General features: G+C 43.0%; 2 protein-coding genes and 1 pseudogene across 3 annotated transcripts; all 3 read right to left on the bottom strand.

Annotated features, from left to right (window-relative positions):
- Positions 1 to 14,384: 14,384 nt before the first annotated feature.
- LOC147456366 (uncharacterized) lies at positions 14,385 to 16,913 on the bottom strand. The gene has a single exon (XM_086514883.1). It carries the CDS (start codon positions 16,911 to 16,913, stop codon positions 16,122 to 16,124), a length of 792 nt encoding a protein of 263 aa, XP_086371009.1. The 3' UTR covers positions 14,385 to 16,121.
- Positions 16,914 to 17,029: 116 nt separating this feature from the next.
- On the bottom strand, positions 17,030 to 17,368 carry LOC147456367 (uncharacterized; annotated as a pseudogene).
- An 819-nt stretch (positions 17,369 to 18,187) lies between these two features.
- On the bottom strand, positions 18,188 to 22,274 carry LOC147456368 (uncharacterized). Of its 2 annotated transcripts, XM_086514882.1 has the most exons (2): positions 21,722 to 22,274; positions 18,188 to 21,147 (listed from the first exon to the last, which is right to left on the bottom strand). In XM_086514882.1, the coding sequence occupies exons 1-2, from the start codon at positions 21,723 to 21,725 to the stop codon at positions 19,667 to 19,669; spliced, it is 1,485 nt and encodes a 494-aa protein (XP_086371008.1). In that variant the 5' UTR covers positions 21,726 to 22,274; the 3' UTR covers positions 18,188 to 19,666. The 2 variants fall into 2 exon arrangements, with proteins under 2 accessions (XP_086371008.1, XP_086371007.1); XM_086514881.1 differs by having other exon boundaries at positions 18,188 to 22,274.
- Positions 22,275 to 72,089: the final 49,815 nt, after the last annotated feature.

The following is a 72,089-nucleotide window of genomic DNA, read 5'->3' on the forward strand; positions in this document are numbered from 1 at the left end:
TTCAGTCCAATCGATGTTGCCGCCACCACCCCATGAGGCCAACTCTCCTTCTCAAGCCTTGGAGGCCCTCAAATCCACAGCACCCTAGCCAACCTCTCTGTCCGAAAAACCCTCCTCAAATTTTTGCCAATGTCATGGATCTTATACGCTAAGCCAGTAAGATATGCAAAGAAAGTTGGCTCTTCTCTACAAGAAAACTGAGATAAGATGCAGCATCATGAGGAATGTATTTGCAAAAGAGGATGCTTGCCACCCAACATATATAATACATTGAGTGTATAACTAAATAAAATAATTTTTGAATCTTCAGGTTGCAAAATGCATTCGACGGTAGACAAACTCTGCACAATCCTCTTGACGTTGAAATTGGTTCCACACTAAGACAATATATTAACAGCAATATGCCTTGCACTATGGAATGTTAAGTCGTTGTTGGTTATAATTGCACTCGATCTGTTCGGCATACTATAGATGTTATATGGAGTTTCTACCTCAATTGCCTATTGCACAAAAGACCTTTGAGAAGATGTGAAGAGATTTTCACTACCCGTTCTAAAATAGCTTTCCTCCAAGGAAAAATGAGGGTTTGTGTTCGCTACATTACCAAACTAAGGTCTATCATCTATAGCCATCTGAACTTGATCTGATAGCTGCTGCGTACATGGACCTTTGCTCATAGGATCGGCCACCAAATCATGGTTATTAGCAAGAGAAGCTATTTACAGGCCGCAATATTGTCCATATTGTCTATAGAGTTTTTGCTATCCCACCCAGTTGTTGAATGGGTAGCAGTGAATTGCTCCTAGAGGCTAATAGGTGCTGACATATTGGTATGCCCGTCTCAAGAAATGCCATTACTCCGCATTCCGTGTTTGTCAGCTTCTCTAGCATCAAATCTATTTGTGTGGAAAAAAAATATCTTTCACTTTTGCTCTTTACTATTCTTTTGATCCTGATCGGAAGCGATAGGCACTTGCATGATTTACTACTTTACTTTCACTGCAATGTTGTTGCATCTCTTTGGAGCTACACATTAACAAACTCCCGTGGACACCATACTTTGCGTTGAATTGGTCATGAGAGATATTTTTGTTTGTCTGTAGATCATTCTGAAATGCTTGCCTCATCAAATTTTCAGATAGGTATCAACAGAGTTGGAGGAGGAGTGCTGTGGGACGCATGTCTAACTTCACCATCCTATCTTATTGCAGTATTAGCGAGAACCATGATTAATTTGTCAAACCATGGGACGAAGCTGACTCGACTACTGCATAGAGGGTACAAGAGGTTGCCAATCTCTCAAAAAACAATTAATAACTCGCATCTAACTCAGGCTACACTTAAGTGACTGAAATCACCAAAAGCCAATCGCTCATCGGCAAGCAAATCATATCCATTATAGCATCAAATGAAATCCAAACAAAACGAAACTTCTAGGACAAGTTTACAAGACCTAAGCACAGATGCCTATGGCCCCAAACCCCACTTTAGGTCAAGTTCCAAAATCGCGATTATTAACAACAATGGATTTTTTACCTAGTCGTTTTTGACCCAGAATGCATCTAAATGCTTAGCAATGATGCCCCAATACCCCGCCTATGCTTAGTTTTTGTTTTAAAAGTGTAAATTCCTAGTTATGATGAAATTAGACCGTGGGTCGGCGACGCCAAAAGCTACGAAAATACTGTGAACTGCTTACGTCAGTGCATAGAGCTCTTACCTGCGGTTGCAATGCAACAAACACAATCGCAATGTGACAACCGGAGAGGGACTAAGAAGCGCAAGAAGGAGAGAAGTGAGTGCAGTTAGCTCACGTTGTGTATTTCTTATCCAATAACTTATTAAAAACTTACAAAAATTGGCTTTTATACCTTAGCCAAGGTTTTTGGGTGGTCAAAAGTCATAATCTGGAGTTCTACCAAAGCTGGGAATTGACTGGTTGATACAATTTGGAAGCTTGTAGCCCCGACTCATTAATTACAAAGTTTACCAAGAAAATAGGAGTTACAATATTTCCGATTTATCAAAATAATAATTGTTTTACAAGGAGAACTCCGAAAAATGGTGTCCGCGTTAGCTTGCTGCTAACATTCCCCCCCTCCTCGCCTGTGTCGTCCCTTGACACAGATTTATGGGCTGAAGTAATCTTCGGGTTGACGGCGGGCGAGGCGGTCTTTCAGTGCTTCCAGTGCCTTTTGGTATCTGATTTTGTCTTCTTTTTCTAGCACTTGCAAAAATTGCATGGTGACTCTATTTTTCAGTTCCAGCGCGAGTATCCTACAAATCTTGACGTGAGGTTGCTTATCACCGGTGCAAATATCTTCGTTCGCCAGGTGAAGAAGCCAGTGTAGAATGCCTCCTCAAAAGAGAGCATATTGTGCGAGGGCCGAAACATGCATCGGGCATAAAATCCATAAAGAATTTCTTCTGAGGGTTGCCCACTTAGATCATAGCAAAGGCCTTTGCTCCCTTTCAAGAATGAGAGCCAGGGGGCTCCTGTCTGCTCAGGATCATTGAAAAATTGTATGCAAGTGAGTAGCATCCTGTAGATCTTATATAGCATTGCATAAGAGAGATCTGGCAGACTCTTGAAGAATGTCATGGCTCCCGTTAGGGTTTTCACCATGTATTCTTCCATCACTTGGCCTCTCTTTGGAGCTGGCAGCCTGGGAAAATTGAGCCATGTTGGCCTCTTCTTCTGCAGTGCTTCATGTGCTTGCCATGTCCTTACTCGAGGTACATGAAAAAATGTTGGATCTTTCTGTAAGGCTGCAGGTTCTCTTGTGAACAAAATCAGGTATCTTGGATTCTTGTTCAGTCACTTTAGCCTCCACTTTGGGTGGTCTTTATCTGCGCCATCTTCTTGCATATCCTTGTATAATCTTTCGTTTACCTGTAAGTGTTCTACCTTGATGAGAGGGTATGGCAGGGATTGTTGGTGCCATTGAGCATTGATTTGATTGGGAGTGAGTTGAGTGACGTTGACAGAGTGTAAAACTCTCAACTCCCAATCCATAGCGGCCTTCCATTGCTCATCTTCCTCTAAGGTGATCTTCTCTTTCAGTGCGTCCTCTTCAGCCTTTGATAGCTGGACCATTGGCACTGTATCTTCGTTTGTAATTTGGACTTGAAAGTCTTTGTCACCACTCGACTCTGCTGTAGGCTGTGTCTCAAAGTCAGCAAATGAGACCGAGGGGATGTCTATTTGGGGCGGCTCTGGAGTGCCTGCCTCTTCCTGTGTATCAGGCTTTCCATCTCTGAGGAGTTGATTCACTCTTTTCAGTTCTGCAATTTCCTTAAGAAGTTCCTCCTCTCTTTGGACCCGCATCAGTGCCAGGTCTCTGCGTTGTGACTGCTCAAGCTTCAACTCTAGTTCTAAATCTCTATTTTTCTTTTCAAGTTCCTTGTACACTTCATCTGTACCCTTGATCGAGGCCACGGTTGGATTTTCTCTTATTTGCCGCAAGAAAGTGGCCTGATCATTGATTCTTTGTTCGGAATATTGGAGAGAAGCATTAGCGACATCTAATTGTACTTGAATTTTTTGAGCTGACAGAGAGGTGGTAAGAAGTTCGTTTGTCAGTTCTGTCAGCTACTCATCTTTCACTTTGCATGCATCAGCTAATTTAGTAAGGAGGTCACCCAACTCCTCCATTTCCTTCTATTGTTTGTCCCTGACTATCTGATGCCATTCTGCTTCAGTCTTTAGCTCTTGTACTTGACTTTGGATATCAGTGACAATAGCCATCCTGTCGTCGAGATCTCCTTGAAGAGCATCGATGACCATTTGTAGTTCTTTGGATTTTGTACTGCGGTTGAAGGCTGTTGAGCGGAGTTTCTCTGTCATGACTTGCATCTGCCTTGCATACTCGTTTACTTGTAAAATCACTTCGTCATTGGACTACCACTCCTCCTGTCTTGCGAGTTGTGATGTGTCGGCAGTCTCCTGTGTTGCTTCTTGCTGTGATGTAGGTGTTGGTGGGTCTGTAGAGGTGGATGGTTGTTCTTCTCCTTGCCCATCCTAAGGCTTTGATACCTCGGTAGTTTGTGGTTGAGTGGAAATAACCTTTGTGGTCTCACCCCTTAGTGTTTCTTCGGTTGCAGGCCTTTTTGCCTTCTCAATCTCGGTTTCTTTCTCATGTGTAGTGGTTTGTTCTTTTTCTGTATCTACCTCTTTATCAGTTTCATCCGCCGGCTTGTGAGTCCTCGATTGTCTGCTCTGGTTCTGGTTTAGCTTCCTTTTCCTCATGTTGTTCGGCGTGGCCATCTTGTTATGTAGCTTCTGTTTGGTGGGTGAATTCAGAATCATTTTCTTTTTCGGTTTCGGTTTCGGCTTCTTCATTGGTCTCTTGGCCTGGCGGTGATGATGGTGGAGTAGGCATGGACTGGTCCTGTTGTTCCGACGGCGGTGAGGTGGGTCGGCGAGATGCCTGGCCTTGCTCTTGGGTAGCCGCCTCCTCAGGTTTCTTTGCTGCTTCTTCTGACTCTTTCAGCTTTAAGGCTTCTGCCTCTTGGTACATCCTTTCTAAATAATCTTTGGGATCCTTGGCCTCTTTTCTTGAATGATGCTTTATTCGAAGTCCTTTCAAGCCGGTGGGTACCCACTTTTCTGGGTCTTTTCCCTGTGCTTGCCTAGTGCGTTGATATGCCTGTTTTTCTCTTTCAAATCTTGCTTGTTTCTGGGCTGGCTCCTCTTGGTGGGCAGCCACAGCTTTCCTCTTCATCTCTTCCCTCCTAGCTCTTTTTTCTTCGTTGTCAGAGCTTTCACTGCTGTGCAACTCTGATGAGTTGTCATCTGATTTATCACCTGATTTAAATGATCTTTTACCTGATCTTATAGCTCTTGGAGAGGGTTGAGTTGCCAAGATCCATGTATTCTGATCCGGGGCAGGCGGTAGGTTGTCAGCCATGCCGATGGCATGATAGGCTATTCTTGTTAATACTTCTGGCGCGTCCAAGTATGTTATTTTCCCCTCCTTTTTGGTGGCCTTCAATGTTGTCAAAACATACTGCACGTGGTCCACAGGCTACCTTGTTGTTGACTTTAGAACTTGTGTAAAAGTGGTGGCCACGGCGTGATTTGGTGTTGTGTACCCTCGGGGGGTTCACTATGTGTAAAACTACCATATCACGTGCATTCAAGACATGTTTGTAAAACCCCTTACCTGTGAATTTTGTTAAGAATATAATGTACCTTTTTCTTTTAAAATCTGTAAGTTTTTTTTCAAGTTCGAAAAAATAATGCCCTTCCGTATATATATTTATGTAAGTTTCAAGAACTTTAAATACCCTTCTGTTGAACTCACGTGATAGGTTACATTTTTATTAGGTGACCTCCCTGGGTATGTACCTTGGTGGCCTTTTTGCCAGTAAATGAAAGTGTTGATGATACACATGGGCTGGCTCTTCCAGCTGTTTGTGAATGAGATTGACGAATGTAGTCGCAACTATTTCCTTGGTAAATGTGCCTGCTGTCTTCCTGTCTCTTGCCCGCATGGTCATCCCTTCAGTGGACAGTTTGAGTGCCTCTGCCACAATATCCTTTAGTAATTACAACCCCAACCTTGTTTCCCTGGTTGTTTGATACATGGGCAGTTCCGTCTTCTTTGATTGTGGACAGAAGCTCGTAATCTTTCTAAGAGTCCACTCCACAAGGCTCTTGTTCGTAAAAATATCGGAGCCCCAACCTGTGGTTAGCCTCTTTGGTTTTTGGCTTTGCTGCTACATCATAAATCTCTTTAGGCAAGAGCTGTAACTCTACTTGATGCCCTTCTTCACTCTTAAACCTGCCAGTGAAGACCGTCGTGTGGTGTTCTTCCAATTGTTCTTTAGAAAGGTAGGATGCTTTTGTCTCCTTTACTGACTCGGGAATAGAGTACAAAGTTAGCAGGTTTGTCGGATTTTTCTCCGGAATGTCTTTTTAGACTGAAATGCTGATAATCTGGTCCAAATTGCTTCAAATCATTTTTTGAACAAGCAAAGATGTATAAAATTAAGCAAGGAACAAAACTGTATGGTCAAAACAAAAATTTACAACCAAAGTAAATAATCACGATTAGTTATAGTTGGAAAAAATTTCAACTTTTTTGCAAACTTGGCTTTATAGGCTTGAAGTATATGCCAATTACATGCTTTGAAAGAAATATGGGCTCATTTGGATGCACAAATTGAAAATGGTACCAGATTTTGGCTTTAGGTCTCTGAAACAGTAGATATAAAAAAAATTTGAGATTTTGAACTCCAAATTGACTCAAAATTGGCTAGTGGGCTTATCACAACATGTGCTTTGGATGTATGATGGCCAAATATCCAAATTTCCCAATTTTGACCAAAAAGTAAATAATCATGATTATTAACTTTTCTTCCAAAATTGACATTTTTTGGCATGCATCGGTTCTAGGCATGGTATAGAGCTTCGGTATGAATTATGAGGTGACTTGGATCAAGAAAAGTTGTTCATAACCCAAATTTTGGTTTACACAGACTTCTTTGTGTTTTTTGGCAATTTTGCAAGTAATGGGTGGTCATTTTGGCTCATACTTGATTTTTGGCATGTAATAAGTGTGTACACATGATAGGTGAGGTGAATTGACAATTTCCAAGCAAAAAAGATGCAAAAGTAATTAATCGCGATTATTTACAACAATGACAAAAACTTTGCAAATCTCACAAATTTTGACCTAAACATGTTTCATACACCTAATACAAGTCTAAATTAAATTTGGTCAAGTTTGGTCATGCCGGCATCACTTTGTGCTCTGTCGACTTTGAGATCACCGTTTTTTTGTGATTACTGTGTCTGCTCGGTTGGCCTGTCACCTTTGAGGCTTTAGACTTGTCCGTAACATAGTCGTGAAGCCACCTGTCCAATTCTGGCTCATTTGGAATCAGTTTGGCCTCGTATGTCGAATTTGACGCTTTGTAACCTTCGAACCTTTTTCTGCTTTTCGAGGGTTTTACTTCATGGATTTCACCAAACCAATCATATACATTGTATAGGAACTCATTAGCAAGCCATCTGTGGAGTCAAGTCGGAATTCTGGCCTTTTCCAAAAACCCTAATTTCTCTACTGGGACCCCCTTGACTCCAGCCGAATGATCATCTGATGGTATGGAAAGGTTCTATTGTGTTAGGGCATGCTATGGTTCAAATCCCATCTGATTTGGTCAAGCTGGCAAGCCGCTATGGTCAGTTTTAGGTCGTAGGTCTTTGTGTATTGCTCGGTTTCTAGGGTTTTTTCTAGGGCTTTAGACTAGCTACCGGGCGTACAAAATGGGTCATTGATTAGTAAAGAACTTACCCATCATGTCTCGTGTGAGACGGCGCTGAAAAAGGTCAACTATGGGCTCCAGAAATGTCGCGCGAAAGAAGCTGAAATGCTCTCTCTGCAAAGGCTCCAAGTGGAAATGAGGTGGTTTTAGCTTAGGCTGGATATCTATACCTGGACTTCCCGAACCAATTTTCCTCAGATTCCCCCGTTAGTCCTATTAGACCGTGAAATCTATGTTAGGCTCAAAAATTTTGAAAATCGGATTCTTGTAAGTCATTCTGCAAGAATTTTGCAAAAGTAGGCTTAGCCGCCTAATTTAGGCTTCCGCTTCCATCTTCTGATCTCGTCGAAGATTTTTGTGCTTGTCCGTCTTGTCTTTTTGATCACCATCATGTCTTCCGTTTTTCCATCTGAGCTTCCCTGCTATTTATTATTAACTTTTGACCTTTTTATTTGAAAAAATCAAAGAAAATAAAAAAATGCTCTAAAAACGTGAAGTAAAAATCCAATAATTAAGAAAATCCCTTGAAAACACAGCTTTATTGTTTTTTTGTTGGATTTATTCATTTTTAAGCCTCCGTATCAACAAAATGATGAAAAATATCCAAAAAATGACTATTTTTAATGATTTTTTGATAGTATATACACTATGTACACTCATCGGGAAGATATTATCAGTGAGTTTTCCCTTGTTGATGAATTATAAGGGCATTATTAGGTAATTTTGTAAAAAAATCACACGTTAACATGGAACTTTTTCCTCCCTCTCCAAACATTGCTCTTAATTACTTAGTACTTAGTACCCTTCCACCCCTCCTAGATGGCATTCTCCGGGACGACTGCATGCATGGGTTGAACATTTGTGTCTATGTATAGCCGTGATTGGCTCTACCATGATATGAAGATCAATGCAATTCAACTCAATATGATGTGCAAGAGCTGGGTCTTGAGTAAATAACTCAAGGGTTTCCGATGTCGAGGTTTGCTGATGATGTCTTCCAAAGAGAAAATCTTGTAGCTTTTGTGCTCTCTGTTTGATAGTACCATCAGGGTGTTTAAGTACGTTGATTGCATGAGCTGTTGGTAGCACTTTAGACAATTGTCTAGCTTTTTCTCACCATTGGTAGCTCGATCTGCTTGGTGCATGGTTTTTTAGAGTCTATTGAGACTTAACTCGCCACTATTTGTTTGGTGTCATGGTATGTGGAGAAGATAAGTATTCCTTTTTCTTCCAAACCCTTTTCGTGTTAGGTTCTTTGTTCACAGATGCTCGATTCTGTGCTCGAATCCTTGGAACCGTCTTCTATTCCTTTGGTGAAGTTTTAGGCACCCAGATCTGATTTGGTTTATCCACAAGTTGTGCTTTTGGTACCCAAATTTTCCGGACTCCTTGCATGCTACTTGTAGAATTTGTTTGTCGAGAGGATGGAGAAGATTTGCTTCGTGGATTGGTCTTCTGATTGGATTCCATTCCTCTTTTCTTGGTGCAATAGGAACAATGAGTTGCCCTCCTTTAAGTGATAGCTTTAGCTGATTCATATCCTAATCTGGTATTGCTTTGTATGTATGCATCCAAGGGATGCCAAGAATCATCGTCTCATTCATGTGTTCATTTGGCAAGCATACAAACTGATCCGGACATGAACATCCATGTACTATCACGTTTAAGTTGACTACTCCCAATGTTGGAGTTGGATTCTTGTTGCATCCTTTGATTGTCGTTATTCCTGTGGTCAATGCTTGACTGTTGCCTTCTTGTATGTGGAATAACTGACAGCATTCACTTTTGCTTATGTGTTTACCAAAGCATTGGTGCTATGATTGTTGAGCTGTACTTTGATGCACAGATCCATTCCATCTAATGAGTCGTCATCTGTTGAAACTGTGTCTTTAGGTAATTCCCATTGTCGATCATCTAGTTCCAAAGTGTTGATGGGAATCGGTATTTGTTGATTCTTAAGAGCAGCTTTACGCTTGAGTACCCGAAGTCTAGATTCCTCTTGGGCTTCATTAATAACCTGCTGTCGCTTCATCTTCCTTTGTTTGGCTGCATGCATTTTCCCTAGCAATTCATTGGTTAGTGGAAAATTTTATTTCTTTAAACGACATCCACTAATCAAATTAGCCATTGGTTCACCATCTGGGATTGACAATTTTACTGATCCACTTGGAGATACATCTTTGATGATAAATGGTCCATTTCCCTTTTTTTTAAAACTTGGGAATGTGTTGCTTAAGGGAATAGACTAGAACTAAGTCCCCTTTCTTGAAAATTTTGGTGATTAAGTGGGAATCAAAAAACTGTTTTTGTTTTCGCTTTTGTGCATAAATATGAGCTACAACAATTAGCCTTTGCTCGTCTTTTTGAGGTGTTCAAAATGATCAGCTCGGATTGACGAATATACGCATAAATCATCCATGTACACTCTTACGAATTTCCTAAGATATTCTTTGAAAGCATGGCTCATCAAGCTTTGAAATGTGGCTGGAGCATTAGTTAATCCAAACGGCATAACCCGATAGGCAAATATACCCCATTCTGTCGCAAAAGCAGTTTTATGCTAATCTTTTGGGTCAACCAAAAGTTGATTGTATTCCGAAAAGCCATCTAGAAAGCTGTAAGCTTCTTTTCCTACCACTCGCTCTAAAACATGCTCAATTATCGGAAGAGGAAAGTTGTCTCTAATAGTAGCTGCATTCACTTTTTTGAGATTAACACACACTCTTTTGCTTCTGCTCCTTTTGATTCTTTGAGAAGAAATTTTCGTGTTCATCGAATCATCAGAGGAATTGTGTTTCTTTTTCTTTGCCTGAGCTCTAGTGATTACCTTGATTGGAACAATCGGTTTGCTCTCTAATGAGCTACTAGGCATCACTTGGACTACGTTGACTACAATTTTTTCCTTTTTCACAGGATTCTTGGGAAAATCTTCCGGAAAGTGTCCTCTCTTTTTGCAACATTGTATGCAATAAGCTTCAATTGGTTTGAGGTTTTTATCAGGCTCTGGACAGGCTCTGGACATTCGTTCTTCCAATGGTCATCAGCACCACAGTTATGACAGTTTTTTGTTCTGGGCTTCATCATGGGTCTTCCCATGGGAGGTTTGACACCTTGATTAGCTACATAGTACATTGGTGCAAGCTCTAGTGGAGCATAAGTCATGGTTTCTTCCATTGGTGAAAGCTCTAGTGGAGCATAAGTCATGGTTTCTTCCATTGGGGGTGGGTGTGGACTATACCAATCTCCCTCTACCATTACTGTAGATGGACTAGGCTTTGCATAGGGTGTAATAGGCACTAATGCTTGTTCATCTATGACTCCTTCTGAGCGCATGTACTTTACAGGCACCGCATTATGTCATGGATAAGGAGGTTGTTGTCTGAACATAGGTTGAGGTCTCTCCATACCCATTGGTGGTCTTTGAACTTGAGCCATATTACGTTGATATATGTACATGGGTTGTCCATGAGGCCCATTCCCATCATACTTTGGTCTGAAGTAGCACTCGTGGGTCTCGTGGTTGGTCCATTTACCCTCGATTGCACACCATTTTTGTGGCCTAATTGGTTGTCCCTGTGGGGGTATCCCCTGTCGTGGTCCTCTCATAAGTGCCTTTTGCATATTGTTCATCATGTCATTTATCCTTTTTAGCATATCTTCTATGGTTGAGAGTGGTGCCGCAGCAGCCGTTCCCACTTGTGCTGGTTTTGTGGATGCTGTCTTCTCGCTTTGGTTATCCTTAGGGACATCCTCTTCATTGAAGATCTCACAATTGTCTCCTAGGTCAATAGCATCAGACACACATGCCTCTAAGGTTGTATTCTTTTTACTATAGAGTATAGCATGAAGTTATTTGTTAAGCAATCCCTCCAGAAACAAGGATACAAGTCGTTCTTTTGAAGGTATCTCCATCTCTGGGCATCTGGCAATATATTGTTTCATTCGAGTTGCCCAATCCCTAACAAACTCACCATGTTCTGTTTAAAGCTGTAGATTTGAGCGACCGTATTATGTTTAATCTCTATTTTAGAACAAGCCGCTACAAATCCCTGAGCTAATGTGTTCAAGTCCATTATCGACCTTGGTGGAATGTTTTGGAACCATGTCAAAGATTTTCCTTCTAATGTCATTCCAAACCCCTCGAATTGAGTATGAAAATCGAATATACGCTCTGCTCTTAGCACTTGCTTAAAGCTTGCTAAGTGGTCATATGGATCCCCTGATCCACTGTATTTTCTCACCCATTTCTCTAAATGAGCTGGTCTGACACGTCTATTCGGTTCAACTCCAGGTCTTCTGGAAGTTGGTCCTATTCCGAGTCCTTCAAACCAGTCTGTCGAAAATAGTGACTCATGTAGCCCTGGAATGGCCTTAATGTCACCCGATTTTCTACGTGATGAGGTGATTGCTGGTTTGTTCACATTCCTCTCAGATGATCTCTCACGATGTTCGTCTCTTGGAGTGGTTTCTGGTCCTTGACCCAATACCCAATCCCATATGGAATACCCTTGGTATTTGGTTTGTTCTACCTCCTCAGGAGTCATCATAACAAAGTTGTTGTTATAACAATCCCTAAACAAGTAAGTTGGTAGGTCCGCAGATCCCTTATCTTTGATCTTGAAGATATAGATGATCTTCATGGTCGTTAATTGTCTCGGTCTAGCATGAGAAGTCCACAAAAGATCTTTTATGTTTCTATCTTCCCAACAATAAACTCCGATCCTATGATTATCTGTACTAAGCCGTTTCAAAGGCTTAGAGTCTACTTGATCGTATCCTTCGAATTCCAAAGTTGGTGGTCCTTCTTTTGCTGACATATCTAGGATTATAGTGTTTACTTCTAATCCCCATTTATCTACCACATCAGGGTTTTCGACTTGTACATATTGAGTTCCGTTTCGATCCATGTACATTTTTCCTTGTTTGTTTGCTCAAACCTCTTCTTCGAACTCAATACCATGGTCATCAATGCGAATAGCGTACTCTTCGTTAGGATCCAATTAAACCTGGGCTCCATGAAGGTTAGTCTTGTAAAAAGAGAGTATATGCTTATAGCGCATTGTCGTTCCGGTTTCCGAGTGAGTCAAGTAAGAAGACATTTCGGATGTTGAATTTGAGAAAGTGTCCGAAACTTCTTCAGGAATTGTGTGCAAGGAAGTGCCTTGATTTATGTTTTCTTCAATGGATACTCTACTAGTGTTTTCTTCGAATAGGCCTTGATTTTCTATTATACGACCGGATCTAAGGTTCATATAGACTTATGAAGCGCTAGATTGAGTACTCACCTTGGATTGACTTGTCGTCAATTTCCACTCGATTCAATTGCAACTTTCTGTCAAGCCACTGGTTTCTCGTCTGCAACCTGATTCCTGTACAAAATTAATCAGATAAGCTATTTTTCTATAAGGACAATAGAGTTCTTGAGAACCCTCGTGATTAGTCTCTGTATATCACTTCAAATCGTGCTATGGAAGTCAAAATTTCAGATTCAGCTTTAGCAAAATCAAAGGTCCAATCTGTAACCTGTAAACTGAGTGTATCTGTACCAATTTTGATTCGATTGAACCCAAAATTATCCTGTGGCCTTATATTATGCTGATCTAACTTTGTATAAGCCCAAAAGTCAAAATTGAAATCTCTGGATAGCAGAAGTAAATAATCGCGATTATTTACTTTTGTCAATTTTTTGCACTTGATTGATAGGTTTGGCAAGTATACAACTTGTTTTGGTTAAGTTTCAACAAATCTGGACAAAATTTGATCAAATTTACCCACTGTTCCGTGTCCGCAGACTCTGATTTTGAGAATTTGGCTTAACGTCTCACTTTTGTGGTCCAAATTTCACCAAAATTTATTTGTGGAGTCTACTTGATGTGCTTGACCTTGTGGTATACTCAAATTTGCAAAATCACCAAGTTTTGAAGCAAAAGTAAATAATCGTGATTATTTACTTCTGATAATTTTTTGCAAATTTTTGTCCCAACTTTGACACAGATCTGTTAAGCACCTTATGTTAAGGTCACTAGCCAATTTTCATCAAGTTTGGACAATTGTTGGTCAAATCGTCATCAATTATCTGTCCGCAGACTAACTTTGTAATTTGTGTCACAGTTTTCACTCCAGTGATCTAAAGCTTACCAAATTTGGCTTGTAGGCTTATTACAACATGGTAAAGCTAGTGGTATGCCAACTTGGTCAAAAAAGTTCAAAAACAGGGCAGATGTAAATAATCGTGATTATTTACTTCTGCTAAAATTTTGCAAGCTTTTGGTCAACTGAGCATACACATGTTTACCACATCAATATAAGCCTATGAATCAATTTTCAATAAGTTTGAATAAATTTTTCCTCAATTCACACTCAAGATTCAAAAAGTCAGTACAAACTTTAGTTTTTACCCAGATTCTTGCCAGTTTAGTGATCCAAATCTTTTGGGCCCTTACAAAAGTTGTTTGTACACATGCAATGAGTCAATAGTATGAATCTTGGCCAATTTAGAGCAAAAAGTTAATAATCGAGATTATTAACTTGAGACTTGAAATGAGCACTTTTTTGCAATTTTTTCAAAGACAGTCTTTTTATGACGTTGGGATGGGGGAAATGGAACAACACACAGGACACAAACTCGATGCCTCTCTATAGCCCAGTAGGTATCCAGCACCCCAAGCCACACAGAATCACACACATACGCACACTATCTGTAACTTGCACCGAACAGCCTCACTTACGAGCAACTTTGGCTACACACAATCACCTTTACCGATGCACACACCAATGCACCCGCATCTCTAAACACACTCACACCGAGAGACCTCGTAAGCCTCGACCGCATACAAAATCACACTCAGTCTGCAACCACAATCAATCTCTCTCTCTCTTTCTCTCTCTCTCTCTCTCTCTCTCTCTCTCTGCACACACACACACACACCAAAGACCCGGAGCCACCGCTACCACGGGCATACGGCAAAGACGAGATGCAGACGAGATTGATGGCGAACTCGGCAACAAACACAAACCAACTTTGTATCACATACACATTATCCAATACAATGATAGCGGCCCTTGGAAGCTACTGCTCAATCCACGACAACTCTTCTAAACGCGATTGATGATGCTCGTTATGATGGCCACACCATGGCGTGCAATCCTCCTTGTGCTCCACTTTATGCTATTGGCAGCCCATATCCCTTGACTCCTGCAGCAGCCCATGGTGGATTTTCCTCTCACCTCTCTGTCGATCCCCTTCTTCTAGTGTTCCCGCCCTACTTTTGTTGCCCGTGGCGGCCTCTCACAAGCCAACCCGCCTCCTTCTTTCCTGCATAACGAGCTGCCCCCTCACCACGGATGGCGACCCTGCTCACCTCCTCTGAGCTCAGCCCTCCCTTCCTCTGTGAACTGCGGAGCCCTCAGCCCCTCCACTCTGGCATATGATAACCTTCTTCGAGGCCAAGCCCCTTGGCGGCCTTCTTTTGTCTGTAGCAGGCCACTCGGCCCCCCTAGCAACTCTCCATGCTCGCTACCTCTGGCCTCCCTCGACTGGCCACCCCTTGCTCAGGCTTTCTGTCCCCCCCTTGACTCGAGAGCCCCCCTTCTTACTGCATTCCATGCTCCCCCCTTCAATGACGCCACCTCCGGCTTTTTTGCATGCAGGCCACCAAGTGCCCTCCTTGCTTTCTTGGCACACCACCAGTTGGTGCTTCCTTGGCCTCATCCTTTTGCGGCATCTGTAGCCCTCCATGCAAACTGCAACGCCTTTGTTTGTTTTGTTTTTAGCATGGCCATCTTAAAAAAAAAAAAACTTATCTTGCGACTTGGGCCGCCTTCCCACGAGAGGCAACCCGCGGCCCTCCGTGTATAGCTTCGTATCGCGTACCGTAACCTGAGGCCCCGCTTTGGAACCACGGCTTCCACGGCTTTAAGTACACAATTGGTCCACAAGAATTAAGTCCTCGTATGCTGTGATATTGGCCGATAATGGCGACCACAACAAGCATTGGCCGCTCCGAATCCCGATGCAACCATAACAGAAGCAAACATCTCAATGAGTAGAAGCCCAAAATCATGGCCCAACCGGTGGTGTGCCACATCTAGCATACACATCTTCAAAGTAGAGTCTCCTACCGGCACCTCGAATTAGATCCCATATCATAAACTTGATGGTACCTGCATCCAACACTCCTCGTCGCGCTCACAAGCTTGTGATATCAACCTTTGCTCCTGTTGCCTGTGACAGTAGGAAACCCTTGCAGTTTCCCCTAGCAACTGTCCCATCTCGATGTACCTGGCCCTTAGCACCATCAAGCACTTGCCCAATGTACCTGCCACTTACCTGCAAACCGCCATGCATGGACTTCTTGCACCTCCATGGGTCAACACAACTTGGGTGCACCATCATTGCCCAACCCCTCGTTGAGCATTCATGCTCAACCATAGTATTATTTAGGTAAAGTAGCGTTGCATAATAAGAAGCTGATAGATAGTATTTACATGAAGTAGTAGATAGATAGAGTGAATCTAGTAGATAGATAGAGAGCTTCACTGTCTGCCGTAGCACCCGGCTGGATCAAATATAAAGCCATAGGCTCTCCTTACTATGATGCAAACTCCACCGGGATCAAATACATGGCACTGAGCACAACCATGCGTCTATAGTACATGCATAATCAACCTTTTTCCTGCATCTGTAAACAAGAAAACAAGCCTCTCGTGTAGCTTGGCATAGCATCGATCTTCAACCTGTATCCATATGCGGCTTCATATACAAAACAAGCCTGTAAACCAACCTGTGAAGCATCTGCACCATACATCATCATTGCCTCACCTGCTAGAGAACTCTCCATAGCATACCTCTAATCATGAGAGCTTTGCAAACCGTGCAAAACTACCTGTGAAGAAGCTTTCAACAACATGTCCATCAATAGCACAACTTCCACCTTTAGCAACCTGTCTTCCACTACCGCTGCTTTTTGCATAGCCCAACCTACCTGTGTGCCAAGCCTACCCTCTATTGTAGGTCCTTCAAATGGCATACATTCCATACCTGACTCACCATGCCAATCTTCGTCCACCATAGGCTTTGATGCTTCATCTTCAACCACTTCGGGTGAGAGCAAATCGGATTGGACTTCTTCTACAACCATATCATCTGTTAAGCAAAAGAGAATGCCATGATCTATTACCTCGGTTTTTGGTAGGTTGACATCATCAACACCTTGTGGAATGCACTGCCGCTCTTCAATAAGCTGAGTAGAGCAAGGTTGCCCAACCCCCTGGCTAGCTTCCTCTTGCACAACTTCGACCATTGCTTTGCTACCAACTTCAAACTTATCCTGTGATCTCTGATCCATAGCCTCATTTGATTCTTCATGCATCTCCTCCTCGGCTAGGACCGCATCCTTGCTAGCCGGGCTAACAGACTTTTGTATAGCATCACACCACATTGGAGGAACAAATTGAAACGAAGAACCGAAACGGCTTACCAATGGCAAAGTAGCTACCTCTTTCACGCTTGAACTCCCCTTTGGCTTCATGGCTTGACGCAACTCCATTGCCGAGCTATATCCATAGTCTGCCGGCTTCGACAAACCCATCTCCAGCCTCTTCTTTGCTTTCCTGCTCTTTGCCTTTGCCAAGCAAACCATTTGCTCATAGTCCTCTGCACCACCACACTCGACCTTCTCTCTGATTCGTGGATGCAAGCAGGCTAGAAATTGCTCTCGCTTGAAATGATCCCCATTTCGCACACATGTAACAACAGCTAGTCCCTCCCAAAGAGATTCAAATTTACCCAAAAACAAAGCAAAATCTTCACTTACATCCTGCTTTAGCTTGCTCAATTGCTCACCTAAGTCTGATGGAGAAACCCGCTTCTGAAAAGATTCAACAAACTGCTTCCGAATCTCGCTCAGCAACTGACGATCTGCGATCTTCAAACCTTCAAACCAAGCTTTGGCTCGTCCTTGTAGAACCAAGGGTAGGGCCTTCAATTTGGCTTATGTCCACAAATTCTCAACTGCAACAGGTATAGCTCCAGATCGGAAAACCAATCTGCAGCTTCTTCTTCTCCAGCAATCACCAAGTCAATATCATGCATCATCCTCAAGCTTTAAAACTTCACCGAGGAGCAATCAATAGATCCTCTGTGGAGGCACCACTGATGGGATGGGGGAATGGGAACACACCCGATACACAAGCTCGATGCCTCTCTATAGCCCAGTAGGTATCCAACACCCCAAGCCACATAGAATCACACACGCATGCACACTTTCTGCCGACCTTCAGCATACAGACCGCCTTTGAGCAAACATGGTTACACACCGCATGAGCACTTCAGATTGATGGGATGGGGGAAATGGGAACACACCCGATACACAAGCTCGATGCCTCTCTTTAGCCCAGTAGGTATCCAACACCCCAAGCCACACAGAATCACACACGCATGCACACTTTCTGCCGACCTTCAGCATACAGACCGCCTTTGAGCAAACATGGTTACACACCGCATGAGCACTTCAGATTGATGGGATGGGGGAAATGGGAACACACCCGATACACAAGCTCGATGCCTCTCTATAGCCCAACAGGTATCCAACACCCCAAGCCACACAGAATCACACACGCATACACACTTTCTGCCGACCTTAAGCATACAGACCGCCTTTGAGCAAACAGGGTTACACACCGATGAGCACTTAAGTACCATAAACTCACTAGCAAACTCACATATCACGACGCCAATGGATGCATACAACCCTCCAATCTGTAAGTGCACTCACACCGGGAAACGACACACGTCTCGACCACTCCTAAGACTTTGCTCACACAACCTCTCTCACTCTCTCTTTGTACACACACACATACTATCCGGAGCCGCAGCTACCACGGATCTTTGGCAAAAGACAAGATGAAGAATAGATTGGAGCCGATTAACAATCATAAGTTCACCTATGCATAAAAAAACTTGGAACAATGATGCGGGCTATCGCCCGTGCACAATGCAACATCCACGCTTCCTGCACCCTTACACGAAACCCTGGCGGTTTTTCTCCTGCTCTCGAGCTGGTCTTCCTTGTCGACCTCCTTCCCGAGCTCCTCTTGGCGGCTTCTTCTTTACATCGAATACCCCAAGGCAGCCCTCCCTTTGGCAAAAAAACTCTCCTCTCTGTGGATGATGTCAACAGCCTCAGCAGCCCATGGCGACCCTGTCTTGCCTTGGCCTCCTCTCACAAGCCAGTCCTTCAAAACCTGCCCTATGCAGCCACTGTCATATCTGCAGCCGACCCTTGAGGCTCCCAAGCACTGGCGGCCCTGCTTCTCTGCAACCTGGCTCCCTTACACCATACCTAGCGGCTCTGTATCACCCTTGCAGCTCTCGGGTTCATGCTTTACCACCTTCTCCTCAATGCTCATGCCCCTTTCCGCCACAGGTGGTTCCCTCCTTGGCTGCGCCTGCTCCTCTTCATCACCTGCATGGCGCCAGCCTTAGCAGCCTCCCTCTCGCTCAGGGATGAACCCTCCTCGCCATGCCCTTCATACCACAAGGCGGCCCACCTTCTCGACCCACTGCAGCGCTGCCTTGCAGCCGACTCAGGCCCGCCTTCTCAGGCCCTCGACCTCTTTGCCCAAGACCCTCTCTTGTCACTTTTTTACTCCCATGCAAGGGGACGCCCTCCTTTTGCAACTGATGGTGCCCTCCCTGCATGCCAACTGCCGTCCTCTCTTCGCATGGAAGACTTTTGGCGACCTTCCCTCACGCTCTGCTCGTCTACTGCAGTCGACAGAAATACGTTTTTTTCTTTTTAAAGTAGCTTATCAAAGCTTTTGGGCTTGGCCCCCCTGCACACGCCAAAACTGCCGACTTTCGGATGCCTCCTTCAAACGCGAGCATCAATCTCTGTGATTCCTAGTCTCTGAGAGGATCACATAATAGGCTCCTCGACAATAGCTCTCGATCGTCGAGATGTAGTACACTTGACTTCAAGCACCTAAAAATATTTGAGCTCGAAGAACCCGAGGAAGTACTTTTGCATACATCATGGTACTATGGGACTGAGATATACATCAACCTGTAGTATCCTCAAGCATTCCAATTAACAAAGCTTTTGAACCACATTTGACCTGTTATATGCCCGATTTGGCATACACATCACTGTGGGACCTATTCCCGGTTACACCTGGTACTTGTCCAAGCCTTCTGCTATCACACTGTTTGCTGCTCTTTACCTGTTGCTGACACTTTCCATGGTCCGACACACCTTGGGTGCACCATCATTGCCCGACCCCTTCGTTGAGCATTCATGCTCAACCGTAGTATTATTTAGATAGCATATCAGTGCATAAAAAGAAAACTGATAGATATTATTTACATAAGAATTAGATAGATAGAGAGAGATATTCATCTACCGTAGCACCCGCCTGGGTCAAATGGAAAGCCATAGGCTCTCCCAAGCATAGCGTAAACTCCACCTGGATAAAAAATATGGCTTTGATCATCGTCATCCGTCTGTAACACAAATACGCACCACCCCTGCTTTGCATTTGTAACCCTGTAAGTCATCCATGTATATAGCTCTTGACAGCATAGCCCTTCAAAAAATTGCAAGCATGAGCCATCTCCATGTCCAACACAAGCCTGCACATCCTGGAAAGCTTTTTCATCACATGTCTCCCCGCCAACGGCTAGAGAGCTCTCCACAACATCATTGTCTTTGAAAAACACAACCTGCGGCATCTGATCATCCAAACCAAACACTGGCAAAACCTCATATGTAGGCTCTTCAAGCGGTACTGGAGCAGGCACACAGCCTCGCATGTCGTGTATCCTCGCCATAGCTTGAGCAACCAAAACCTGCGACTCGTCATCACCCTCGACCACCGGCTCATCGAATCCCCAACCATCTTCATCAAGACATTCCTCTTCAGTCAGCATGGTCTGACCATCACAAGGCACGAGAGAGGGTTGCCCAACCCTCTGGTCTTTGCAAACTGGCTCTTCACCTGCAACCTGCCGTTCTTTGACCAAATTATCGACATACATAACATCATAGGTCTCATACCTTGAGAAAGCAGACTCCGTTTCCCATGTGCTGTCCGTATCCAAGGCACTGCTATAGCTCGAACACAGCTCGGATTTCTCCACAAAATTCACCGACTGTGGCACTTCAGCTATCTTCTCCACTGCTTGTTTTTCGGAAGCCTCTTGGTCAAGCACATCAGGTGGTACTTGGTAGACTCCTCTCTGCAGTTGCTGAGGCCTCATAGGCCCACACGGTATCGTCTCTACTCTGTCATCACGCCTATCCGCTGCTACCACATGTGCATCAACAAAAGGTTGGATTACCTGAATCTCTTCCCTAGCAATTGGCCTTGGCACCAATGGACTCGCGAGAACCTGCTTTGCCTGCTGCTTCTTTAAAAGATTCTTCGTCTTGCTCTGCGCATAGGCTACTGCCTCCTCGTACGTGCAAGGTCCATCTACCTCGACTTTATCTCGAACTTTGACATGCAAGCAGTCCATAAACTTGGTCAAATTCAAAAAATCGGCATTCTCTACAGCATTTACCTTGACTAACTTGCTCCATATGGCCTCGAATTCCCACACGAATGCTCGCAAATCACCGTCAAGGCTTTGCTTTAGGTTGTCCATCATGTGCTTCACTTCACTCCACTGTGGGTTGGCCACATATCGGCTTCGGAATGCCGCTTCCAATGTACCCCAATCCAGCTTTTCTTCAACCTGCAAGCTCTCATACCATACCTTTGCTTTGCCACGAACCAGGAGCGGAAAAGCTTGAACCACTCCCTCTTCTCTTGACAAGCCACTCTCCAGCAGAAAAAGGCCGTAGTATTGCAGCCAAACCTCAGCATCTTCAGCACCTGTAAAAGTAGGGAAACCCGACCACATCTTTCTTAGTAGCACTTGTTCTTTGAGCCTGGAAACACCACAACACCGTCTTCGACTTCACCAAGAAGCTATCAGTAGCTCCTCAGTGGGGACACCACTGATGGGATGGGGGAAATGGAACAACACATAGGACACAAACTCGATGCCTCTCTATAGCCCAACAGGTATCCAGCACCCCAAGCCACACATAATCACACACATACGCACACTATCTGTAACTTGCACCGAACAGCCTCACTTACGAGCAACTTCGGCTACACACAATCACCTTTACCGACACACACACCAATGCACCCACATCTGTAAACACACTCACACCGGGAGACCTCGTAAGCCTCGATCGCATACAAAATCACACTCAGTCTGCAACCACAATCAATCTCTCTCTCTCTCTCTCTCTCTCTCTCTCTCTCTCTCTCTCTCTCTTTGCACACACACACCAAAGACCCGGAGCCACCGCTACCACGGGCATACGGCAAAGACGAAACGCAAACAAGATTGATGGTGAACTCGGCAACAAACACAAACCAACTCTGTATCACATACACATTATCCAATACAATGTTAGCGGCCCTTGGTGGCTATTGCTCAATCCACGACAACTCTTCTAAACGCGATTGATGATGCTCGTTATGATGGCCACACCATGGCGTGCAATCCTCCTTGTGCTTCACTTTATGCTATTGGCAGCCCATATCCCTTGACTCCTGCAGCAGCCCATGGCGGCTTTTCCTCTCACCTCTCTGTCGATCCCCTTCTTCTAGTGTTCCCGCCCTACTTTTGTTGGCCGTGGTGGCCTCTCACAAGCCAACCCGCCTCCTTCTTTCCTGCATAACGAGCTGCCCCCTCACCACGGATGGCGACCCTGCTCACCTTCTCTGAGCTCAGCACTCCCTTCCTCTGTGAACTGCATGGCCCTCAGCCCCTCCACTCTGGCATATGATAACCTTCTTCGAGGCCAAGCCCCTTGGCGGCCTTCTCTTGTCTGTAGCAGGCCACCCGGCCCCCCTAGCAACTCTCCATGCTCGCTACCTCTGGCCTCCCTCGACTGGCCACCCCTTGCTCAGACTTTCTTTCCCCCCCCCCTTGATGGCGAGCCCCCTTCTTACTGCATGCCATGCTCCCCCCTTCAATGACGCCACCTCCGGCTTTTTTGCATGCAGGCCACCAAGTGCCCTCCTTGCTTTCCTGGCACACCACCAGTTGGTGCTTCCTTGGCCTCATCCTTTTGCGGCATCTGCAGCCCTCCATGCAAACTGCAGCGCCCTTGTTTGTTTTGTTTTTAGCATGGCAATCTTTAAAAATATATATATATATCTTGCGACTTGGGCCGCCTTCCCACGAGAGGCAACCCACGGCCCTCCGTGTATAGCTTCACATCCCGTACCATAAGCTGAGGCCCCGCTTTGGAACCACGGCTTCCACGGCTTTAAGTACACACGATTGGTCCACAAGAATTAAGTCCCTATATGCTGTGATACTGGCCGATAATGGCGACCACAACAAGCATTGGCCGCTCCGAATCCCGATGCAACCATAACAACAGCAAACATCTCGATGAGTAGAAGCTTAAAATCATGGCCCGACCTGTGGTGTGCCACATCTAGCATACACATCTTCGTAGTAGAGTCTCCTGCCGGCACCTCGAATTAGATCCCATATCATAAACTTGATGGTACCTGCATCCAGCACTCCTCGTCGCGCTCACAAGCTTGTGATATCAACCTTTGCTCCTGCTGCCTGTGACAATAGGAAACCCTTGCAGTTTCCCCTAGCAACTGTCCCATCTCGATGTACCTGGCCCCTAACACCATCAAGCACTTGCCCAATGTACCTGCCACTTACCTGCAAACTGCCATGCATGGACTTCTTGCACCTCCATGGGTCGACACATCTTGGGTGCAGCAACGTTTTTAAAGCCTATAAATCAAGTCAAACTTAATTTGGCCTAAAATGTCAAGAAAAAGTAAATAATCTAAGTTTTGTTCAACTTCTTGAAATTTTTACCTCGTAGTGTCTTTGAGCTTACCCGCTGGTTCGGACAACTCTTATGCTTACTTTCCAGTTGAATTGAGTGAATTCGAGTCTTTTCAAGCTATTTCTAGCCGTAGACCTGAAATTTTGCAACTTTACATAACAACTCACACTTGATTCTTTAAGAGAGAGCAATGTTATGAAATCCACCTCATATCCTACTTACCCTACTCCTAGTTTCTCATACAATAGGGTTGTGGAAAGTGTCCACAAACACACGTTTTCTTGTGTTTTTTATGTTTTTTAGAGTCTTGATCTTAAGACTTGTCTTGTCTACCAATCATTCTCCAAATCTTAGTGTAAATCTACAATCCTACAGTCCTAAAGGTACTCAGCAAGTACGATTACTTCCAAGCTACCTCTACACAGCAAAAGGCGACAATCTTAAGCTATGCGGTTTCTAAAAGAAAGTTTTTGAACTCTAGGCGAACCTAGAGGAAGTTAAAGGACAATTACACAACACAATTGTGTTTTTTCTTAGTTTAGGTTTCTTCTATCCCCGGCAACGGTGCCAAATGTGGGACGCATATCTAACCTCACCATCCTATCTTATTGGAGTATTAGCGAGAACCACGATTAATTTGTCAAACCATGGGACGAAGCTGACTCCACTAGTGCATAGAGGCTACAAGAGGTTTTCGATCTCTCGGAAAAAAACTAAGAACTCGCATCTAACTCATGCTAAACTCAAGTGACTGAAATCACCAAAAGCCAATCGCTCATCGGCAAGCAAATCATATCCGTTACAGCATCAAATGACATCCAAACGTAATGAAACTTCTAGGACAAGTTTACAAGACCTAAGCACACATGCCTATGGCCCCAAACCCCACTTTAGGTCAAGTTCCAAAATTGCGATTTTTAACAGTAGTGGATTTTTGACCTAGTCATTTTGGACCCAGAATGCATCTAAATGCTTAGCAATGATGCCCCAATATCCCGTCTATGCTTAGTTTTCGTTTTAAAAGTGTAAATTCCTAGTTATAATAAAATTAAGCCGCGGATCGGTGACGCCAAAAGCTACGAAATACTGTGAAGTGCTTACGTCAATGCGTAGAGCTCTTACCTGCGGTTGCAATGCAGTAAACACAATCGCAATGTGACAATCGGAGAGGGAGTAGGAAGCGCGAGAAGGAGAGAAGTGAGCGCCGTTAGCTCACGCTGTGTATTTCTTATCCAGAAACTTATAAAAAACTTACAAAAATTGGCTTTTATACCTTAGCCAAGGTTTTTGGGTGGTCAAAAGTAATAATCTGGAGTTCTACCAAAGCTAGGATTGACTGGTTGATACAATCTAGAAGCTTGTAGCCCCGGCTCATTAATTACAAAGTTTACCAAAAAAATAGGAGTTAGAATATTTTCGATTTATCAAAATAATAATTGTTTTACAAGGAGAACTCTGAAAAATGGTGTCCGCGTTAGCTTGCTGCTAACAAGTGCGACCAAAGCCAACAGCTCATCAGAACATGACTTGTACTAGTGGAAATATTCCCCAATGCCTTTCCCTCGACATTGAGCTATCTGCCACTAATCCCCTCACACACTCTGCTAAAAGTGCAAGCAGCTAGCATTGAAGCCGCTGGCTTAATTACTTGAGGATGACCATCATAAGATTTGGTGTGATCAATCCTGCTAAGATTTTCTTCCCTCAAGTCCACTTTGAAGTTTACTCGTTCCATTTCTTTGCCCACAGGCTGATGGCATTGCCAAACAGCCTGATAGCATCAGTAGAAAAATGTGATGAACAGGCTTGAGAAGGCAATGAGTGTTGGTGATTCGACTCTAGATTAGGCCAACTACTCATTGATTGAAATCTGATATGTTCTGTTTCTGTAGCACTAGAACAGACCTCTACCATGGGTTGTTTGCACAAAACATCTGAGTGCTCATCACGTTGGCAAGCATTCGAAGTACCCTCCAGCTTCGATTAGAAGATGAACTGCAACACAGAGTGCTTTCTTTATTTTATTCACTTGGTAGCTTTTCATGTTGGAGTTTTTTTTAGAGCTTTTCATGGCAGTGATTTTTTTTTAATAGATGACAAAAACAAGCGAAACATTGGAAATGCTCTTCAATGATAGCGGTTTGCCATCAGTGTTTTTTTTTTAACGACTTTCTCTTTGGCGACGTTCTTATCAGACTCAGCTATTGAGCATGCAATAAAATTAGATCTATTTCTCTTTAAGCTTAATCAATATTCTACATGCCCTATATTTATCCTAATGCATATTTTGTGTTTGACACGGAGATTATATACTCAAAACACTAGACATTTTGATTGCACAAGTGTAACTCCAAGTGGACTACAGTGCAAGGTTTGTTATCTCCATCCAACTCCCCATGACTATGCGTTTGCTTGGTGCAACACATAAACCCTACGGGGCAGGGCACGACTTTTGTTTCTTATAATTTTTGGAGAGACCATAGTGACAACTCTACATCATAATTTTGTGTGGCACTTCTGCATGACGTGCACTGGATACTTAGCATCTTCAATATATGCGGCGCCTCATTGCAAGATGAAATGTTTAACTATCCACATTACTTTTTTGTAGCTTGAGTCAAAGATTGGCGTGTAGCTTGGACAATCCAAAAATATATGTACAACATTTCAGGTCAGTAAAGCACTTCATTTCACTTTGTAATCCATTGATGCTTTATCATTTTACTTGTTTTAGAATTTTGTACATTGCTTCCTTTAGTTTGCTTTACCTACATGATGCTTTCAGAACTATACACTCGATATCGATCAACATCTGTATATGCTAATTATACATACAACTCTTTGCATATGGTAGGTAGGCAATACATATTAACATTTTTAACATGTGGTGTATTGAAGAATTAAATGCATAAATAGTGAATACATGCAGTGTATTTCAATTGTAAATGCACTTTGTGCATCTTTACTTTAGACCTAAATTGTTGATGCCATACTATATTTGTCCTCGTTTCTCCCATACTAGGTCTTAATATGAAGTTCTCAAGGCCTACAAGGTTACAGTCCAAGCGTCAAGAAGCCAGGGAGCGAACTGCGACCAAGTTGAAAGTAGCTCACCATCCATATGCTAGGTCATGGTTTGAAATTACGTCACTATATAAAGATTGGATCATGCAAGTGACATCCTTGCTCACAATCTAGAATTGTGTCCCTCTTGCGCAACGGCAAATCTTACGTACAACGACAAATGAGGTCATGAGATAAATGAAAGAGACAGCCCTGCTACACTGACTTCAGTATTATTGTTGGGCGCTTTGGAACATGCAGAAGTCAAATACTCATGGATGGCTTGTAGTTCTTGTAAAACAACTAATTCCCATTAAAGATATATTGTGATCCATGCAACTGATTACATACAGCGTATTCTCTCTACTTGACAACTACATACACATTTGCTTAGCAATATAGACATATCGATCAGTGTGACAAAAACTACGCATGCAATAGCACGAGGATCACGAGAGAGGAGGTCATTGCTAGACAACCCACTGATATCTTAGTCAAGTGCTGCTAGTCTACACTCTACAAGTCATAAACTATCCCTCAACCATTTTAGATGTCCTAGCTTTCAATATCAAGAACAATCCCATATTGCAGAGATATAAGTGCATGGCTGAACGACCACACAAAAGAGTAGGATTGTGCAACTGTTTGAAGAGGTTCTAGGCAAAATGATCCATTGTCATTTAGAGGTACAACCCTTTGCCTTGATGGACCAAGTCCAAAATGAAAACAAATTCTCGATTTGGGAAACATTGGCTGAGCCATCAAGATGCATGACACGCATATACCACATCTGACACGCATGATTTTGGCTCCATACAGCTCTACAACGAAGGTATGCTTATCAGCCGTGTTTCTTCCTTCATGTACAATGGCTTGCCAAGCTGGATATCAAATTTCAAAGACATCACAATAGAGTTAGCTCTTTTCCCATTCTTTTTTCTTTATGGACGTGGCCAATACCATTAGGAAAAATACGAAGCCCAAAAGGGCCTTGTAAGGATCCCTAATTTTAAGGGATTTGACTAAAAATGTGTGTGATTTAGGAGACAAGGCCATTCAATGAAGGTATCCTCATGGGCTTTTTTAGGCTATCATAGGCCTTTTGTAGATTGAAATAGAGGCTAGGGAGGATAGGTACATTCTCTCTCTACCCAAAAGAGTGGTGGTCCTTATGACAATAACTACCCTCCCCCCTTTTTTGCCACATCATCAAGGGCGTCCATAGCCTCAGCCCAAAAAAGCACTTTTTTCAAAAAAAATTAAAAAAAACCTCACTTTTACTCGAAACTTCTCCCCAACCTATATGTATACTCAAAAATCAATTTTCTCTCTCAAAATTTCACTACTAAACCTGCTAAATATCAAACTTTCCACCTTTTTTTAATTTCCCTCCAACATTATTCCCCTCTCTCTCACTCCTCTCCCTCTCTCTTCTCTCTCCTACTTTTTAGCACACACTCTTCCTCCTTCCCTCTCCTTGTTACAAGTCCACTCCATAGCTTTGTTGCAGCTCTGCCCCCATAGCTCTCCACTCCATAGTCCTCTTCTCCTCTCCATAGCTCTCCTGCAGCTCTCCATCCTATAGCTCTCCACTCCATAGCTCTCCTACATCTCTCCATCCCAAAGCTCTCCACTCCATAGATCTCCTCTCCACTCTGTATCTCTCTGCAGATGTCTACTCCATAGCCCTCTTCTCCACTCCATAGCTCTCCTACATCTCTCCATCCCAAAGCTCTCCACTCCATAACTCTCCTCTCCACTCCGTAGCTCTCCTGTAGATCTCCACTCCATAGCCCTCTTCTCCACTCCATAGCTCTCGTGCAGCTCTCCATCCCATAGCTCTCCACTCCATAGCTCTCTTGTACTCTCCATCCCAAAGCTCTTCACTCCATATCTCTCCTCTCCACTCCATAGCTCTCTTGTAGATCTCCACTCCATAGCCCTCTTGTCCACTCCATAGCTCTCCTGCAGGTCTCCATCCCATATCTCTCCACTCCATAGCTCTCTTGCATCTATCCATCCCAAAGCTCTCCACTCCATAGATCTCCTCTCCACTCCGTAGCTCTCCTACAGCTCTCCATCCCATAGCTCTTCACTCCATAGCTCACCTCTCCCCTCCGTGGCTCTGCTGCAACTCTTGACTCTTGCTTGAGGCCAGCTTTATTCCCCTTTCCATGGAGCTAGGCGACATTACAAACCTCCCACCCACATCAAGATTTTCAAAAACAAAATGCGTACATATCTGGTTGTCAAAAGAGCTTGCACCCTCCAAGCGCTATGAATTACGTACAACACAACAATGCCGCAGTGCTGCAGGTCACACAGATGACGACCTTTGGGTGGATGGTTGTCTCTACCCCAATGACCCTTTGGCTAATGTGTATCCAACATTCAATAGTCTCTCTACCTTCTTGCAATATGTAGGTAGAGGGGAGCCAGGTCTGCTTGGCTACTGCAAGCAATTGTCCACTATCAGAGCTCATAGTGTGCAATGGTGGATGCATTAACACCAAGTTATCATTCATAACAGTTCTAGTCTACAACAGAGGATCATTCATGTGGAGAAAGAAGCACAAACTCTTTAGCAACATGTGGAAGAGAAGGATGGTAAGATTGCAAAGCTTGAGGGTACCATATTGAGTTTGAAAGAGACACCTTTAGGTGCAAGGGAGCATAAGAGGATCTTCTCATCCATAGAGACCCTTGCTCCCAAAGGTGGTGCTTGGATGAAAAGAGTTATAGCTAAAAGGTGCATTTTTGAATACCCTATCACATTTCCTACATGTATGAAGTCGCTTCTGTGGTGATTGTTTTGTTTTTTATTCTTCTTGCAGGAATTTCATCCAAGAGACATGTGGTAGCCAAAGCCAAGAGGATCCCATTTATTTGCTTACTAGTTTCCTTAAGAAGTCAAATGTCTTAGCACTCCTGCACACACCAAAAGGAAAACATATCTATTTTGTTGTAACCAAGGAGGTGATGTGTAAGTTTTCTAATCTCGTGAGTGATGTTGATTTGCAGAAGGAATGTGATGAAGTTGGAATTAGTACAAAGGGTTACACTGCACTACATGGCCTCTTCAGAAACGCATTGATGAGGGAACGAGGAGTAACTGAGAATGTATTCCCAGTGCCACGCAAGGTGAAAATTGCTAGAGGGGCCACCAATGAAGATGTTTTCTCACATCTAGGTCACTATTTGCACATCGAGGAGACAATACCCTCATATTTCTTTGCACAATCTCCACAAAGTGCTAAGAAAGCGACCAATGCAAGGAATCATGCTGATAATATTGACAAGGGATTTACTTACCTTATGTCAAATAATATTTTGTCCATTTGAAGAGGCTTCAACAAGCAATGGTTGTCTTTTATGCACTAGCTTCTAATGGTGAGGAAAGAATCATCTGACGTTTCACTTTCATTGTCGTTGTATGACCTTCACTTTTTTCCTTTCTTCTCTTGCAGTGTTTGGAACTAAGTTGGTGTTTGTTTTCAAGCTTGACACATGCCAAATGCTGAATCAATGAAGGCTAGAGAGGATGAGTGTCATATTTTTATTGTTAAGACCTCAAGAATATGAGTCTAGCAATGAAAATTTTGTCCTAGAGGATGTAGCCCCACCCTCCAAGCGCTGCCACAAAACAAAGTTTTACAACAAGACGGGCAAGAGGCACTACCTAGGCAACCTCACAGAGTGCGCTGTTTTTGCACCATTGTTTCTGCACCACCGTCGCTGCCTTGTGGACAGGGGCCTTCTGCACCACCATGGACAAAACAGATGATATGTGTGTACTTCAACTAGCAAATAAAACCTAGCAAAGTAATCACTGACGGTTTTTTTGCTACTAGTGCCTTCCCAACCTTTTGTACCTGTGGAAGACTAAGAGACAACCAAAATGCCTTTGATTGACATCTGGAAGGCACTAGATATGCTTGTTTTGGCCCAAACAATGTTAAAAACCCCTGTCCACAAGACATCAATTTTGGGCAAAACAAGTCCAAAATTGGTGCCCTGTGGATCGCAGTTTTTTTGCAATTTCTGGGACAAATCCAACACAACATTAGCATTAAGAATACCATTTGAAATCTAATGACACTTTGTGGCAATTACTTGCCTTTACATTGACCCCTTTGTCTGGCAAGTTGGGACCCTCGACATCATTACAGTAGATAGAGATTGACCCACAAAGCACTTGCACAATCATAATTTTTAAATTGATCTAATAAACACCATGTCTCTATACCAAATAAAGATTCAAGGCAGCTAATAAAACTCACAATAAACTTGCCCGTTCAGAACTAGAAAAATTAATTTCATCAAAATCCATGTATTTACACCAAATTGTAAGTCAAGATAGGAAAGTACATGTGGAACTGATATTATATTGATATACGAAATTACAAAAGGGGCTCATTACATAGGAGGCATCGTGAAACTTCCTTGCATCTTGCTTCAGCATTAGGTGAAATGGAAGTTAGGATTGAGATGGCTATGGCTTGTGCGTGGGTCTTCCACTCCTAAGGCTTGATTGATAGCTACACGGGCTAAGCACAAAGCACTTGTACAATCATAGTTTTTAAATTGATCTAATGAATACCATGTCTCTATACCAAATAAAGATTCAAGGTAGCTATAAAACTCACAATAAACTTGCCCATTCAGAACTAGAAAATTAAATTTCACTAAAATCCATGTATTTACACCAGCAAATTGTAAGTCAATATAGGAAAGTACACATGGAACTGATATTATATTGATATATGAAATTACAAAAGGGGATCATTACATAAGAGGCACTGTGCAACTTCCTTGCGTCTTGCTTCAGCATTAGGTAAAATGGAAGTTAGGACTGAGACCGCTATGGCTTCTGGGTCTTCCACTCCTGAGGCTTGATTGATAGCTACACGGGCTAAGACCTTGCCACAAAAACCTATGCCAAAAGTGGCCATTGCAAGGGATTTGTTTACAAGAAAAACTACTTGCAGAGTATGAGGTATAGTAGACAAGCACAAGAGCTTGTTGACAGCCTTCAAGACCCACAAAGAAAAATGTCCATCAAGGGAGAAATCCTTGTGGATAATGCAGATGTCACCCATGGGTAGTTTGTCGATGTAGATTTCAAGTGGTGCTTCTGGGCCAAAAACATTGCTCTCTCCCACCTTGCAAGCTGCCCACACCTCCATGTCCAAAAGATCCTACAAAAGTCGTATTAGGAAAATACATTGGGATGTCCAATTATACAAGGAAGACAATTACCGCATGCTGCCTGTCGTCGTCGTCCATAGTTGGTGTGAGGTAAAGGTTGAGGGACGATCTTCTCTCATCAAAAATGTTTGGGGCATCAAAGTCAAGTGACTCAACATGAAGAGGTTGTGATTTTCCACAAGCTTGGCTTGGGTTGCCAAGAACTCCTCCTCCATGACATTTGCCTGCTTTGCAACTGGAATATTTGAAGTGACCAAGGCAACTGTGTCAACGACTACGATCACTAACTTGCATAGTTTTAGAGACATCATTTGGCATTGTAATATGAATGTCAAATGTCACAAGATTACCTTCAAGGATTTGTCTTACACATCCAACACTTGTAGTGGAAGCGTATATACAAAGTTGTGCAAAATTTTAAGTACCGTATCCCAAGCCCCTTGCTTGTGAGATCACTAACTTGCACAGTTTCAGAGACATCATTTGGTATTGTAATATGAATGTCAAATGTCACAAGATTCCCTTCAAGGCTTTGTAAGGTATCCATTTCCCTGTCTTACACATCCACATCTCTAGGTGGAAGCGTATAAACAAAGTTGTGCAAACTTTTAAGTATTGTATCCCAATACCTGAAGCCCTTTGGGCAATCGGCTATGTATCAATTACTAGTTGGAAGGCTATACAAAAGAAATCAGGATGAAATATTGCTGTTGTGTATTAATCATGAGTAGAAAACCCAATACCTAAGTCAGGCACACATTACCATAGTAGGGCTTCACTTTGCAGAAGACCAAACTATGCAACGGATCTTGAGACTTGAGTATTTTGGCCAACCATGAGGAGTGATGTTCACTCAGTTGTGAAAGATTGTCTTCAATGCCAAAAACTAACACCCATATCTCATGTGACATTATTTCAAATATCACTCGTTCCAAAGTGGAGTAACTACCTAGTTATATACTTATCAAGCAAAACATTCTCGGAGGATATGAGTAAACGCCGCCAAAGAGCTATTGAAACTGAAGCAAGAGACTATGCTCTTATTGGAAACCAATTGTATTGGAGAGTAAAGGATCAACATTTGCGTCTATGTGCAAATGAAGATGAATATATATCCACTCTAGAACAAGCACATGTTGGATTAACTCAAGGTCACTTTTCTAGTGAAACCACTGCTAGAGCAATTTTAATGGCATGCATATGGTGGCCAACACTTTTTACAAATGCCAAAGAATATGTTCAAAGGTGCACAGTATGCCAATGAGAAAAAATGCCAACCAAGGTAGATAGCATGCCTCTAAGACCAATGATGGGGGCTAGAGATTTTGCAAAATGGGACATAGACTTTGTCGTGCCAACACAACCACCTGCTTATAGAACTCAAGCTCAGTATATCATTCTAGCTACGGACTATTTGACCAAGTGGGTAGAGGCTAATTAAGGCAACCAGTAAGATGATGCTAGAACCACAACCGCATTCTTGTATGAGAATTTATTCTCACAAGATATGGACTTCCGATAGAAATTGTCAATGATAGGGGAACTCATTTCCTCAATGAGATAATTGAGTATCTGCTGAATGAATTTATGGTCATCCATAACAAATCTGCTTCATATCATCCACAACCAAATGGACAAGCTGAGCACACAAATAAAATTATTAGCTCGGTATTGACTAAAGTGGTTAGTTTAGGACGAACTGATTGGGAAATGGATCTACATGCCGCCCTATGGGCTTATAGAGTTTCATTAAAGACATCTTTGAATGCTACACCCTTTAATCTTGATTATGGTCTTGATGCCATACTACCGATATAATTTTTACTGCCAACACTAAGGGTAGCTAAAGATCTTTGGTGGACCGGACATGAATTGTCAGAAAGGCTGGAAGATTTAGAAAATCTTGATGAGCAAAGGCTAATAGCTGTAACTCACACCTATGCACAAAAACGGAAGCAAATTTTTTTTTTTGATTCACATCTAGTCACAAAAATCTTCAATGAAGGGAACCTAGGTGTAGAGTATTCCCTTAAGAAACACATTTTCCAAGTTCAAAAAAAAAGGAAATAGACCGTTTATCATTGAAGATGTATCTCCAAGTGGAGCAGTTAAGTTGTCCCCTCTAGATGGTGAACCAATGGCTAATTGGATTAGTGGATGCCGCTTAAAGAAGTACCATTTGCCACTAACCAATGAATTGCTAGAGAAAATGCATCCAGCAAAGCAAAGAAAGATTAAACGACAACAGGTTTGCATGAAGCTTAAGAGGAAGCTTGACTTTGAGTACTCAAGTGGAAAGCTGCTTTCAAAAATCAACAAACACCTAATCCCATCAACACTTTGGAACTAGATGACAAACTATGGGAATTACAGTATGATGCAATATCAACGGATGATGAATGGTTGGATGAAATTGACCTTCGCATCACAGTACAATTGAACAATCATAGCACAAATGCATTAGTAGATATCGAAGCTCGAATGAATGTAGTCAGTTATTCCACTGACAAGAAAGATACGAATCAGTCTTTAGCATCAGGAATATCTGCCATCAAAGGATGCAACAAAAACTTGGGAGTAGTCAACTTGAATGTGATAGTAGATGGATTTTCATGCCCACATCAATTTGTATGCTTACTAGATGAACATATGAATGAAACAATGATTCTTAGAATCTCATGGATGCGGACATACAAGGCAGTACCAGATTGGGACACCAATCAACTCAAGATATCATTTAAAGGAGGACAACTCTTAATTCCAATAGCACCAAGCAAAGAGGAATGGAAAAGAGGTCACCCACAAAAGAAACTAGGGAGTAATCAATCTATAGACAAGCAAATGCTACAAGTAGCATGCAAGGAGTCGAGCAAATTTGAGTACCAAAAGCACAAATCAAGGACAATTCGTCTCAAGTTTGGATGCCCAAAAAATACTGAAGAAAGTTTCACATCTGACTACTCAGAGAAAAATATCTTTCAGAAGGGACACTAGCACTAGATGGGTTTGGAAACGAAAAGAGCATTTATCTTCTCCACCAACTCTAAAGCCGATGAAGCAATGGAAGGTTAAATCTCAAAAAACTCAACCACATCAATTTATCAATGGAAAATCAAAATACCAATGGAGAGTTAAAGCTCATCAACCATCATCATTGATACCTACAGCTCAGGAGATCAGTATGCCAAAGCATCCAGATGGTACAATCAGGCCAGAGCACACAAATTACAAAATCTGCTATTTAGAAAACAACAACAAGACCTTAAATTAACTACTCAAGACCAACACTAGCATCGCATACTAGTTTGAAATGCATTGACCTTAAAAGCATGATAGAGCCAACCACGGCTATGCATAAACACAATTATTCAACCCATGCACACTATCATCCTGGAGTACTCCATCTAGGAGGGGTGGAAGGAAACTTCAGTAATTAAGGGCCATGTTTAAAGAGGGAGAAAATTTGGATGTTATCGTGTGGTTTTTTGCAAAATTACCTAATAATTCCCTTAAAAATCATCAACAGGGGAATTTCAGTTGATAAAATCTACCCATCAGTGTAAATAGTATATGTACTATCAGAAACTAGATCAAAAAATAGCCTTTTTTGCTTATTTTCATGAATTTTTTTTGAGAATCCATTGAAGAACACCATTGAATAAATTTTTTCATGTAGTAAGACGGCAAGAACATTACCTTGGCATAAAAACCATAGAGTACCTCCTCATGAAATTTCTTTGGATAGATCGTAGCATAAGCCCTGATTGCCTTCAAGAAAATACATCTATGCTGCATCTATCTATTCAGCTCAATGAAATGTCTATAAGCATGTGAATCTTGGAAATTTTGACCAGCATGATGCAGGCCAAATGTGTTATCCCGTAGAAGAGATTTATCATGGACGAGAGATTCTCCACCATATAATCTTCAAATAGCTCGCCATTTGGTGGTGGTGGTGGTAATCATGGATAAGTGAGCCAGGTTGTTATCTTTTGCTTAATAATGGCTTGTTTCTAACAGTTGCAAACCCTTGGGACTAGGCACTCTACCGTCTATTGCCTAATGTTAATTAGGAAATTGGTATAAAGAATAAGATACCTTGGGTGTCTTGTCAGCCAAATTTTGCGTCATGGAGGGTGTACCATTGATGGGTTGGCGGCGAGATCCTTGAGTAGCCTTTCTTTGATTTGTAACACTTCAAACTTCATCTGCAGGTAGGAGAGAGATTGGTGATGCCATTCTTCATTGATATTGTCCTTTGTAAGTAGATTGACATTAATTGAATAAAGAAATTTTTCCTCTCACTGCAAAGCACCTTTCACACTTTTTGAGTCTTATCTTCTATTTGCTTTTTAAGAAATGTCTCTTCTACCGCAGTCAAAGTTGTTGGAGGTGCAGAGGAGCCGACTTCATCTTGTGTAACCACAATCTCCAGGAGACTTGCTTCCGTGGGTAGTGTAGCTTCAAAACTCATAAACTGTAAAATGTTTATATCTCCCATTGCACTTTTTGGATGATCCTTCCCAGAAGTAGATGCTTAAGTTTCTATGGCCTCTTGAGATTTTCTAAGCTCCTTCTTGAGATGTTCTATCTCATTTTGATAGCTTTCTTCTCTTTGCATAAATCCTAGCTGAGCTCTTGGAGTTGCATTTGCTCGAGCTCGATTTTTGTTTCAAGCTATTTTGTCTCTTTCTCAAGGTCTTTGTATGCTTCACCAATGGTTTTAATGTAGCCGCAGTGGGGTTTGTCCGCAGCTGATTGAGTATCTGAGTCTGCTCTTGGCATGGAGACTCCGATTGTGCTAACTGAGCATTGGCTACATCAAGTTGGACTTGTACTTTCTAAGAAAAAGAGCTTGTATTTAGTAAGGCCGTGGTTATCTCTTTCAAGTGCTACTCTTGTTGCTACATTGTTAACCTTAAGATTGCTGTTTTTGCTTCAAATTCGGTTGTCACTTCTTCCAATTTCTTGTTGGTGGTCTCCATTGCCTCGTTAATTGTTGAAAGATTGAGCTACCTCAAGCCTCGTCATTGTAATCTTTAATTGCTACTAGAGGTGATAGATATTCTGGTGTTGACCATAAAATTTGTATTTCATTTAATCCACAAGCTCATGTGCATATCTATCAAACTCATCTATTTCAAGTTCTCAACTTGTCGAGAAGTGATCGCTTCTTGTTGGTGTGATGGTCCAACCATCTCTTCTTTTGGTAACTCCACATGCGACTGATTAGCCGGTTTTTGTTCAATCTGTATGGAATCTTTTGACACCTCTAGAGCATCTGTTGAGCTTCAAAAAAATCCTTAAGGTGAGTGCTTGGATCCTCTTGTGGAGGTTGCTCCTTAGGCATTGTAGGGACGGTGGTGGTTGTGGGGCTACCTCCTTTTCTTCAGGTACATATTTAGACAATGCTTCCTTTGGTTGTGTTGTTTCAATGGTCTGTGCCTTGGCTTGCCAACTTTGAGTCTCGTCTTCCTCATAGAGGGATTCCAATCCAGCTAGTGGGTCATAGTGTTGGCGATACATCTAATTTTTAGTGTGGATCTTGAACTTCTTTGCGTTGGGTTGCCAATTTTCCTCAAAATCTCCCATGAACCCTCTTTCAAGCTCAAAGGTTTTTGCTTCTCTTTCTATTCTAGCCACTCTTTGTGCCCACTTTCTGATTTGTACTATGGGGCATGGCGATTTTGTGCTAATTGTCTCTTTGACCTTGACCTTTCCATTTTCCTTTGCTCTTTTCTCTAGATGACCCTCTTCTTCATCTTCTAGGTCTTTGGCGCTCTCAATGGACACAAATGTGGTGGCTATTTCTTCCTTTGGTGATGCTTCGGAGGCTTTGACTAGTTTTGGCCTCAATCTTGTAGAAACAAGTGGTGCCCTAGGTGGAATCTCCTCTTCCTCCACATCTGTCTTGCTAGCGATCCATAGGTTCCTCTCAGGGGTTGGCGGTAAATGCTATGCTTGGCCTATAGTCTGATAGGCTATTGTGGTAAGTACCTTTGGAATGATATTTGCTCCAGATTCTTGATGTGTGTTAAGGTACTATGGATATATTGGGCATGGTTGACATTGGTAGGCCCCTCCTTCTTCCATGCCTGGGTAAAAGTAGATGCTATTTCATGATTACGACAAGTATACCAAGATGGACTCTTTGTGATGAAATGTAAGTGTTGGTGATAGAGCTGAAGTACCCGCTATATTTCACTTTGTTGGAGATAAAAAAAAGATGTTGATTTGTGTGTGAAATAGCTATAGTGGTCAATTGGCGGTCTCTCATCATCTTTCCATCCTCTGGCACTTTCAATGCATCAGCTATTTTCTCCTTTGTCATGTTTACTTCCACTGGGTGTTGTTAAGATCTCATATTCTAGCTCGAATGTCTTCATTGATACTATGTATCAGCTCATATGTTCTCTGATAGTCGACTCCACATGGTTCCAACTGGATATAGTCTTTAAGGCCTAGCTTTTCCCACAATGGTCTCACTGTATCTTTTTTTGCTAAGTTTTTGGCTTCTTTTGGTAACCTTTGAACCTCCACCTTTGACCCTTGAATACTTTTGAAAATCCCATGGTATACAGTGACATGCTGGTGCTCCAATTGGTCTTTAGCTAGCCAGGTAACATTAGCTTCCTTGAGAGATTGTTCCTTTAGTTGGTATGATGGCAACTCTGCCAGCTTGGCCTTCATAAATTTCTTCTTTGGATCCCCCAAGGATGATGAGAGAGATCTTGCCATAAGAGAATCAAAAAGTGTCTGTCAAACTTGTTCCTACCTTTACTAGCAAGTAGAAATGCTATAACCATAGTTGAAATGCAAAAAAACACAAAATCGAGCAAAGTCTATCTTTGGTGTGTTGAAGATGTAGATGTGTGCATATGATTTCAGATTTGTGCCAAAGTGAATGTATAGGTTGTGCTGATGCTTTAGGTGGTATGTATGAAGTTGGATGGCTTTCTCGGCTCTGTGGTGAGAGTTACAGGCAAATCGTTGTCCGCTTTTTCTGAAGGGGATCGGGGAGCACCACAGACGGAGAGTGAGAGAGAGAAGGAGACACACGACACACAGATATGGGTGGGGAGACTCAAAGAGTGAGCAGCCCCCTATACACTTATGCTATGTATAAGGTATACAAGTCAGTGGGTGCCCAGACTCTGGGCGGCCGGGCAAGGCACAAACGCCTATACCCCAACAACCTCCCACTTAAAGGTGACTGTGCCTTTAAGCAAGAGAACCTAGTCTAAAGACTACAAAAGGCGAGAGAAAATCGCTCTCAACCGATGCCCACTGGATGGCTGTGATCGTGTGCATCCGGCTGTCCTGCTCCCGTGTAAGTCCATACACCACCAGACGTACCGCACACGTACTGCAAGTATGCGAGCAATACCTGCATATCTCCCTCGTGCACTATGCCATCATCAGTCAACAAACGACTGACAACCCCAACTGCAAATGCTCCCACTACAGCTGCGATATCCGGTCTCAAGATCAACATCTCATACATGAGACCACCGAATGCCGATGCAATGCTAGCGGGCCCTGCTAGCTCTACGAAGCATGCATCAACATATATATCCCTGGCAATAGGCATCTCTGACTGACAAGGCGTGTCAGCCACATGCATCTCCTGACTGTCCACAAAAGACGCATCAACCTGTCGTGCAACCTCAGAGCAAACCAACTGCTCTAGATGTCTACTGGAAGACATATCCTACACAACTATATCCCCATGCTCACTGTCGAGCATAGAAAGGAATGACTGCATAATCGCTGACATCTCAGCCTCCTCTGCAATCATCCACTGCAAACATGACCACTCAATCTGCTGTGACTCACTAGAGCTCTCATGCTCTAACTCCGTATGCATAGACTCTTGCACAACGTCCTCTTGTCGTGACTCACTAGAGCAAGACCGCTCTACCTGTCTATCCTGCATAGAAGTATCTCGCACAACTGACTCTCTGCTTTGCTCAGTCACTAGCAAAGCATGCATGTCTGACTCTGTCACCTCTCTGTGTGACTGCTCAAGTCGTGCCCCAACTGTGTGCACAACGAGCTCACTACTTTGCACTCCATGCAAAGTACCCTGCAACCCATGAGCAAAAGAGACTCGCCTGCTCTCTCGCTCTCTACCTGGCTGCATGATCACAGAGACAACACCGTCTCTCTCGTGATCCACATGCAATGGGTAACCTGTACCACTCTTGGCACCTCTTGCAATCACTAGCGAACCCAAATGCATCACAAAATCTCGCTCTCGTAGCGAAATCTGACATCCACTATCCCGTAACTGTCTCACTGAGATCAAATCCCATCTCAGATCTGGCACATAACGCACATGACGCAGGGTAAATCTCATACCACTGGGCAAGGACAAACATACGTCTCCTGCACCCTCAATGTCATACAAAAAACCATCAGCCATGTGCACACAATCAAGTCTCCCACTAGAAAACGTGCTAAACCACTCACGATGCGACGTGACATGGAAAGTAGCATCTGAATCTAGTAACCAATGTGAAGACAATGTGCAATCCGATATGCAATCCGTAGACATAAGATTGTCTGAAGACAAGCTAGATGTAAATGTGACATCGCCGTCACAAGCATACTCGATAACCACCGTACTGATCTCACTAGCATCTGTCATGCCCAAATCTGCATCACGCATCTGTCGCCTCCGTTGTCTCAAACGCCTGAAACATCGACGCCTAATGTGTCCTCTATGTCCACAATGCCAACATGTCAAGTCTCTATGCCGTCGAGACTTGCGTGTGGGATCAATCTCTCCCATGGACATAGAAGTGGGACTAGACTTCCCTGTAGACATGGATGTCGCGTACATAGCATGTAAACTCTTCCATAAAGCATGAGTTGTAGTCTCCCTCGAGACCTGCCAGTCAACAGACTCAACCAGATGCAAACGAATCGTAGACATTGCTAACTCATCAAGATCCTGCCAATCATCATCACGCATAGACTTGGGCTTCGCCGATAAACCATGCAAGGGTTTATCCTGCCCCAAATCCGCCAATGCAACAAGTATATGCTCCTTCCAAGCAACAAAATCTGCACCATCAAACTGTGTCAGACCATAACGCTAGAAGTCAAATGAAAAATCAGCCATAATGCTCGCAAAAAAGCAACTAACAATGAGTAGCAAATGTCAACCAAATCAGCCCTAAACTGGCTCGAATCGCATCAACAAAAGTCTGCAAATATGGCTGTAAAATATGGCTGCAAATCAGCCCCAAAACAGCCCCAAAATTCAGCTCTTAAACAGCTGCATAAACAAGTCACAAACGTGTCCCAGATTAGCCTACAACTGAGCCATACATGGACACCTGCAAAGAGGAAACAATGGCTAAAAATTCAGCGCCCAAATAAGCCCTCAAACCTGCCTGTAAACTTGTAAACCTGTAAAACCTACTGAAAAAACTCAAGCCATTAGTGCTCGAATCCGGCTACCTAGCTCGTAGCCACACAAGCATACATCACAATACTCACTCCTGTGAGTGTGCCAAGATAACTGTACGCCTGTCAAACCCGTGAGCTAATCACCAAGCCCACAATGTGCGGTATCGATGCATACACACACACAAATCTCCCACCTGCAGAGAACACCGCATGCAAATGCTGAGTGCAACCCGCAATCTCTACCTAGATCGCATAAATGATACGCATAAAACTCAGAAAATTTCGCCAGAGTTTCGTCAGTAAAACGGCCACAAAACCAGTAACCAAACTGACTGCACGCTCAAAACCATGAGCAACCAAAGCGCATCAAACCGCACTCCAAATGCATGCACCGATCTCCACACTTTGCATACATCATTGTAAACACCTGCAAATCTAGTACACAAATATCTGCTCTACCTGTGACTGCCAAAAAACATGCTCGAGGCATACATTACCGAGCTCAAAATGCAATCACATTAGTCTCCCTGAGCATCAAACCACATAAGGCATACATCGTATCCTCCCACCTGTGAGGAAACTTGCAGCAAATATCACTCTCATATCTCAGAGCAAACCATGTGTGGAATCCTCGATACACAATAAACAACTGTTCTGGCAGAAAATTCAGCGTTCAGAATTTTAAAATTCTGATATGACGAGCGCGTCCGGAGCATGCCAAAACCCCAAGGTAGACTCCTGGATCACATGTATCCGAGTCCGAGTGTGCAAAATATGCCAAAAACACTGTTTTCGGCCCAAAAACGCAGCAAAAACTTGCTGCTACTGCAGAAATTTCAGAGGTAAAAATCAGCTCAAATGGACATCACCATTGCGTCCGGAGCGTGCCAAAACCCTAGGTTACACCTTTACCTTGCATAAATCGCATTCCGTATGCAAAAGTTATGCAAAAAACACTGTTTTTGGGGTCCGAAAAGTGACCTGCGGAAATGAAAATCTGCATTCTTCCTGCAAGTATGGCTGCAAATAACCATACACACTTGCAATACACTCTTCCCTCAAGCTTGGAATTCCCCTCAAGCTTCCATGAGCACAGATCTGGTGTTTGCTCACCGATCTCAAGCTTCCACCGAAAGCGAGCTCACCATAGCCGAAAGCTCCCTCTTCTATAGCACTCCATCTGTCGCGCGAAGCCAAAGCTCTGATACCAATTGAAGGGGATCAGGGAGCACCACAGACGGAGAGTGAGAGAGAGAAGGAGACACACGACACGATGTGGGTGGGGAGACTCAAAGAGTGAGCAGCCCCCTATACACTTATGCTATGTATAAGGTATACAAGTCAGTGGGCGCCCAGACTTTGGGCGGCCGGGCAAGGCACAAACGCCTATACCCCAACATTTTCTACAATGAGAGCTTGTTCTTGCTTTTATGAGTTAAGATTTTTCAAACTTGATGAAATTTGATATGTAGCTTCACATAGACCATATAAACACATTAATGATGAAAATTGATGAGAAAAAGTTAAATATGGCATAGGTCTGTCTTAAGCGCATTGACGATAAACTTGCAATGAATTGGAGCTTTTTGGCTTGTCGTCTCTTGTGTAACCCAAATAGGTGCTAACTAAGCTTTGTGAAAAGTTTGAGCTTAAGATGTGGTACAAAAGTTCTTTGTGTGCCCCCTTTTGCATAACACTGAGGAAAAAGTGCAACATAGTGAAGTGCATGCATGATGTGAGAGTGTCAGGTTGATACAAGGTGTGTGAAGGCTATGGAGATCATGCATAAAAAAGAGCTTTATGTGAGAAATATTATCTTAGGGGTGTTGTTTTTAACTTTTTCTTGAAGCTATATATAGCATCTTTTGTCCCCAATTTGCTATATATAGCTTCTACTAGTGTAGTGAAGGGTAAATGTGTCCCTGGTCTTGTGTTTTGCACTTGGCATTGATTCCCTTGAAGTTGATTGCCCCTGCCTGAGTAGAGCTAGATTTTAGGCTACCAACTTGTGATTGTTGACCCCAGGAGGTTATTGTGGGCTAGATATAACTGTTAGAATGTCCCCGTTGATGTTTGAAGTCAAAGAGAAAAATGTCACTTTCCAACAAGGATATGGTCATTTTTTCATAAACTGATGAAGGGACCTCTAATACACCCCCAATTCTCTACGAGAATTCTACACGATGCTAACTTCAAGTGGGTAAAATGTGGTCCCAATTGGAGCCCTTTATCTTAGGTGCGTTGAAGATACTAGGTCAAGAAATTTTCTTACAATTTCATTTTTGACCCCACCCATGTGTTCATCGACTTGGGATGAACCCATGGTTCAAGTCTTGAGTGATTTGGAAGGTAGGTGTGGTTGGTGCAAGTGTTGTTCTTCTCGCAAAAACTCCCAGATTACATTGTGTTGACGTGTCCCCTATGACCTTAGTGATGGACAAAGTGGTATTCAAAAAACTTCATGTCATGGTTAGGAGCTTACCCATCATGACTGGAGTGAGTAAGAGCTGACAAAATGCATGTAGAAGCTCGAAAAAGATCTTCAATCTCCCGTAGCTAGAGCTCTCTCACAAAGGTCTACACTGCAAATGAGGGTATAAATGGCCTAGTGGACTATACATACATGGACTTTTTGTACACCCCCCACCTTTTACCTAACCATTGAGTTGAATAGCCCTCACAATGTATCCTTGGATCAATTTTTTTTTGAAAATTGACATCTGGAGACCTTATTGCCATAAGTTGTCCAAAGTAGTTAGTGAGTTGGAGTTGCCACCAGTGAATTTGATCAGAATTTTCCCAAATGTTATTTTGCTATTCCATTGAGCTGCAAGATTCGGCGTTTTAAGGCGGATTCCCATTCTTGCATTCTGGCTTTTATCAGCAAAATTAATAAAAAAGATTCCATTCCAAACCCAAAAATAAGAAAACACACCTAGTTTAAGTGCTTGGTTATATATTTTGTGGATTGCTCCATTTTGATCACTTTTTAAGCCAAAAATGCATAAAAAGAGTGAAAATTGTAATATTTTGGCTTTTTTGGCAATATTAACACTACATACACCCCCCCCCCCCCCCCCCCCCCCCCCCCCCCCCCCTAAGGATTATCATATAACATATTCCCCATTTTGCTAACTCAAGAGTGGATTCTATTTTTTAAGGTACAAAAAGATACACGTTAATATTCAAGCACTTCAAAACATTGCCTTTTTCCTAATCTGCCTCAGATATCTGGGTTTGCTTTAAGAATGCCTTCCCCCCTCCTTGCCTGAGTCCCCCGGGTAGTAGAGTATTGCCCGATTTATGCAGTGCATGGGCGACAAAGTCATGTCTGTGCATAGCCACGATTGTCTCTAAAGGCAATGCAATTTGAAACACTATGCTATGCAAGAAGTGGGTCTTGAGTGGTATACTCAAAGGTTGTCGATGATGAAGTATCTTGTTGGATAACTCTCTTAAAGAGTAGATCTTGAAGTATTTGTGCTCGTTCCTTGATAGTGATGCTTGCACCTTCCACAACCGTGGTTCTGTAAGTAGTTGGTATTGTAGTGGATGGGGTTTCTGGTAATGGTAGAATCAAGTTTGGTACCCATTTATACTTGACTACCCGTGGGTTTTCCTTGAATTTCCATTTTCAAATATAGTTGTTTAAATTTTCTTAGAGTTGTTGGTGAGCTAGGTTTTGGATACCAAAGTTTCCTGGTTCCTTGCATGCCATGGGCATCGGATTTGAGTTATTCCTGTTGTTTGGTAGAGTCAGAGTTTTAAGAGTGTCTTTCCACTCTTTATGGCTATGAGAAAATGGTACACTTAACTGTCCACTCTTGAGTGTTAATGCTAAAATGTCATCATCCCAATCTTGAATAGCTTTATAGATTCACATCTATGGGACTCCTAACACAATATCTTTGTTCATATGCTCATAAAAAATGCAAATAAATGTGTGTGAGCACAAAAATCCATGCACAAAAATGTTGAGATTAATCAACCCCAATGATGGTGTGAATTCTTTATGGAAACCCTTGACTTCAGCTCTGCAATATTTGTAAGGTTGGGTTGTCGCTCTGTTGTACGTTGAATAGTTGACAATGTTGAGTTGTACACCTATGTTGATTGGTGCTTTGACTATGAATCCATCTTTCAGGGTCACTCTTATTCTCATATCTAGTCAATCCAGCCATTCATCATCTATCTCCACTTCATCATTCACTAGGGGTTGAGTGGGGGTTGAGTAAAGTAGTGATGGTGAATGTTGGACGGATACGCCGCGACGGACGTCAGCACAGCGAGAACTCACCTAACATGTAATGTCAGCTAAGGACGAAGCTCGACCCGCAAGCGCGTGGAAGCAAGAATAAGGTGTCAACCTACACTTGACCGACTCCTAACTAATTCCTAAAGAGGTCTCTACAAATTGTCTAAGTCACAGCCTTCAAGAGTGCATAAGAGGAAACATCCTATAACGCTGTCTAGAGCGGAACACCCATCAAAAAATCTCGAAAAACCATACAACTTGAAGTAAACCCTACTAACACCAATACGTCGCTCTCCCTAAGGTCTATGAACCAAAATCCCAACCCAAAACACCCGATGCAAAATCACGTAGGATGTCTGGCCGAAATCTGCAGGTCTTCGTTTTCGAAATCTAAAGTGCCTAATGTGTAGCTCTACTCAATGTGAACACGTGGATATGCTGCAATGCAAAATCGGACAACTTATGCTCACCCAATCACCAGATGAAGCTCGTAGAAGGAGCTCGCAAATCCGGACCGTACGCGCGCAATGTAGATATCGGCGCATAGCTCTCATTGGGGGCAACACACTGTACTTCTCCACACTCAAATCCGACCACCGGTGCACACATAGCGTCAAGATGAAGCTCACACTCTCCCTCGTACATAGTACGTTCACTCACAGACTTCAAAACTTGTTTTTTAAAATGACAAAAGGTTTTTCATTAAGGTCAAAAAGTGGTATATATACCTTACAATTCTCAAACCCTAAAGTTCCAAATCAACCAACTACTCCATTTAACTATCAAAACTGGAATACAATCTGGAAACTTCTGTAAGTCCCAATATTTACAAGGTGAAAAATCAGGTTTCCTCAATAAATGAATAATTATAAAAAATAATATTCTTCCGAGTAGTTAGTTGTCGTGGGGTGTGTCCAGCTTCTAACACTCCCCCCCTCCTTGCTCATGTCGTTGTTGGACAGATACGCCGCGACGGACGTCAGCACAAAGAGAACTCACCTAACATATAATGTCAGCTAAGGATGAAGTTCGACCCACAGGCGCATGGAAGCAAACATAAGGTGTTAACCTACACTCGACCGAATCCTAACTAATTCCTACAGAGGTCTCTACCAATTTCTAAGTCACAGCCTTCAAGAGTGCATAAGAGGAAACTTCCTACAACGCTTTCTAGAGCCGAACACCCATCAAACAATCTCGAAACACCATAGAACTTGAAGGAGACCCTACTAATACCAATATGTCGCTCTCCCTAAGGTCTATGAATCAAAATCCCAACCCAAAACACCCGGTGCAAAATCACGTAGGATGTCTGGCCGAAATTTGCAAGTCTTCGTTTCCGAAATCTGAAGTGCCTAATGTGTAGTTCTACTCAATGTGAACGCGTGGATATGTTGCAATGAAAAATCGGACAACGTATGCTCACCCAATCACCAGAGGAAGCTCGTAGAAGAAGCTCGCAAAACCGGACCGTACGCGTGCAATGTAGGTATCGACGCATAGCTCTTGTCGGACGCAACACGCTGCAGTTCTTCGCACTCGATTCCGACCACTTGTGCACACGTAGCGTCAAGATGAAGCTCACACTCTCTCTCGTACACAGTAAGCTCACTCACAGACTTCAAAACATGTTTTTTTAAAATGACAAAAGGTTTTTCATTAAGGTCAAAAAGTGGTATATATACCTTACAATTCTCAAACCCTAAAGTTCCAAAATCAACCAACTACTCCATCTATCTATCAAAACTGGGATACAATCTGGAAACTTCTATAAGTCCCAATATGTACAAGGTGAAAAATCAGGTTTCCTCAATAAATGAATAATTACAAAAAAATGATAATCCTCCAAGTAGTTAATCTCCGTGGGGTTTGTCCAGCTTCTAACACTCCCCCCCTCCTTGCTCATGTCGTCCCCGACATGGCCGCTGATCCACTTCTTCATCGTATGGTTTCACGCATCTTGATCAGTGATTCGTATCTTGCATGTAGGTTCATCATTGTTGGGCTGAAAATGTCAGTGTTTATTGTGAAGAAGCCTGTGTAGAACGCTTCTTCAAAGGCCTGGAGGTGATAGGATGGTAGAAAAATTATCCTTTGATACAACGCGTGTATCACCTCCTTGGAAGGCTGACCAGACAGATCATAGGCGCATCTGTAAGTATCTTGGAAGAAAAAGATGTTGTCTGTCACCTGGCCTGGCTTGAATGTCTCAAATACTGCTAAAAGTGTTTTGCGGATTTTCTTCATCATGATGCACGTAAGGTCAGGTGAGCCAGTGAACAATTTGATGGTGCCCGTTAGGGTTTTCACCATGTTTTGGACACTTATTCTCTCAGCTGCCTTCAAGACCGACAGCTTAGGGTAATTGAGCCAAGTGGTTTGGCTCCTTTGCAAGATCTCCTAGGCTTTCCACGTCCTGATCCTTGGTAGAGGACAAAAGCTGAGGTTGTCTCTGATGTTTTTCGGTGCCTCTACCAAGTGGATTAGGTATTGTGGGTACTTTGTGAGCCAGGCCTTCCTCCATTTTGGCTGAGAGTCAACAATTAGCCTGACCCCTTCTGGTTGGGAGGTATCCGCGTTGTAAAGTGGTATGGTCGGCTCTTCTCTTATCCGCTTGTTGATGGTGGCTGCCTCATATTTCAACAATGGATATGGGAGAGAGGGTTGAAGCCATTCGCGCCTGAGGTTGCTGGCGTCAATCTTCTGGATGGTCATGGACTTGAAAACCCTCTGCTCCCACTCGAAGGCTTCCTTTCTATTGCCTTACGCAACTTCTCTTCCTCCTCCTGTGTTAGATCTTGTGGCTCTTGAGAGGATCCTTCTAGGATTTCCTCTTGCATAGGTGTGTCCACCGGATCTGCCACATTTTCTAAATCTATGCCTTCATTGGCTGCTGGCCCTGTGCCCTCCTGTTCTCCGGTTTACTGTCCTCTCAGCTCCTCAATCTGCTTTATGAGTTTTTGTTTTTCTGTTTCAGCTTCTTCGCCCATATTTACGAGGAGTCATTCAATTCGGCGTTTATCCTCTCCGCCTCCTCGAGCTTTCTTTTTATACTTTCTACTTCCTCTTGTAGGGCTTTTTGTTCTTCTTCCATTCTTGTTTGCATGACAATAGACCCTTTTGCCATCATCAATCTTTGCTTTTTTCTCTAGAGTCATTTCCTTCTGAAGTTCTTGCATCTGTTCTTCATAAAGTTGACTTTCCGTAGTTATTTGAGTCGAGCCAGTAGCTCTGACTCTGGTAGAAGATGCCCGCAGCCTCTGGATGGGTTGATCTTTCACTTTTAGCTGGTCCTTGAGCTCAAGGACCTCATCCTGGATGGCTTCTTGATCTATCTCCACATTTTCTTTGGCGTTTCTCATGGCTTCAACTTCTTTAGATTCCTCAGCCAGCTGTAGGGTCAGGTTATCCCTTTCCCTCTCGGCATCTATCAGTGATTTGCTGAGTTGCTGACATTCCTCTTCAACTCCATGCATTCTTTTTGCTGCTACCTGATTTTCTTCCTCCATTGCCTGGCATCTTTGCAATGCCCTTGCTAGGCTGGCCTGTGGCTCAACTTCTCTCTGTTTCTTCCTTTGGATTTATCCTTGCAAAGTGTCTACTTCCATCTTAATCTTCACTTCAGTGCCCCTGAGAGCTGCCATCTCACTTTCTGAAGCCATGGACTGTGCTCTCAACCCGGTTAGCTTCGTCATCACCACATCCCAGTCGTTGGAGGGTGGGTGTAGATCCACTGTATCTGTGGCAATTTCTTTTAGTTCCACTAGCCGGATGCCTTGCATTTGTTCTTTAGGCCCTGTGCTTGCCAAGTCGAATGCGACTGTGGCAGCCTCTTCTTTTGTGTATCCTGCAGCTAGTAGGTCCAAAAATGTGTTATATTCTTCGTTTGGATTTGTCTCCTCACTCTTGCGTTTAAACTCTTCCCTTTCTTGGCTTTGGTCTCTCTTGGCCTCCTCCTGGCCTTTGTGTTTGTCTTCCTCCTCTTTATCTTCTTGTGGAGGGCTGTGAGGAGGTGGTGAGGGCTGTGGGCTGGCGGGTAGAGCTGTAGGCTTGCTATTTAAATCTCCGTCTGCTTTAGTTTTTCTTTCTCTCCCTTGGCTCTCTTGCTCATTTAGCAGTTTCTGCCGTACTTGCTCCACTTTCTCCTCTGTGAAAGGTACATGCGGTATATTCTCTGATGCGGCATCAAGAATCTCAAAATTCTTGATATAATCCTAGAATCTGTCCCTTTGCACTCTTCGGGATGATCCCGACATTGCTTCTAGAGACGGCTTCTAGAATTCACTCAAATCGCTCAGTTTTAACTATCCAAATGACTTGAAAATTGAAAATAAAGCTTAAAAGGAACTTGTGAAACTGTGCATGTGCTCACAATGCAAATCTAGCCAAAATTTTCCATTTAGACATCCTACACGTAGGATGTCTTTTTCATCAAAATTGGTTCATACTTGGCATGCTGGTAGTGCATGGCTCATGGAACATGGCTATGTGCTTGGATATGGATTTGGGCATCAAAAACAGGATTTTTTGGTTGGTTCTTTAGGTCACAAATTGGGTATAAAGGCCATAACAGGCAGTAATTGATGTCCAAATGGGTTGAAAATTGGTATATGGGCTCTTTGCACCATGGTATTGGCTCCCAGGATGTCAGTCTTTGCATAGAAGGTCCAAATTAAGCTTGCGACATCCTACGCGTAGGATGTCTATTTCATCAAAATGACATGAGATTTGTTCTGTGGGTAGTCCCTTGCCAATGGAACATGGCTATGCTCTTGGATTTGGATTTGGACAAGGATTGATGCTTGTAAGAGCCTGTGTGGTGTTTTTGGGCTCCAAAAGTGTATCTTGAAGGTGTTGGGGGTCAAAAATGATTAGAATGGCTTCAAAATTGATATATGAGCTCTTGATGATGAGGTGATTGGATCTGGAATGAACAAACATCCTCTGCGGGCCAAAAAAGTCAACTAGACATCCTACATGTCTACTTCACCAATTTCTGCTTCTGACCACACAGATTGGTTGGTGATGTGTTGGTGAATGTGTTGTGCAAGTTTCATGTGATTTGGACAAGATTTGGTAGGTCTATGGCCCATTATTGCCTCTATGCCTTAGCTTTACATTTTTTTCATACATATGAGGTCAATTTTAATCCAAATGTGATGAGACTTGGTGGATAGCATGTAAAGGTCATTCAAAAAATGTGTATGATGAAAAATGTTGGGATTTGTGCCCAGAAATTCCCTTCACACATCCTACGTGTAGGATGTCTTCTGATGATTTTTTCATGGATTGTGCTCCTAGTGCCTGCCCTTGGTCCCCCTGAGTCCCTTTCAAGCCTAATTTCAACAAAAAAGTAAAATGGATAGAGAATAACTCCCTGTGTGGACTTCAGAGCTTCCGAGCCGTTTTTTGACTTTTGGAGTGCTTTTTGGCGATGAAATTTCTTGATGTTGGTTTCCATAGCTTCTCGATCCCCTGGGGATCCTTGCCGTATGGTTTTTTTCGACTTTGGCTTCACCCGAGATTCATTTGGAAATTTGTCGCTCTAGAAGCACCCGTGGTTGCGTTTACATACCTTCGATGATTTGTGGTGATCTACCACCATAGGACTTGGTTGTTGATGGTCTAGGAAAGCCGCTCGTGAAGTTTGGTGGCAAACAGGCATGCGGTTTGGCCGCAAGAGCAATTTGACGCTTTGTGTGTCTGATGCCGTTTCTGAAGTTTAGTGTTGCTTCGGGTCACTTTTTGGGTATGTGGGTCACATAGACTTGTCGAGCATATCGAGATGTTCCTACCTATGAAATTTGGTAGTATTTGGGCGCCTCTTCGCCGATTTTTCATTTGGTGGCCTCTTGCGGGATATTAGGAATTAGGGTTTTTTTCGATGGTTTTCTACTACCTTTGGACATCCAGGATTGGTCTCCTATGCTAGGGTAAGCTGCCGATGAAGTCTTGTTGCTTTTGGGTTAGCCATTAGGTCGCCGTCTCTACTTGTAGGTCTCTACCGCCCGCTTTGTGTGTGATCCCTACGCTAGTTTTCGCGACATAATGACAAACATGCGCGAAAAGCTCAAGGTGGTGAGCCCACCTCTCATGTCCGAAGCTCGTCGGGTAGTCGTGCGCATCGTAGAAGCTGCTGGAAGGTCCGTCCGCTCTAGGTGGCAGAAGCTCTCTCCACAAAGTCAATAATGAAAATGAGCTAAAAATGAGGTGAAAATTTCTTATAATGGAGGTCCCCGAACCACTCTTCATGAAATTTGACATGTGCTCCTATCTTCTTGCAAGATGCGATTTAGGCTTAAAAATTTCTTGATTTGGACTCCATTTGCTCTGTTTACCAGAAATTTGGCATTTTGGTCAAAACTTGGCCAAAACACGCTTTCCACTCCAGTTTCATAATTGCACCCCCACTGTACCATAAGTTGTCCTATTGTCACTGAACATCCCCATATTTTTTTTTCATTACGACCATTTTTCACCTGCTTTTTGTATTTTGAAGTTTTTCTACCGAAAATTAGAAAAATTAAAAGAAAAATAGCAATTCAAACCGAGAAAATCTCCAAAAATCATAACAAATCACAAACATCACCACAAAACATTATATACACTCACATGAAAGTTTTATGGCCGGATTTCTCCGTTTTACTGATATTTTTTCCAAAAAATGGCTATTTCTACTTATATACACACACCTAGGGGCTTGATTTGGCGTTTGGCCCCATATACCTATAGATACATGGTGTATAAGGGCATACATACTTGGGTTAATCCAAAAAATTTCGCAATCAAACAACAACCCTTAAAATAGTCAAAATCATGCCCTTTTTTGCTCTTTCTGCTATTGGTTGCGCATTTGAGAATGCCTTCCCCCCTGCTAGCCGGAGTCCTCCCGGACGACAAGGTATCGCTACGGAGTATGTGCCGTGCATAGGTTGAAAAATTTGTGCTAATGCTTGGCCGATTAATGTGGCCCTATTTTATGCATACTCGGTCAATGCATGGAAAAATTAATGCTGTGTAAGAGAAGGGAATAAGCAAGATGCTTATTGGCATTCGCCGTTGAGGTTTCCTGTTTTCTTTACAAGTAACATCTGTAACTCTAATGCTCTCTGTTTAATTGTCTTTTTTGCAAAAGGCAATCGCTTTGCCGCTTCTGTTGATATAGCCGTAGCTATTTCTATGGAGAGGATTGGCTTGGCCGGAATGACCGTGGGCCGTATTGCCTTTGGTTTCCATTGGTATTTTTCTTTTGCCGGTTTTTGTAGATGTTTGGCTACTTCCTTTGTTGCCATTGTTTGTTGCTGATTGGCATCCACATAAGTCGGCTGTCCTTTTTCAAATGCAGTTGTCTGCCTTTTGTTGTTGCTTGTATTGAAGAGAGTTCCTTTTGCTTTTGTTTTGGTATCTAAATGCGCGTGACATTTGGGTTATGGCTGAGAGCATTTTCTTTGGGATCCATATCTGTTTTATGCCCTTGGTTTTTGGTTGAACTATCTGCTTCGGTTGAATTCTTTCGTTGCATTTTTGTTTGTCTGCCATGTCATTTCTATCCTTCCGCATCCATACTTGTTTCCCTTGTTTTGGTAATTATAGATCTTTGCATTGCGGCCGGTGACTTCGTATGTCTGTAATTAGCATGGTTGGATTTTACCTGTCTGTTGGTCTCGGGTATCATGTTGTTATTTGGTGGCATTCTTTCTTTTGGCTCTTTTTCCAGTGATTGCTTGGCTTGCAGCTGATGATTCAAGCAAAGGCTATCACCTGTTGTTCATGTGCATGCTGAATTTTGACTGCATTCGCATTCCAATCTATCTGCACATTGTACTCTTTTTGCCAAGGTTGTCCCAACATCATTGGGTGTTGTGTGCTTTCATCCTCCACCACATAGAATTTGTGTGGGTAAATATATTGATGTATTTGTATATGCAATATAGTCCATCCCAATGTTTTCAACGGGTGTGATGTACTACTTTCTAGCACTTGACGAGTAGGATGAAGTTGACCTGTGGATTTGAGCTGTTGGTATAATCCGTAAGAGATCAAATTTGCCTGAGCTCCAGAATCAAGCAACCGTCGATTCAACTTGATTACTGCCCACTTTGACTGCAATTATTGGCTCCACTGTGTCTTCATCCAACTTCGTCAGTCGAATGGCATTGATTCGCACTGGTGCTCCACTTTGTTGTTGTTGTTGCAGAAGTCTTCTTTTTGCTATGCGTTCTTGTGCTTCTGCTTGAGCTTCCTCTCGTACTCTCTGTTTTTCCTTCATTCGTTGTTTTCCTTGATGAATTTGTTGGAGCATCTCCTATGTGAGTGGTAGATGATATTTCTTCAGTCGACATCCACTAATCCAGTTCGACATTTCTTCACCTACTAATGTAGCAAGCTTGACAGCTCCGCTTTGTGATAGATCACTAATCACAAAGGGTCCCATCCCTCACTTTTTAATTTTCTTGGCATGTTGCTTCAAAGTATAAACAAGTACATAGTCACCTGTTTTGAACTCTTTAGTGCGCACATGCTTGTCAAAAAACTCTTTTTGTCTTCTCTTTTTAGCATAGATTGAAAAATCAATGCCGCCCCATTTTGCAAATTCTCTTGCTCCCATCATTGGCCGTAGTGGCATCTCATCTCTTTTTATTGGCACCTTGGTCCGCTGACACGCGTCACAACGCTTTACAAACTCTTCAGCATCCATGTGCAATGTAGGCCACCATATACCTGCGGTTAAGACTATTTTTGCCGTCTTTTCGCCCGAAAAATGGCCTCCACTTATTCCGCTATGTGCATGTTATAGAATCAACTAGTATTCACTTTCACTTGCACAGATTCTAAGTTGATTGTCCTTTCCTCGCTTATAGAGTTGGTTCCCAATCAACTGAAAGTCACGAGCTTCAAGCTCTAAAGCTTTTTTCCATGCTCTTGTGATGTTCTCAGGGAACGTCCTGGTGGTTAAGAAATCAATGATATATTGACTCCATGCAGGTGCAATGTTTACTTGAAACAATGTCGCGTGATCCACTGGTCGTTTGGCACTACATATACTACAATTGGTAACATAAGAATGTGTGTCGGCATACATAGTTGGCCAATAAACCCCTAACTGTTTCAGTCTCTGGTATGTTTTCACTGTTGAACAATGAAATACACAATCCTGGACATGTGCTTCTTCAATTAGCACTCGAATTCTTCCGGATTTATACATAATCGTAGGATTTGGTCCGATCCTAGATGATACAGCCGTCCTGCTATCAACTGGAAGTTTTTTGTTTGTTGAATTATTTGTTGTCTGTAAGTGTATTCCATATTATCAAACCCACTTCCAAAGGAAAGAATGTGCTGAGACCATTTGGGTACCATTTCAACATTGAAAAGATAAGCATCTGGTATGTCATCATCTACTCCTTCAGGAGCTTCCCCGTTGTGTATCCTTGAAAGATGATCTGCTCGTAGATGGGTTTTACCCTTTTTGACCACCACTGTGAAATCAAACTCTAGCAATATAATAAACCAGCGTACAATTCTCCCTGTATTGCATGGTTTATTTACCAGATACAAAAGAGCTTGATGATCTGTGAAGAACACAAATTTGTTTGCGAGCAAATAATGCCAAAATTTCTTTACAGCGTAAATCATTCCTAACCCTTCTCGTTCGGTGGTTGTGTAGTTCTTTTCTGCACTGTTTAATTGTCGGCTTGCATAACAAACTGGAAAATCCATTGTTCCGTCTCCAGGTTAAGCCAGAATACTTCCGATGGCATATGTACAAGCATCAATGTGAACATGGAATATCTTTTCCCAATCTGGTGCCTTCAGTACAGGTGTTGATATAAGGTTTTCCTTTAGCTTTTGGAATGAAGTTTCACACTCCTCGATCCAATCGAAATTGACTAGCAAACGATACAGAGGTTGTGCGATAACCGCATACATGTATATGAATCTTCGATAATATCCGCAGTGTCCCATGAAGGATTGCACTTGTTTCGCATTAGTAGGCCTGGGTAGGTCTACAATGTCTTTGACTTTGTCTAGGTCAGTGGTTATGCCATTTCTTGAGACAATGTGTCCTAAGATGCGGCCTTGCTTAACCATAAAGATACACTTTTCAGGGTTAAGACAGATTCGATATGTCCTGCATTTTTCAAAGACCTTTTGCAAATGGTCAATATGTTTCTCTCGTAGAAGAGAGTGTACACAAAGATCATCCATGTATATTTCTAAGAATATGCTTAGGTATTCTTTGAACACGTGCGTCATTAACCTTTGGAAGGTAGCTGGAGCATAGTTAAGCCAAACGCCATAACTCGATACGCATAAATTCCCCATTCTGTGGCAAACACTGTTTTGTGTTGATCCTCCCTTGCTATTGCCAGTTGGTTGTACCCTGAAAACCCATCCAAAAAGGAAAAAGCCCGTTTCCCTACCACCCGCTCAAGTACATGTTCTGTGATTGGCAAGGGATAATTATCCCTTATGGTGGCTGCATTTACCTTTTTGAGGTTGACACACACTCGCAATTTTCCATTCTTTTTGGGCACTACCACAATGGGTGACACCCAATCTGTATGTTCGATTTCATAGATGAAGTCAGCTTCCATGAGCTTATCAATCTCCTCTTTGATTCGTTTAGCAAATGTGTCATTATATGTATAAGGACGTTGTTTGCTAGGTTTGGCATCTGATTTCAAAGGAATTGTATGTTGGCATATCGATGGATCAACTCCTTTGAGGTCTTTATAGGACCATGCAAACACATCTTTATACTTCTCGAGAAGCTGTGTTAGCCGTTCTTCTTCTTCAGGCTCTAAATCGTTTGCTATATAGACCGGATGAGGCTTTTTACTTGGTTCTACAAGGTCTATGCTTTTTGCATTTTCTGGCCCATCGTAAGATTCTTGGTTGGTTCTTTCCTTGACTGGTGGTGCCATGATGGTTTTTCTGTCCTGGATGGTAAATTTCTGATAGTGTGATGGTACATTCATGTTTCCCTTTTCGGACTCCCCTTTACCATCACTATCTTCTTCAATAGTCCATATCTCACGTAAAGACCGTTTTAGTTCTTAGTATTTCTGTTTACGATCCAATTTGGTCCACTCTTGGTCTTTTGTTGTTTCTTTTTTTGATTTTTGTGATTTTGTTTCTGTTTTAGCTTTTCGTACCTGTTTTATTTCCTCTCGCGTTCTTTCCCTTCGATCTTTTGAGAATATTCCTGATATTTGATCTTTTACACAATCCTTTGCTTTTACAAGCATCACATAGTGAGTTTTATCTTTTATCCTGGGCATCAGGTTCTCTCTCACTTTGTTTCCTGCTCGTTTCCTCCTATAGCGTTCCTGGCCTCTAGGGTGTTGATTAGCAAAATCATAAAACTTGATATTCTCGGCTTCCCTTCCACGCTCACTTGAGGTGTCTGAACACTCATTATCTGCATCATCATTTTCTTCCAGATGTTCAAAGGAGTTATAAAACTCTTCTTGTCCCGGTGGTTCTATCGTCTCATCTTCTCTTGGTATAATGCTTACCATATAGTAGGGTAGCGCATCATAGCCATCCTTATCGCAAAATTTGGTTGTTGGACTATCTGTAATGGTACAAATATCCAACGTTGCTAGTATGTGTTCCCATTCTAGAGGTTCCAAGGCATCTTCAGGGAAAGGGTCTGGAATATACTCCTTGTCCTCAATTGCTCTTTCTAAGACGCATTCCTCTCTTCTTAAGCTTCCACAATGTGAAGCTCCGCACATCCATAGCTCTTTTTGTTGCCCTAACCCTGCTGAGAGTTCTGATCCTGCTACTGTAGTTGAATCAAACTCTTCCACAGGTGTTTGTTTCACATATTTGTAACTATGGTCTTTCAGGTGTATTTTAGTTGTTGTCTCGCCATGTCTGAGGTATATGTGGTCGTAACCCCAATCTTGGACCATTTTCAATTGTTGCATGAATGGTCTTTCCAAGATGATCTCATAATTGTTCTTTTTGTCGAAATCAACTATTGCAAATGTATGCTCATACTCGATCCCGCACGAAGTGACAATCACTTTTTCCAAGAGTCCTAGGGGCTTGTCCATGAACCCGTCTGCCAATTGAAATTTCATTTTGGTAGCTCTTAAAGCTGGTTTTCCCCATTTTTTTCAGATTTCCTTGGTGGTGATAGCAACTCCCGCTCCACTGTCAAGAATAGCTTTGTAAACAACTCCTTGGAATTCTACTGGTAGCGTGGTGTTTCCATCTTCTCCCTCGCAATACTCTCCAACCTTGTTTAATGGTACTAGCCTAGTGTTTAGTTGAGGTTTGTCCAACTCTTTGATCCCTTCCTATAGCCTCATGGTTGGGTCTCTTACTCCAAATTTTTCTAGGCATTTACCTACTGTGGTCCACATGTTTGGCCGTAACCTTAGGAGTTCTGCTAATGTGATTGTGCATGCCACCGGGGTGGCCAATTACTCAATCAATCCTTGGGAATCCATCACTTTGTTAGAAGAAAGTCTTTGAGATGGAATTGCTCTGACTTCCAAATTGGCTTTATACTCTCCTAGGTAAGAGGGTAAAGTTCTCAGCGAGTCTGGTTGGATGTGCCCCGAACTAATTGATCCTTGGTCTCCCCCCTGTGAATGTATCTCAAAGTTCATTTGTGACCTTGCCTCAAATTCTTCATTAGGAGGTAAGGTTACATTCTTTTCTTTTATCATGCTGTTCATGTGGTTACTCATCCTATTAGCCTCGTTGGCCTCACGGATTTGCTTCCACAGATCCTCTAGACCATTACAGTTCTTACCCATTTCTGCCAATGTTTTAGATTGGAACCCGTCACTTGCCTCATCTGTTGTATTTGGCAGTATGATAGGCTCTCCTCTGGACTCATAGGCATTAGTGAGTCTTTCCTTTGTTTCTCCATGTTCCTCTAAAGTTGGTTGGATAGGGGTTGGAGCCGGTGCCTCATGCCAATATGCAAGTTTACCCAATGGGTCTTCCATCAATGATTGAGCTGCTTCAATCATCCTTTTACACATTTCCAACCTCTCTTTTTCTATTTCCGCATATGGATAAGTCATCCACCTTTGCTCCTGGGTTTGGCTCTTTTTTAGTCTGGCTTCATAATCCTTTAGAAGCGCATCCAACTGCTCATTTACCTTATCTGCCAGTACAGATCCTCCTGATCCTACACTTTTGGGCTCTGCTATTTTCTTGGGTGCTATGGTTGTTGTGGTGTGTGAGCTTAGGCTACCTAGATCCTCTAACCTCTCTAATCTATCCTTTGTATGTTTCAACTCCTCGGATAGAGATGTTTGCTCTCGTTCCTTCCGGGCTTTCATACGCGCCTTTCTAGCTTTCGAAGTGCTTCTCTGATTTTTTGTTTGTGAACTTTGGGCATCGGTTTTTGGCTCTTCAACTATGGGTTGGTTCGTCATTCTTTGAGCTTGGGCTTGTGTTACTGCCTGAATAGGTGTGATTGTTTCATTTTCCAACCCTCCACTGGAAGGTACTGTTTCTAGCATGTTCAAGGTGGTTTTTGCTGCTTTGCTCCGGTTTTTAGGGCAATCGGGAATCAAATGAGTAACTCCACACTCAATGCAATACGTGTTGACTCTAATGATTTCATCATGAGGACAATCTCTTAGCCAATGGTCTCCACCACACTTGTATCAGGGTCCCTTGGGTTGTTGAGGTGCTCCTTGAGCTCCCCTTTTCTGGTATGCATGTCTCTGTCCGCCCATGCCTCCGTTGGCTATGAACAACAATGTTCGTTCATCTAAACTATATCTCCCTTCTCTTGCTGCCTGTGTAGTTGTTGGTGGTCCTGCACTTCCTATCATGCTCCATGGTTCTGGAGTCGAGGGTTCTTCCGGTGGATAATTGACAGAGTTTGGCACATATCCATTGGGATATTCATAATATGCATGCATAGGCACCAAAGCCTTATCCTCTGATTCATTTATGGTTGGTGTGTATCTTATACCAACTGGTCGTAATCCTGGTAGGGGTGGTTGTTGCCCCAACACCGGTTGTGGTATTTCTACACCTACAGGTCCTGGTAGGTTGCCTACTTGATACCTAGGCATCGGTGGAACTTGAGGAGAAGCTACCGGAGCTTGGGGAGGGTAAGGTCTCTCTCTCACATATCCCTTGTTATAATAACATTCCTCCGTCCCATGGTTTGTCCATTTTTGTTCAATAGCACACCACTTGGGCTGTTTAACATGGGGTTTGGCGTATAAGTTAATCTTTTTTAGCACTTCATCTACAAGCAGCTCTTGGTTTACAGCTACTTCTCCTTTCGGTGCTGTCTTAGAAGACTTGCTTCCACTTTGTTGTGAAGATGAATCGTCGTCAAGGTCCTTGAACTCCCCCTCTTTGTAGACCGCACAACTGTCCACAAGGTAAAGATCCTCCTTGGTCAATTCATTCAACGTCGTGCTTCTTTTCATATGTAAGTCTTTCTGGAGATCTGCATTCCTTAGTCCTTGGATGAATATAAGCATGAGTCTGGACTGAGTTGGAAGTTCTTCCACATGATAGAACTTAACATATCTTTTTAGTCTTAGGGCTGCCTTTCGTACAGATTTCCCATCTTTCTGTTTGAATTTATGGATTTGTGAGACGGTATTATGAGCTATCCCCCCTTTTTGAGAATTCCTTGATAAACTCGTCAGACACTTCCTCCATAGACTCAAAGTCTCTACGCTCTACAGAGTCAAACCAAGTGGCAGCATCATCCTCTAGGGTCAGTCCAAACCCTGCAAATTGGGTAGGAAAGTCTAACACCTCTTTGGCTCTAATTACACGCACAAAGGCTGCTACATGATCTCTTGGGTCTCTGCTTTCTGTGTATTTCTTGTTTACCCATTTTTGCACTTGATAAGGTCTAATTCTCTGATAGTCTACAAACCTCATCATTGGATCTCCACGTCCTAATCGATATACCTCCTCAGGTCTTCTGTAGTAGGCTGGTTCCTCTCCCAGTGGTGCTCCTAAGCCATAATTTCTAAGAGTTCTCGTCAGAGATGGTTCATCTCTTTGAACTTGTTCTATGGGTGGCCCTCCAGGCTTTGTTGACCCTTGAGTCTTTGGCTTACTCTCTCCTTGATACCTTGAATAGAGTGGTGGTTCTTGCAAATCCCTTAGCCCTCGTGCGTCCTGATAACCATCTCGGTTTAGATCTTGTTCCATTGTTGCACTCTATCGAAGCCATGCCTGCAATGATGGCTGGTTTGCTGGTTGTTGAATGCCTACGGTCGGGTGGAATGTGAGGTAGCATCATAATCTCTGAAAAAGAATTCGTCGACTTTCTTGGGGTGTAGGTGGCTCTTGGCACTTCCTCAGGGACATATGCTGATGCTCCTGGACCTGTTGCCCTTTCTACCTCCTCTGGGAGAATACATTGGTATTCTCGCCAGTATCTATCAACAAAAACTATACCCTTCCCCATAGCAGTTTCATAAGAGAATAAGTAAAGAACCTTGTCTTTGCTTAATTCGTTTACGTATGGTTCTTTGCTACGAAAGTAAGCGACTATACCCTCACTCTCATGCTTGTAGATTCCCACATTCTCGTTATAAGTTGGAACCCTGGTTGTTTTCTTATCATACATAAAAATAGCTCCGGGCCGATCAATGTTTGGTGGCGGTTCTTGAGCTTCTGAAACCATTTTCCCTTTCGCCACGTTATCTCCATATCTGTTGTAATCTTCAGGGTTACTAAATATCAGATAGTGGTTCCCCCTTTCGTCTGGGAATCTATCTCCATCATCATAGACTCGGATTATCTCCAATCTCTGCGCAGGCCTCTCTTCGATACAAATGCACTTAAGTCCTCGATAGTCAGAATAGACTAGGGCTCCCATCGAGTTTGTTCCCTCTAAGAAGATCACAGTGAGCTTGGAATCATTAAAAGGATTTAGGGAGGTGCTTCCTCCTAGCATTGGTCCATCATAGGTGAAACCTCCTAGCTGTTGACTACCCATCATGAAGAAAGAGTTGTCTGAAAAAGTGTCAGTATCACTACCTTCCTCAATAATCGGTGCTAGCGGATCTAGCCTTGCCTGAGTTACACTCTCCTCGGTGGACACTAAGCTATCTTGGTCACCTGTCACCTTCTGGTCTCTAACAATGTATCTTCCTGATTTTAAATTCATCAAACTTATCAATGCAATTTATCACAAATCCAACCACTCAGTGACAAAGGATTAGTTTCTGCACAACTTCTTCCTTTGTTGCTGAATATACTTATACACAAGCATCTAATTACGGAAATGGAATCAAAGCATTTATCTGCTACAAGTTATCTTAGTACTGATTGGTATAAGTGGAGAGTTAATCTCAATCACTACTATATTTTATACAATGCTGATGTTCTGGAATAGGGCTGCTATTCTGGAACTGTACTTCCCTCGGATGTTGGTCAATTTACGCGAAAAAGTCTGAATTTAGTCTTTGCTCCGTCAAATGGACAAACAAGGTCCAAATTCACTTCTGAAAGAAGTTCTGGAACCCTTTAGCCAAATGGAATCTCACTGTCTAAGCCCAGTCAAATTTTCTCTCCAGTAGGCCCCAACAGACATCCTACGCGTAGGATGTCTCCTGCTTTGTTTTGCCTGGTTTTTTGCACTATGGTTTCCCCTTGATGTGTTGAGCCCATAGCTGTTTTTACTTTTTGATTTGGACACCTAAAAGCTGATCAATGAGTCAAAAATTTGTTCCGACAGCCTGTTGTTGATCTTGATCAGTCTAATCAACTCCAATTTGGACCAAAATTGACTAGGAGGCTTGCCTTAGGCTATACAACACCTTGCTATGCCCACTGTTGATGTCTAGCTTCAATTTCTTGCTTTAGATATCCTACGCGTAGGATGTCTTTTTCATCAGAATGGCTTCAAATTCAAAACACAGGCTCCCCTTGAGTTGCTGATCACTTTGGTATACTCAAAATTTGGTTTGGAGTCCAAAATCACACAGAAGACATCCTACGCTGTCAGGAGTTTTTTGGAAGAAGTGATTGCGTATATGTTCATACCCATGCATGGTGCATCGAATAAAGGATTGCCCATTTGCCAGAGCCAAGTGGTTACGTGGGGCCCACATGTGTACAGGTAGGACAAGGTGTACATAGTGCATCGATTTTCATCGTTACCAGTACCAGTGTGTTTTTTATATAATAAAGAGGAGTTGGTAGCGCGTAAAACTTCTTGAGGAAGCTATCCGCGGGCTACTGACGACATGAGGTCAGCAGGTGCGTCAGATGGCATCTAGTGGCGTCAGGAGGGCGAACAGGGTCAATATTTGCACGCGGATGAGGACGGACACAACGTGGGTGTTTTCTGGTGAGAGTTATGCAGAAAGGTCATCATTAGGACCACTTTTTGGGGCCACTTCACGTGGTGGCGAGATGCATTATTGGAAAAAAGCTGAGTGCCAGGTGTGCGAATGATGCAAAAAGGTGACAACTATGCACTGCGAGGTCAGTTTTTGGCCTGTTCGGGGTCCGTTTGAGGTCATCTAAAAGGCCAAGGGTGCCCAAATAATAAAGCTAAGTGTGGGAACTGAAAAAAGAGAGAGAAGACCAGAAAAAATGTGGAGAAGAGAGGAGGAACAGCCGCAGGTGTGTTTTTGCTCATTTTGGAGTTTGTTTTGGCCGTAAACTGCTCATTCGAGGTCGGATTTGAGCACTTTGACATTGTAGACTGGGGTTTTGGGCCGTTCCGGACGCGATGGCGCTGTCCATTTTTCCAAATTCCTCACTCTTTTCCTGCTGTTTTTCTGTGTAAGTATCTCCTATGAGCGAAGTTTCTGCTCTAGTTTGTGATTGTATCTGGTATCTTTTACCCATATTGTGTGAGCTGTTTGCCCCATTGGTGTTGGCCCAAGCTCATTTGTATCTAAACATCAGAAATTCTCCTCTTTTGAGCTGAGTTTTTTGGGGGTGTGTGTGTGTGTGTGTGTGTGTGTCTGTGTGGAGTGGACAAGTGGATAGTTTCTCTCCTCTCACTCCAGAGGTGTGTTCCCTGTCTCGGCCAGGTGTGTTGTCTAAGCCGAGTGGTGCCCCATAGTGTGTGTGTGTATCATTCCAAGAGTGTGTGTCGGGTCGTTATAGAGGCGCTGTCTGTGTTTTCATCCCGCTCACATCCTTTTGGTGCCCCCACTGAGGATCTTCTTCGAGTACCTTCTGCTTCGAGCTTCGAGCTTCGAGATTCAGGATTACAGGTTGCAGATTACAGATTACAGGTTACAGGTTACAGGGACAGGTACAGGTATAGGTGATTCACACAGGTACAGGTAGTTGGAGTACAGTGATATACTAGCAGTGATGTCACTTGCAGTTGTTGTGGGAATGCATCACTTGGCGCCTATTTGAGCGCATTGTCTGCTGGATTGTACATTACTTGTGGAAACTGCCATCGTACGCATTTGTGGAGCCATACTTGGTTGTATTTGGCAGTCCCAGCCATTTCTGAGACTTGGTCTGGAAGATAGTCATTTTTGAGACTTGACTATATGCGATTTGCATTAGCCTTCGTGTGAGGGTCGATAGCGTGAGGTTTTTATTGAGCTGGGGGATTCTCAAATGTGGAGATCCTTTCGGTGATACAGGTAGCTGGAGCACCCTTTTTGTGACCTCACCATAGGCTATGTACTAGTGAGTCCTATTTGATGCTCGGGTTCTATTGTTGACAGTTTATGCATACATAGACAGTCTATATTTTGGGTTCCTACTGCTCTACTTCTGGGGAAACTCTGTCGAAATTTTCCCAAGTTATGATGGCTGGTTTTTTGGTATTTTGAGCCATTTATGCTGTTATGCTGCTGAAATTTTGGCAAAATCAGAGGTTGAGTCAGGTGTGCCTTCTTGGGAGCTTCATGGTTGGCTTTAATGGATGATCAAAATGGCCCTCAATTCACTCCTTTTCATTTAACTCAAAGAATTCAGATTAATGTTCATGTGTCCAGGAAGATCTTTTTCCAGCAGCGCATAGTCTTTACGTTTGGGCCAAGAAGATTGAGAGAGATCCTGGAATGTCCTTTGCCTGTTGTAATTCCAATGATCAACTATGAAAACTCATTTGATGTGCATGTGTTTGTCCTTATCTAAAGCTGAGCTCCATTGAAGTTTCTAGGGATTGAGTAGTGAAAAGTTTTGGGTTCTTGCACGTGTGTTCGAAGGGGTTCTCAAAGCATCATAATTTGGGTAGCCATGGCTTTCTCTTATCCAGAGTTTCATGGAAGAAGTGATGAAGATGTGGAAGAATTTTTGGAAAAGATGGAGGTTGCCTGCATTAGCAACCAGATTCATGACCCTACGCAAATGTTACGCCTTCTCCAAATTTGTTTGAAGAGTGATGCACGAGTTTGGTCTAAAGCATTTGAAGAGGAGTTGCGTGTGGCTGATCCACCTGTAAGGTTGAGTTGGGACAATCTACGACATGGGTTGGAAGTGGAGTTTGTGAAGATAGAAGATCCTGACAAGGTGTGGCAAGAAGTACAAGGTTTGGTGCAGAAGGAAGGTGAGCCAGTAGATGCGTACATACGTAAGTTTTCATTGGCATGGGAGCGAATGTGCAAGGCCTTAGCACCACAGGTACCCCCGCCTGACATGATGAAGAAGGACAGGTTCTTGGCTGGTCTTTGGGAGAATATACGTTGGAGAGTGGAGCTAAAGAAGCCTAGGACATATGAAGATGCACTAGAGGTAGCAAGGAACAAAGAGTGGAAGTTGAGGAAAATGAGTCAGTTAGGGGTGGAGTGTTTGCCAATGAGGTCTGAATTTCAGCCTATAGAGTCTTTACAAGGTCGCATGTCAGGGGTTCATCATGAACCAGTGGTTCCTGTTACTACTCAGGTTATGCCAGCAGTGGTCACTACATCGGTGCAAGATGATGGGCTAAGGCAAGACATGAGGCAAGTGGTAGATTTGATGAAGAATCTCAGCCTAAACATGCTAGGTCAAGTGGGAAATAATCGAGGTCGAGGGAGGTTTGCAAATCAGCAAGGAGGTGAAGAAAGGCCTAGGAATGGTGTTGGACAAAGCAATGGTAGGTTTTGGAGGCAGACGCCCACATGTTACAACTGTGGTGAGTTGGGTCACATCAGCCCGCAATGTGATAAGCCACCAAGGATGGGGGGAGACATGTATCCATTGCCAAGACAGGTGCTAACTAGGTCAAATGATTATGGCATCGAAATTAAGGGAGACGAAGGAACCAGTGGACTGACCCAGGAGGAAAAGGGAAAGACAAAAGTGCTGAGTGTAGTCACCTTCGAGAAGGCATCAAAGCTAGAGGATACATTAGTGATGCCTATTGGGAAGAGGACCACAGAGGAAAAGGAAGGAAGAAGTGCCCCAGGTCCTAGTAAGAAGAAAGGAAAGAGCCATGAAGGCGAGGATGTCAAGGCCAAGAGGAAAAGGAGAGCTAGTCGAAAGTTTCATGTTTCAGATTTTCCACTAGGGGATGGGCAATTAAGCTATGACTTGAAGGAGGATCTGACGAGCAGGAAGGCAGATGTTACTTTTGGGCAGCTTATAGAGATGGTGCCTAAGCTAAAGCGACAGTGGAAGAGGATGGTTAACCCAATGGAGAAAGAGCCAGAGAGAGGTTCAGTGAAGGTGTTGGCAATGGACAAGCTACCAGACATTTGTCCAATAGTAGATGTGTGGCATGAAAGGAAAAATTTGGGACAAGGTTATGTGGATGGCGGAGCCCAAATATGCGTCATAACACACTCATGCGTTGAGAAGATGGGTCTCACAGTGGCTGGGGTGTCAGGTTTTCGGATCAGATTGGCAAACCATCAAAAAGTAAAATGCTTGGGTGTTGTAAAGAGCTTAGAAGTGGAGGCATATGATGCAAAGGCAGTGGCTGATTTTCATGTGATGCCAGTAGGGTTGGGAGCATATCCTATTATACTGGGCAGACCATGGTTACGTGCAGTGGGAGCTGTTCAAGATTGGCGACATGGTACAATTAGCCTCTATGGAAAGACAGGTACCAAGAAGCTTTATAATATGGACACAAGGAAACGATTAGAGGAGCTTTATGAAGATGAGGATGAGTCTAGTGATGAAGACTCTTCCACGGTGACAGATGAGGACAGTGATAGCACTACCAGCAGTGATGAGGATGCTGATGTTGCATTTCTTTTGATGGACAAAGAAATCCAGGAGATTGGCTTAGTTGCATTTGCGAATGAGGTTGAAGATGAAAGTGAAGGGCCTTATGAAGTGATTGAAGGGCTGATGCAAACCAAGGTTGAGTTGTCAAAGAAGCAGGAATTAATGACACAAATGATCAGTGGAGACCTCTAAGCTATGGAGAAGGATATATATTTGTACATGCTGGCTAGTTTTCCTGATTTGTTCATTACTTCATATGAAGAGATCAGAGGGTTCAAGGGTGAAGAGATGCATATAGAGCTGAAAGAAGGTGCTAAGCCAGTGCGGCAAAGGCTAAGAAGGATGGGTCAAGAGCAAATGGAAGCCTTGCGGGTAGAGGTGGACAAGTTATTGAAGGCAGGGTTCATAGTTTCAGTGGAGACCACAGAATGGGTGAGTCCAGTAGTAGTCAGTCCAAAGAAGGATGGGAAGTGGAGGATTTGTATAGATTTTAAACCCTTAAATGCAGCCACTAAGAAGAACCCATATCCTCTTCCATTCATCGATCAGATCTTGGATTCAGTGGCAGGTTATGAGAGGTGTAGTGTGTGTGATGGTTTTTCAGGCTATTTTCAATTGAAGATTGCTCTTAAAGACCGCACAAAGACAACTTTTATTACGCCATGGGGCTGCTATTGCTACACAGTATTGCCATTTGGGTTGTCAAATGGACCTTCCTTCTATCAAGAGAGAGCAAATTGGGTGTTGGAACCATTCATTGGTAGTTGTGTTAAAGCTTTTATGGATGACTTTTGTGTCTATAGCAGTAGGGCTGATCACCATGAGAAGCTACAGATGGTATTGGCTCGATATGATGAATGTGGAGGACAACTAAATCCAAAGAAATGTCATCTAGCACAGCCAAGGGTGAAGTTATTGGGCCACATGGTGTCAGAAAATGGCATTGAGGCTGATCCAGACAAGGTTAAGTCTATTATTCTTCTTCCATCACCTATGAGTACGAAGCAATTGGCAACCTTTATACACAAAGTGAAGTACATGGCACGGTTTATTCCATTGTCTTCGCAGCTTCTTTATCCATTATAGCAAGTGGCAAAGCATGATCCATTGCAATGGGATGACACATGTGAAGAAGTGTTTCAAGAGGTGAAAGAGGTGTTAGGGGGGTTGTCAGCCATGCAGGCTACTGATTGGGAGAAATTTTTTTATGTAAATCCATCAGTAGGGGATGATGCCATTGGAGCCATGCTATTGCAAAAGGGGAAGGGCAGCCATTATATGAGGCCAGTGTATTGTGCAAGCCGAGTGAAGTTGGTAGCGGAGAGAAAGTTATCGGAAGTAGAGCTAGTGATGGCCAGTGTAATATTTTCTTGTCGACGATTTCGTCATTACTTGCTACCACGGCCTTTTGTTTTCTTGACGAGTTATGCCTTTTTGCCACAGTTAATTAATGGTACTAACATGTCAAATGTGGTGAAGAAATGGGTAATTGAGCTGCAAGAGTTTGAGTTCTCTTTTCTAGTGGAAGATAGTACAAGGGCTACCCTAGCTGATTTGTTGACCTACAAGGAGAATCCCCTTATTGTTAAGGAAGAGGTGGTGAGAAAGGTAGTTGAAGAAGTGCCACAGATCAGCAATGCACATGTGTTGTTCTTTGATGGTTCATACAGAAAGAGCCATGATGCAGCTTCAGGGGGTATAGCACTTTATGATCTAGAGGGGAAGCTAGTATGCAAGAGAGGGTTCAAATTGGATGCGCATAGTAACAATGAGGCTGAATATGCTACATTGGAAGCCGGATTACACATTTGTTTGAAGCATGGGGTTCGAAGGTTGAGCATAAAAGGTGATGCCTTGTTAGTGGTGAAGCAAGTGCTGGGTGTGTGGAAGAGCAAGAACAACTCATTGAAGGAAATGTGCTTCAGAATTAAAGGCCTGTTAAAAAAGTTTGAAGCATGGAGCATCAGACACATTGAACGTGCTCTAAATGGAGAGGCACATGAAGCAGCTCAAGGCATGATTGGGGAGCTATTCATGTTGAGGACCAATTTACCTCTTTATCATGGCTGGGAAAGTTTGGCTAAAGAAGAGGAGTTTTTGCTAACAGGAATCATTCCAAAGGAGATTCAGAAGTCTAAGAAGTATGGCTTTGTGCGTAGAGCATACAGGTACAAATTGATTGGTGATGTCTTATACATGAAAGGGGCTGATCTCGTGTTGAGACGTGTACCTTGGCGGGAGGAGCTTTACAGAGTGTTGGAAGAGAATCATGAAGGCGCATGTGGTGGCCATTTTTCTCTAAAGATCACCTTGCATAAGATTTTGCAAGAGGGGTATGTATGGCCTAGTTTGCACAAGGATGTTCACCATTGGTGTAGGTCTTGCAATAGGTGTCAAGCATTTGGGAAGAGAGTGTTGAAGCCAGAGCTACGAAAAACCATTATGGCGTTTGATGTGTTTGAAAAGTGGGGGATTGATGCAATAGGCCCGTTACCTATCACAAGCAGGGGAAAAAGCTATATTTTGACGGCAGTGGACTATCTCTCTAGATGGGCAGAGGCTATAGCAGTAAAACAGATCACTGCAAAGGATGTGGCAAAATTTGTGTATGATGAAATATGTTGCAAGTTTGGGGTGCCATTAGAGCTACTTTCAGATAAGGGGCCAGGATTTAGAGCTAAACTGCTAGACTTCTTATGCACAAAGATGAAGATTAGGCACCAGCATACCACTCCTTATTACCCGCAGTGTAATGGCTTAAATGAAAGATTCAATGGCGAGTTGGTACAAATTATTTCTAAAGTGACAGAGCACCAAGGAAAGAATTGGGATTTGGAATTGCCTAGTGCATTATTGGCTTACCGTACTTCGGTGAAGACAGGTATAGGGTTTACTCCATTTCATTTGGTGTATGGAAAGGAAGCACTATTGCCTGTGGAGGTAGAGTTGCCTGCGGTCAAGATGTTAGAGAAGTTGCTTGGGTCGCCTAGTGATGCATTCAAAGAGAGGCTCTTGCAGTTACAAGAGGTCCAGTTGGATAGGATGAGCGCATTGGAGCATTATGGGCAGATGCAGGATAAGGCTTTGGCAAAGATAAATGAAAAGGTTAAAAGTAAGGGTATCAAGAAACATGACTTGGTTTTGCGCTACAATAGTAAGCTGGACAACACCTTCCAAAAGAAGTTTCAAATTAAGTGGGAAGGCCCTTTCAAGGTAGTGGAGTGTTTTCCAAATGGCACATATCAGCTGGCTAACTTGGATGGTGTTCTACATAAGTCAAGGGTAAATGGATTGCGTCTTAAATTGTATCATGCTAGATTGATGATGGTGGAGCAAGATGAGCTGTCTGTGGAGCAAGCAATGTTGGTGAAGGATGAGGAGACCTGTGATGTGGCGAGTCTCATATCTCTCTTTGCTGCTACTGATCATGAATGATCTAGCAGGCTAGGGGGTGGGCAAATTATGTCAGGAGTTTTTTGGAAGAAGTGATTGCGCATATGTTCATACCCATGCATGGTGCATCGAATAAAGGATTGCCCATTTGCCAGAGCCAAGTGGTTACGTGGGGCCCACATGTGTACAGGTAGGACAAGGTGTACATAGTGCATCGATTTTCATCGTTACTAGTACCAGTGTGTTTTTTCTATAATAAGGAGGAGTTGGTAGCGCGTAAAACTTCTTGAGGAAGCTATCCGCGGGCCGACGACATGAGGTCAGCAGGTGCGTCAGATGGCATCTAGTGGCGTCAGGAGGGCGAACAGGGTCAATATTTGCACGCGGATGGGGACGGACACAACGTGGGTGTTTTCTGGTGAGAGTTATGCAGAAAGGTCATCATTAGGACCACTTTTTGGGGCCACTTCACGTGGTGGCGAGATGCATTATTGGAAAAAAGCTGAGTGCCAGGTGTGCGAATGATGCAAAAAGGTGACAACTATGCACTGCGAGGTCAGTTTTTGGCCTGTTCGGGGTCCGTTTGAGGTCATCTAAAAGGCCAAGGGTGCCCAAATAATAAAGCTAAGTGTGGGAACTGAAAAAAGAGAGAGAAGACCAGAAAAAACGTGGAGAAGAGAGGAGGAACAGCCGCAGGTGTGTTTTTGCTCATTTTGGAGTCTGTTTTGGCCGTAAACTGCTCATCCGAGGTCGGATTTGAGCACTTTGACATTGTAGACTGGGGTTTTGGGCCGTTCCGGACGCGATGGCGCTGTCCATTTTGCCAAATTCCTCACTCTTTTCCTGCTGTTTTTCTGTGTAAGTATCTCCTATGAGCGAAGTTTCTGCTCTAGTTTGTGATTGTATCTGGTATCTTTTACCCATATTGTGTGAGCTGTTTGCCCCATTGGTGTTGGCCCAAGCTCATTTGTATCTAAACATCAGAAATTCTCCTCTTTTGAGCTGAGGTTTTTGGGTATGTGTGTGTGTGTGTGTGTGTGTGTCTGTGTGGAGTGGACAAGTGGATAGTTTCTCTCCTCTCACTCCAGAGGTGTGTTCCCTGTCTCGGCCAGGTGTGTTTTCTAACCCGAGTGGTGCCCCATAGTGTGTGTGTGTGTATCATTCCAAGAGTGTGTGTCGGGTCGTTATAGAGGCGCTGTCTGTGTTTTCATCCCGCTCACAACGCGTAGGATGTCTTTTTGGCATGTTTGACCCCAGACTCGACCCACAGTTTCCCCTTGATGTTAGTAACCCAGTGGTATACTTAGATTTTGGTTTGGATTTCAAAAGTCCCCAATTTTAGCTGTTCTTGTCTTTTTCAGTCAAAAGTGCTAAAGTCTGCTATGAACCCAATTTTCTCACCCAAATGAGATGAAATCCCTTTCAGTCACTCAATATATCATGCAAGACATGCTCATGCAGTCATCTTATGGTTTTGGTCTTAAAATAATATTTTGGCACAATTTGGGTAGGATGTCTGACAATTTTAGTCTATCTGGCCTTATCCTGTCAAGATATGGTCAAATTTCCACTTTCCAGTTGAAAATTAGGGTAAACCCCACCTTCTCAACACAATGGTCAACTAAAAATCCCAAAATTCCCACCAGACTAGCCTGTAGACATCCTACGCGTAGGATGTCTCCTGGCTTGAAATTAATTTTTTTCCTGACAAAAATGCTCTTGATGCTCTATAGCTCTATGAGAAACACTCATAGTAAATTTTGGACTTCTCTTAGGCTTTCAAACACACTTTTACGTCTTTTTACGTCTTTTACAAACTTGTGATGACTTTACCAAGCAAGTATACATGCATGAAGTGCTCTAGATCCTGAATCATGATGTCCTACTTACTCTTCTCCTACTCATCATGTGAAATGGTGATAATGGTGTTTTGGCTGCTTTTTGGCCTCTCTGGACTCTTAAGCTCTCCTCTCACTACTTCTACCACTCCAATTCCTACTTAAGAACTCGACTACTACCTAAAACTATCTTAATCTACCTAAATCTACCTAAGTCGAAGAATCTAGGCCAGACACACGCTTCTTAGACTCCCTCTAAGACCTAGAGAGTCCTCCACCCTCTGATCCTATCTAAATGTAAAACGAGACTCTTGGCAAGCCAAAAATCCCTATCCTCAAGGATTAGTCTCGGTCACCTACCTAAGGTTTTCGTCCCCGGCAGTGGTGCCAATGTTGGATGGATACGCCGCGACGGACGTCAGCACAGTGAGAACTCACCTAACACATAATGTCAGCTAAGGACGAAGCTCGACCCGCAGGCGCGTGGAAGCAAGCATAAGGTGTCAACCTACACTCGATCGACTCCTAACTAATTCCTATAGAGGTCTCTATCAATTGTCTAAGTCACAGCCTTCAAGAGTGCATAAGAGGAAACTTCCTACAACGCTTTCTAGAGCCGAACACCCATCAAACAATCTCGAAACACCATAGAACTTGAAG

This window comes from Adiantum capillus-veneris, chromosome 6, assembly GCF_014529385.1.
Source record: "Adiantum capillus-veneris isolate H3 chromosome 6, ASM1452938v2, whole genome shotgun sequence".
NCBI classification, from domain to species: Eukaryota; Viridiplantae; Streptophyta; class Polypodiopsida; order Polypodiales; family Pteridaceae; genus Adiantum; species Adiantum capillus-veneris.

Excerpts from the sequence above, each read along its gene's own strand:
- LOC147456366 (XM_086514883.1), bottom strand. The coding sequence starts at position 16,913 with ATGGTTTGCTTGGCAAAGGCAAAGAGCAGGAAAGCAAAGAAGAGGCTG.
- LOC147456368 (XM_086514881.1), bottom strand. The coding sequence starts at position 21,175 with ATGTGGTCGGGTTTCCCTACTTTTACAGGTGCTGAAGATGCTGAGGTT.